This window comes from Cryptomeria japonica, chromosome 11, assembly GCF_030272615.1.
Source record: "Cryptomeria japonica chromosome 11, Sugi_1.0, whole genome shotgun sequence".
NCBI classification, from domain to species: domain Eukaryota; kingdom Viridiplantae; phylum Streptophyta; class Pinopsida; order Cupressales; family Cupressaceae; genus Cryptomeria; species Cryptomeria japonica.
The window spans coordinates 507637394-507698341 of NC_081415.1; the positions used below are offsets into that span (position 1 = coordinate 507637394).

The following is a 60948-nucleotide window of genomic DNA, read 5'->3' on the forward strand; positions in this document are numbered from 1 at the left end:
TGTAAATGTTGATTACAATGTTTCTCAAGATTTGTGGTTCCCACTACTCTATTTCTTATTGGTGTACAAATTCTTCTAGTATTTTTCTTATGTAAGTAACCATGGTTAACTTTAATAGTACTATTTTTACATGGTTTTCTTGTTGATCCATTTTTTTAACATGAGAACGGACAATATTTCTAACACTCAAAAAATATGTATAATCTTTCAGGGAAAACATGTTTATGCCCTATTTATAGGGTTTGGAGGTTTCCTTATCTCTTGTTGATTATCTAATTCAAGTCCATCTAGATTTTCTTATGTAAGGACCACCATAATTTCAAAATAACATAATTCATAAAATACAAATAATCAAGAATAAATCATTGCCGCATGTTTAAATATACAAGGTTAGAGACAAGAAATTACATTTCGACGTATAAAGTCAAATTTCATAAGATGACAACATGATAGACATAAGGAAACATATACCCTTTACAATAACCATAAGGCCAAATACAATAAATGCATAAGGACCAAATCGTGATGAACACCCTGACAGGAGCCTTCGAAATCTCTGTAGTGTCATAAAATTGCGACCCTAGAAATTTTCGACTGCATTAGGGTCCTCACGCATGCGAGATCGAATCCTCTAGCCTGATCGGGGACTGGAGATTGCTCAATCCTCATAATCTGCTCCTTCCTCGGCCTTCGCACCACCCCATCTACACTATGCCCTGCAGAAAGGGGTAGAACAGGGGCATGATGTCACTGTCCTCCTAGGACAGGGGTGTGGTGCCCCTGTCCCTGCCCTATTTTGGGGCAGGACCTTCCTAGAGCATGCATTGTGGGTTGTGTATTGGGCAGGAAACTCCCCTGATGTCAGCCTATGACGAAAATCAAATCCACTAACATGTATTTAAGAAGCATTCGTCCTCTCATTTGATAAGTTCAATAAGTTGGAGTTGGATGAGATTGGAGTTTGTCAAGTTGCATAAGCGATCAAGCATTCAATCATTCTTTTCCGGCATTGAGCATTCTCAAGTCTCCCTTCAAGGCTAGGTGTTGCATTCAAGTCAAGGATTCAACCATTGAAGAGGAGATTGATTCCAACATTCAATTCCACACAAGCATTTCTATCAACATTGCTATCACAACCTCCCTTGAGGTGATTTACAATTCAGTCTTTCATTTATAGCTACTTGCAAGTACTTTCTTTCATTACTTGGTTAATTCCAAAACTGGGGTTTGACCTAAAGGCAAACCCCCAATCTCAACCCACTTTCCTCTCTTTTATGTGTGTAGGTTGCAAGTGCGCGGCTGTACTTTGGTATTCGGACTCCATTTACGGAGGTGAAAAAACCTTTTCGTTTCGCGAATTTTTCGGAGGACCATGTACGTTCCCGCGACGGTCTAGGAAACTTTTCCTCAAATTCGCAGGGCGACTTTGTCTCAACATATTATTTCCAAATCCAAGTGCACAGCTTCATCCCATGTTCTGATCTTAAGTTATAATCAGTTCTTTGTCACTTTTGCACTACATAATTCAATCAATTCCTTTCTATTTCAAATAAGGAAGAAAGGATCAACTTATCATTCCCATTTCATTCAAAATTCAATCTTCATCTTTGAAGATTGAATCTAGTGAATTCTCCTCTCCTCTTCTGAATGTAACTGGACTATAAAAGACACTTTACTTTTATGCAAGAACCGCCTCAAAACATACCTATCTCTATGCTAACTGCCACTTTCTTTCTTAAATAAGTGTGAAAAGTGACGTTAATTAACATGCAGCAAACATTACATTTATTTAATTTTAATTTTAATTTATCCCTCTCTTGCGTGGACTCTTGCTTTACGTTTGATTCATGAGACTTGAGTTTGACTTGTTTCATGTAGTTTCTAAAATAACTTTTCTTAAGCTCTCCTTACATACAGTCCTGGAATTTGATGGTCACCCCTACCTGTCATATGAATTTTTTATGACGGTTTAGTCATTTCAATGCCTTTCATTTGACATGTTAAGAAAAATATTAACTGTCAAAAAATATAAAAGTAGAAGATTGAAGCCACACCAAAATGCAATGCAATCTTTCTTAGGAAGAAATGATATATATATTTTAAAATTATATATATTATGACAAGTTTCTATAACAATCTTATTAAATATATTTAAAAAATTAAATTGACTAAGTTTCTAAATTCATATATAGAAAAATAGAATATATTGTAAAAAATCATATTAAAATATTTTATCAATTATATTCTATCATATCATTTCAATTATGACAAGTTTCTAAATTCATATGAAAAAATAGAACTGTTCTAAAAAATCATATTAAAATATTATAAAATTAGAAACAACTACATCCTTCCATTTCAAAATATTCTAAATAAATTTGTATTTTTATAATAAACATTCTAAACTAATATATATCAATATTATAAATTATAATATTCTATGATATATATTGACTACTATGTTTTTTTACGGTTTATTTATAATTTGAAGTGTCATCTATACAGTTTTAGAAAAAAACAGCATGTCAATGCATACGTTCTACTAATTTTTTAAGCTGTCAAATACGATTCAAAAATGGAAAAACGACCATTTAACCTGTCAAATTCCACGCCTGCTTACATAGGTTTCTTATTTAAATTTCCTTTTTCTTATTAAAAAATACGATAGCTTTATTAATAAAGCTCCCCTTGTTTTTATATTAGTAAAACTAATAAACTTTATGTTAATTTTCTAAAATAGTCCTTTTAAGCTCACGTGTGCTTCTTCTAATGTGGACTTTCCTAATTTATTATTATTTTATTAGGCTTAGTTTCAAAAAAATAATTAAAAACTAAAAAGTCATGCATTTTTTTCTAATCTTTAAACATGAGCTTTTAAAAAGCATACAATAAATTATAATAATTTTCCTTTTATTTTTTTATATATATATTATCATTTTTTTATTTAATGAGTTGAGTTTACTTTATTTTAAAATATAATAGGTCAGATTAAGTTATTAATTAAAAATATATTTGTAAAAATTCAATTGATAAATTAATGCATGTTTTTAATAAAAATATTTACATATATTTTAAATAAAAATAATATAACTCAATTTGATCTTCCTAAAAAATATTTATTTATATTTTTGTTTGTATTTTTAACTGATAGATAAAATCAACTCTTCTCTTATTATAGTTTCATATTCTTGAAACACGTCTAATTTCAATTAAATTATAACATTTTTCTTTCTAAATAATTTGATAATAAAAAAATTAATCACAAAATTAGAATTAAGATAAAAGGAAATTAACAATGAAATCAAGTTTTGAAATCTTAATTCTCTAGAACTAGTGTTCCATGAGTCTCTCTAAGATAAATAGACCTTTAGATTTTAATATAAATTTTTACTTGAATCTTTAAAAAATATGTTTCTTTACAATGTGTCAGATACACCTCATGCTTGACCTTTGAAAGTTTGTGTTATATAACTTCAAAAGAAATAGAATTTACACGTGGTGAACTAAACAAAACATGCAAAATGTTTCTCCCATTACACTCCAATTTTTTATTTTTTTTTTTGTAGTTATTTTGTTGTTGGGCTTTGCCTATGGCTAAACATTAAATACTAAGGACATACCCTGAATTTTACGTTTCCAGGGTGCTTATTCAAAATACATTAGAGAGCCAATTTAGGCAAAGGTACCAGTAGTTGTTATAGCTAACTTCGAGCACCCACATATTATAAACAATACATCATTCAAAGTTTTTTCTGTGTTTGTCTCTGTATGCGACTTAACTACTTATAGATATTGTTTTGGCTTCTAGGTAGTAACAACACACACTAGGATCTACTATGCATGCAAGGTTCAAAATGTACACATTTCAAATTGTCACCCAATACCTACTTAAAGATGCCCCGATAACCATGCACTTAAAATTGCCAATACTTGTGGACAAATGGCCAATTGGCCAATTGTTGTCCAAAAAAACTAAAAAGTGAGCAGCTATTGGTAAATGTGAAATTTATTAATGAGCTTTTAGTTATCATTTTTCCGATTTCTTTAAAGTTAGTAACTGGAGGGTTGTGTACACAAGGAGTGCACAATTATTAGAACTATAATGACTACTGGTACTCTTTTCCTAGTCTAAATTATTGTGAACATGAAACATTTGTGGTGTGTGATCCAAAAATATTTTAGAATACAATGTGGACAATGCTTTGCTTAAGGGGCCAAGTACAACCCTACTTGCCCTCTATGGGTGAACCACCCTCTTTTATGTGCCAAACTACCCCCATTGGTGGTTTGTGGTGTGGATGTGGTTGAAAACGAGGATTTCTTCTAGTGTAGAGTTTTGATGTGCCAATTCTCCAATGTTTGGCCTTCTCTTCCTAACTAACACAACTGGGTTTAGGACTCTTGGATGCCTCTTGTGTCTAGTAAGATTAAGTCATTCCCCTGTGTTAAAGGTTTTTTATTGCTTTCTTTGGGTCTTCTAAGGATGTAAACTTGGTGTTGGGTCAACTATGGGCTTAGGGAGAGCACTTTCTTGCTCAAACCCTATGCAACCTCCTTTAACTCTCTTATTGAACCACTCAATGTGCATCTAGTGTGGGTTAGACTTCCAAATCTTCCCCTCCAATTTTGGGAGGATTCTTATTATGAGGTCATTGGCAACTATATTGTTCACTTTTTAAAGGTTGATGATTCCACTTTCTACATGGGGCACTCTATGTTTGCTCACATTTTGGTGGATATTGAGATCTCTAAGCCTCTTCATTGCGATGTGGTTTTGATGGTTGAGGATAGACCTTGGACTCAACCACTTGATAATAAGGGCCTCCCTTTTAGATGTCGTTGTTGTTTCGCAACTGATCACTTGGCTTCAGATTGCTCTTTCTTGCATTGCAAAGGCCTTGCTACTTAGTAGAAGTATGCTAAGATGATCACTTGACTATCTTGGATCCTAATTCTTCAATGGATGACTCCTCTCAGGATAATGTTGAGCAACTTGCTTCTAGTATGACTTTGTTGTGCTTTGAGGACCCTATTGGAAGTCCTCTTGCTCTGTGCTCACTACCTGTTTCATAGGTTGCTTCAATTTAGAGCCAAACTTCTCATGTGGATGATGGCTTACTTTCATCTTGTTATCCTTCTATTCCCCCTTCATGTGTTAATGGACCTCTCGTGGCAGTGTCTTATCTTGTTCCCCTTGTTGTAGGAACTTGAATGACAGTATTGATTGGATTGTTGTTTTAGGGGGAAAGGACGGGAACTTGAATGACATTATAGCAACTTGAATGACAGTATTGATTGGATTGTTGTTTTAGGGAAAAGGACGCTATTCTACCTCTTCCCATACTCATTTTCGAGTCATGAGTGATGAGTCAATTGTATGTTCTTTCCTTCTTTCCAGATCTATGCTCCGGTCAAGAGCATTTCTGGTCTTTGTTTGCTTTTCCCAGTCTAATTGTTGGTGAGACTCATTCCCCTCGCCTCTATGGCTGTTTTTGTAATGATTCTCAGCCCTTTTCCCGTGTTTTTCTAATCAAGACAATGCTTCCAACTACAAGTAGCGATCTATATATCACATTTGCGGAATGCTTATCCACAATGCATTAAAGAGCCAAGCTACTCTGACTTGTTGGAAATGTGAAACAACATCCGTGGTGTGTGATAAGAAACATTTATTATAGTACAACTTGAACACTGCTCCCATCCACTGGGGACGTCGTTTTTTAGGATGCAAGAAATGCCCTTTTGGGCAGGGTGGCTAAAGAATTATATTATACAATTGAAGCGAATTGTGTGGTTGTGAGGGCACTGACAAAATGACCGCACTTCGAACATTTACCGTTTGCCATGCATACGAAACTGGGCACATTCCACTAAATTTACAGTCACAAAACTACGTAAATATATGATCAGAAGAAAATTTGAATTATATTTTTTTTTAGTTTGTCTATACGTTAGTAATTTGCATTTTAAACGGTCTTCTCACCATTTTTAGGCCTAGCAAGGCATGCTCTTTCAAAATCTCATCTACAACCCTTGGAGACCTTTCCAACGAGTTAAACGGCTCGTAATTTCGAGTCCCGAGCAGAAAGTTATGCCTAGTTGAAGTTAGGATAAAATTTCATATAGTTTTTTTGAAAATTTCGTAGTTTTTAGATTTTATTATGTAATGAACAAATGTGATTGTTGGACTTCGATTCTCAAGAGGTTTTTGTGACCCTTGGAATCTCGTGAACTTCTATATGTTGGATTTTCGAATGGAATAGATTACTTTTTGGCTTGCTTCAATTCTATGTTTTCTAGTTCTTGTAAACAAAATTTACAATACCGCAGGTTCTCACTCGGGTATTGTCATCCGAATCCATAATTCGGATCAATATATGTTCAAAATTGTCAATCGATTTTGTGTGCTCTGTTAGTATTCCAAATCTAATCATATTCATTCTAGCAGTCTTTGTATTATTAATATACTAAGCGAGATCTTTCTATTACAGTAAAAACTTGAGTAGTACATTTGAATACGTATTTGGACCGTGTTGCAATCATGCTTCTATTTATTTTTTCTTGTTTAGTTATATTTAAGTGATTTGATTGTTGCAAGTAAATCCATTTTTATTTATTTGCATATTTATATGGTTTTCAAGTATTTTGTGCAGGGGATTTTCTGATAAGCCTAAATATAATGGTGCCAATCCACCTTTCATGAGCATCTTTAGTGTAACAACTGCCTCTAGTTGTTTTTTTTTTTTTTTTCTCTTTTTTACGAGTACCAATTTAATCGTCCAAGCTTCTTATTCTATCTTAGAAGTGTTGACTTCATAATTTCTTCAATCATCAGAGTGTGACAAATTTACACCACCACTTATGCTTGCACTTAAAGGTGGTAAGCTCTTGAGGTCAAGATCTCCATTAAACCTAGACCTAAGCCTCAAGGGTTCATTGTAGATGACCCTACCTACATATACCTTCGAGGGAAGTCAGAGGCTTCGTAGTTTTCCCTTGAAGTTGAGAGGGAGTTCATTCTCTCCTCTTGTATGAGATCTTTGATCTCTCTTTAAACCAAGACTATTTATTAAAATTTGCCCAACAATAATAAAAGCAATATCTAATTGTCTTCCAGTAGTGTACATACGTATACAATTACACAAGGGATCATATCTTTTCAAAATCCCCAATTCCATAGAGAGCGAATCGAGCACACTTCCCATAAACACATGATGACTATCTCGTGCATATCACACACACGATGACTAGCTCTAGCTTACATCACATATACACAGTGACTAGCTCTAGTATATGTCACATATTCATACGGACTAGCTTCAATATACACAACTCGTATATAGTGAATAGCTTCAATAGGCATCACATATATAGCGACTAGCATTTAGACAATGAGGGACTAGCATATCCATAATGGCTAACTACCGCTTGCCTTTAGCACATCCTAGATAAAAGGAACGTCGGTGCACTGCACACTACACCGTGGGACACATTCTTTTGCTTGGTCTTCTACACAAACAAGTGAGATTGGGATTCGATGTATCCCATACTACACCAAGTGCATGTCCTCATCCTAACAAAGTCAAGCATACCACTTCCACATAAATATATGTGCAAATTATACAAGGGTCATTCCAATATTACCTACTTATTCTTCATTAGAGATTCTCTTCCCTACAATCCATGAGACGACTAAGCAACAAGGACATCCATCGTCGACATGCAACAAGTCCCAAGGCCCACATGCTCCTAGCGGAATCTATCCAATACCCTAGATCAATGCAAGATATCCCCTGCTTGCATTGAATTAGCGGTATCCATTCGCTAAGTGGTACAACTAATAGTCTATTGGCATAATTCGCTCCTTGACTACTATCAATCTCGAGCGAATAAGATTATCTTATGTTGGTCATAGGATTTATCCTTCGGTGATCATCTCAGATAGAGAGGATTATTCTACATGTTAGAGGTATATAATCCTCTACCTATGCCCTCGTAGGCTCCTATCTGCATCCATCATCGTAAAAGTCAGTGCCTATACTTGGCTTAGCACTAAATTGCAAGAGAGGTTCCTAGTTCAGAACAAGTAGATCACAATGGACTAATCAAGGAGTATATACACAGTCTTATAGAACTAGAATCAAATTCCACTAGTGTCGAAGATCGCATCAATCAACATAAGATGGCCTCTACTCAATAGATAAACTAACTATAAGGTAGTCAACTCCATCACTCTAGTAAACTCGCTACTCAAACACATTATATATTAAATACCAATGAACGGGTTTTCATATTCCTTTCATAACCATCTAATGCCTACTTTGACCTCATTTAAAGCCTAGTAAAGAGAGAAGGCCTACCAACTAGGAACAACTCCATAACTTGGGAGTTATTCCCCCCTAGACCCTTCCCCTACAGACTTGAGGTCACAGGGGCATTCTTCACCCAAGGACTAACTACGTTCCCACTCCAAACGGATCAAAGTCACACACAATTCTCCTTAGGTCTCTCAAAGGACACCTACACACATTTCCCAAGGTTTCATCATACCAATTTTTAGGATAGGCTTACTCCTCAACACAAATTACCTTGGTTCCCACAACTCATAGGAAAGGAATTCCATTGGAAATAAATACAATATGTTCTAAATTAAGGTTCTCATATTCAAGGGTCAATAAAATCTTTACCCCAATACCTAAATACCATTCTAAAATTATATAGTATGTCTTATTATTGCATTAAGAAAGGAAGATAAAATGACCAATACGGTTATGTCTAATACTTTTCCAACTAGATTAGTTTATTAGTCACATATACTCCAATGTAGGAGTAATTTCCCACAACGAATACAATGTTATATTTATTAATATCATCACATCTGACAAACAATTTTTTATCAACTTATTTTGAGGCTTAATAATATAGAAGTTGATAAATAGATATATACATATAACCCAATTTATATTAATACCATATCATATCCAATCTTATCAAATAAAAGTAGACAACTACCTATTAGGATTCCATTTACTAATTCTCAACTATGATTGGTGTTTTAACAATATGCAAGGAAAGTCAAGCCTATTCCCAAGTTAAGAAAATCTATATGGATACAAGACAACCATTTTGTCTCATACATGAGCCAGAGATATGTACCTCAAGGTTTCCCAACCTTGACATATAATTACCCTTGAGAAACCAAAGGTGGTCTTAATGAATGAAGACCATGTAAATGAAATCATAAGAAAATATATGACTTACCATAATGAATTAGTCCAATGTCCTAGGATGAGCATTACTAGGATCAACATCTCCAAACTTCTTTAGATTCAATGGTCACAATTGTCAAACATCTTATAATTAACTAAGCATTGAATCATCAGGTAGTGTCCCTCCCTAACTCATCCTTTATGAGAGGATGTGATAAACACTTTTAGATTTGTGCATGTTTTGGTATCTCGTCTCATTCTTTATACTGATAGTCTCTTTGACAATAGTGGATTCATTATGATTTATGTGGATGAAGCTATATCCTAGATTATTATGATGATCAGACTTATGTGTAGAGATCTAGATGCACTCATTATCATGTATGGATTATATTGAGATATGATGGCATCTTATTAATGCTAACCCCACTTCATGATTGTAATGGATGAGATGATGCTTTGTTGATTGTGATTGTCTTACTACTATATTCGTGATAAAAACGATGTCATACCACTCATTACGAGCATAATATGACGTTGTGATTCTCTCTCACTTGCCTGATCATTTATGATATATATTATGGTATATGTTGTCTCATGGTTATTGGTGGTTCCAGGATATACAAGTACTAAACATCGACTCCACCTGGTCTCATAGATCTAAGCGTGTCTCTATCCCAATGGCAATTTGATTGTAGATGGCATGAGTTCCCTCTACACACTCTAGGCTTAAGTTGTCATCCTTGTCAGTTTAAGCGTCATGGCATGAGTTGTCATGTCGGTATTTAGTGATGTGATGTTTGACACTATGTTGGGTTGTCTCGTGGCATTGCGAGTATTTGATTATTTAACTAATAACTAATTGATTCGTATACTTTATTAGGCATTAAATAAATTAATGGATGGTATTAATATTTAATATTAATGTGTGATAAATATTATTGGGAGATCAATATTCATTAATGTTTATTTTATAGATTATTATTATTATTATTATTATTATTATTATTATTCGATAGTTTAATTGTTATTTAAATATTTATTATTTGAGTCTTCAGTTATTTATTTATTTATTGTTGGGTTATTTATCGTTTATCTAATTATTTATTTATTTATTTGCCTTCTTTTGTATTATTTATCTATTTATTTATTGGTTATTTGTTTGTTATTATTTTTGTACCAACCCCTTGTTATAATTGACCCTCTTGGGAGTAGTGATTGTGAGGATGTTATTATTTAATTGTTTGATTATTTATATTATTTGTGGCTTTATATTTAATTGGAGCAATTATTTATATTGCCTTTGAATTATTTTATTGGGCCTTAAATTATTATTTAATTGTTATTGGTTATTATATTATTACATTCTCTCAGTGTTACTATTTGAGTAATTAAATATTATAAATCTTACCAACCCTATATTCCTATTGGTTGAAATTTGGGGGTAAGTAAATAATATTATATTTTATATTATTTTTCTTGAGCTAACATATTCTATTGTTTTTGAATGAAATCTATTTATTTAGTTTTATGAGCATTTTGCAGGCTGGAAGTTTTCCTGCAACTTGAAAATTTGATTACTTGAATTTGGGCTTGGTTGAAGGTTGCTTGGATTTGGATTTGGCTCTTCTTCGAATTGGCTTTTCCATTACTTCTATTTTTCAGGTTGGTGCATTTTTTCACCTCTCTACAATTTGTTTCAAAAAAGATTGTTTTCTCCATGCATGAAGAAAGTTTGTCTATGGGGAGATTTTGGGGAACGACGGTAAATTATTATTTACAAAGTTATATTATAAAGTCTAGGGTTATATGCGTATATTTCTATGGGATTTATTTATTGGTTTTTGCCATGAACGGCTTCTAGAATTGCCTTCTATGTTTGTAGTGTGTATTCTTGTTCTCCTTGGTTGTGTAATGTTGAGGGCTACGCATTTGTGCTACAATGGCCTTGTTATGTAATACCATGCTACCCAAATTTGTGGGGAAACCTGCTATTGTCCTCTATAAATGGTTTATTGGGTTTTGTCGAGAGTGTCTCTCTGTGCTATTTGAATGATGATCTTTGTATTGGATTCATTGTGGATATTTTGATTAGTCCTTTGGCTTCTATTTGTTATTGCATACATTCTAGGGTAATATATGCCTAAGTAATTTTCTAGGCAAGTCGTAGATCTTCTTATTCCTTTTTTGAGTTTTGGGACTGTGTGTTAAATGTGTCATAGTATGTGTTATATGTGCCACTGTTATTGTTGAATGCGTCAGAAAAGATGTTAAATGCACCAGAACATGATCATATGTGCTATTCTGGGTTGTGAAGGCACTGGAAAATTTGTTGAAAGCACCACAGGACTTGTCAAATGCGACAATCTACCTTGTTTACAAATTTGTGGTTGTTTTATCTTTTTGAGTCGGATTTTTGGATTTTGTCTTTGTACCAAAGGCTTTTTATGATACTCATGTGGTTCTCAGATATGTGTATTGTTTATTTGCATATGTTTTAGCTCCATCAAGAAAAATTTGTGCCTTGTTGTTGAGGTTTATGTTGCATTTGCTCCAACAAGACAAGTGTTCCTTGCTATGGAGAGTATATGTTTTGGCTCCAACAAGAGGACCAGTGCCTCGTTGTAGAGGAGATTGTGATTTATTTGTACAAGAGGATTTTTGCCTTGCCTATATGTGTATTTGATAGTATGAGGCTCTTGATCTATATGTTTGGCTTTATGGTTGTTGTATATGTTTATGTTAATGTTATTGGTGAATTGTCTTGGTTGAGCCTCCTTGTTGTATATGTTTATGTTAATGTTATTGGTAAATTGTATTGGTTGAGCCTCCTTGTTGTATTGTTTGTGTTTCCCTAAGGTCTTGGAACATGGTTAGGGGGCGTGGGCTTTCATGTGATGATCAGGGTCATGAGAGATAAGTTGCTAAGAGGTTTCTAGTAAGGATGCTTGGAGTCTACACCACCAAGGCACATTGAAAGTTTTCCATGTTTAAATAAGTGATAACATTAATAACTAATTAGATGGGTTCGGTAATTAGGATTCATCTAAACAAGATAATAATGGTTGGATTTGAACCCCAAGACTTATTCATAGGGAGGATGTTTTAGGATAAGCTTGGGAAGGCCATTAACATGGCAAACCAAACTCCCTTGATCTCTCATAGGTTGAGACGGTTCCACATGTCTATCAAGGTTGATGTTCCCCTTCTTTGTGAGGATAGCATGCAACGACATGTCTATCGGGGTGTGGTTTTTTTTGCTCTTTGTGAGGATAACATGTGATGACACTCCACTCCTACATGTGTCCTTGGTCCTTGTTCCTTATGCCATGGTTGTTGATATGCCTCTGGGATTTTCTATGTTTTATGTTTAGCGTTGTGATGTAGTTGGCCTATTGGTTATGTGTTACTTCTTGGTTGTGGTTCTTGAGTTGTTGGGCTCTCTTTGGTTGTTAGGTGTCATCCTAGGTCTAGAGTGTGTGTGGGACCTTGTGTCATCTCCTAGCATGGGGGGTGATTCCTTTGGTTCCACATGGTCAAGTGGTTTGATGCCTTCTTCCATTGGGATGTTCTTCGTTGGTTGCTCTCGTGCTTGGATGCGGATTCTTATCTCTTCAACTTATGGATGGATACTTGTAGAAAATTGTCATTCATGATTCATATGGTATATGTATATATAGATATCATGAGATCTTTGTATTTATAGACTTAGAGCTATGCTCCTTGATGTAAATGGATATTGTACATGTAATGGTAGTTGATGTATTAGGGTATGGTTATGACTCTTGTAAGAAAACGTATTGATGTATCTTGGTGTGTCATGAATATTGATTTATAGATGGAAATAATATAATTGGATTTATTGAGGCAATCAGCATAGTATGTATGTCTATTGTGGTTAGAAATGGTTAGGAATGTAGTAGTGCAGTAATCTTTGTATCTTGGTTTGTCAATATCTATGCATTTAACAATTAAGGTTCACGGATGAATAATGATGTTATTGAATTGAAAATTATGCTTAGACTTGTGTGGAATCTTGAATTAAAATAAGGAACGTTGTATCTTAGATTTGATGCAGGGAAGTGTGGATAATCTTACTTTATGGAATTGGATTAGACATGTAGTAGATGGCATTAGAAATGACTCAAGTTGTTATGATAATGATGTGAGGTTGGGAATTAGGAACACTTGGATTGAAGCTTTAAAATGAACTTAATGGGATTTATTGTCCTTGGATTATTAATGACAGGAAACATGAAAGATGGATTAGTAGATGACCTTATGTATAAGCATGAAGGAGTAAATGATGGTTGTAATAGATTGCATTAGGATAAGGTAGTACTCGTGAGGTGGTTGTTAAGATGAAGTTATAAGTAATGGCGTTGAGATACCTTAGGGAAGATAAATGTTGAATGGTATTTATTTCCACTTGTGTTATGAGTTCTTATGATTATGCTTCTATGTTTATGTTCATGATGGATATGTGTATATTATGCAATTGGACGTTAGATGTATATGAGTATTTGGTTATATGAGATGTATTAGATGATGTTTAAAATAAATAAAAAATCTATATTAGCATGTTAGTTAGCTTTATTTCTCTAGGGTATTTTGGCAGGCATTACACATCACCCAACTTTAATAACACATCCTAGACAATGAACACTTACATGGAAAACTTGTCCAAATCAGATCTCTACACATAAATTAGGCATAACAACATAGTTAATATGGAATAAATCTAATTTAGTTATAGTACCCTTCCTTTACTTCACATGATAATTCTTATATCTATGTTCTTGTCTTTGACAGGTTGATAGACCTTTCAATCATATAAATCCTTTACCATGGTATCAACAAATTATCAAAGTATAAAGTTTTAGCATTAGAAATATGTTTAGTGAAGTGTGGTTATAGTGACCCTCCCAATATTTTATAACCAAGAGCCAAGGATCCTATTATTGTATCTTATGTTTAGTTCATACTAAAGGTTATATTTCACCTAAAGATTTCATCTAGAACTCTTTGCCATCATATTTCTCTTCAAATTCAAACATTATGTTATTCAAATTATTATCCCTTGATTATGGTAAGTTCTTATTTAATATTTTTTTCTCAAAATATCTTATAGGATCATCTCCATGACACCAAAGTTAGGTTGATTACTTAACAAGAATTCTCTTAGTTTCCACAACTATACATAATCGTTGGTCCATGACACTATACCATATAGTGAATACATAGACATGAAGTTTCCTTATTGCAGTCATAATTACCAGCTTCCAAAAGTTATATTATAATGCAAAGTCGTGTAAGGTTTTATTTGGCTAGCACACAAGAATAAACAATACCTCTTTGACATGATATTATATGATTGAGGTCCTTTACTACTCTAATTAAGCATGTCACTAATACATTGGAAGGTATCATTTACAAAATGGCATCCTTCCATCACAACCCATTCCCAAGGATGTATGATGAAGGCAAGGTCATCAAGTTTATATCAATGCTATGATCATGATTTGGTATACAATTTATAATTTCTACTTGATAGTTTATAAATATGCACAAGTCTGAAATCCAAAACTTGATTCACAGTTCTACAATGATGCATAATCACTTTATCACTTCTACAATTATACATTAGCAATAGGGAACCCAAAATAAACATGACCGATAACCTTGAATTACGATATTAGTGTGCTACATGTCTAACATTATAATCGTCTCTCCAATAGATCTTTAAATTGACATTGGCATACTAATGTTTAACTAATTTATGATGATTATGACCTTACTTAGGAACCATCCTAACTAATCTCTATTCATGATCTCAATAGAAGTATTACCGCTATTGTTCATATAATCAAGATCGATATTTACTAGCTTAATAATGTCATTCATAAATGATCATAAGCACATGTCTTTAATAAATTAATCACAATATAACATTAAACCGAAGGATAAATCTTTGACTCAACACCCATTGCATAGTTGACTATTTTGACAATGTATAAGTGAATTAACAACCCATTATTATTTCACATGGTAAATAACAATAGTGTGGCTTAGCAACAAACCTGGTGGCACCTAGCTCTCATTTGGACTCAGGCAGGGAGTATGCTAGCAGTTGTTGCAGAACTTGGCTTTTCACCTACTAATTGCATTTTCTTGAAAGTTTCGAAAGCCCTTAAAGAACTCCAAATTGTGTCTATCCTGCAAAAATTGCATTCTGCGAAACCCCATTTCTTTTAGGCATTTCAACAAACAGTTCACACACATTGCCTATGCTTCCACATTTTGTATGCATATCTGTTTAAGTAATTGCAACTAAAACATTTGACGAGTTCCTGTGAGATTTTGCCAAGATCAAGAGGCAATGGAAAGCACAAATAAGAGAGAACAAAATAGATGATAGGAATAAACTGTATTCTATCAAGATAAAAATACTAATCAATTAGATCATCAAGCGATACATACAATGAATATGAGTCTTCTTATATAGGCAAGGTTATATGGATATGTGAGCACACAAACATGACATGTGGCTCAATAAGAAACAAGGGTAGGTAGGAAATAGGTGTGGGTAGGTAGGAAAAACAATATAATATTCCACATGAGGTGGATCACCCATCGAAGGTGGAACTATCACTCCACAATAAGTGGATATGATAGAATAGTAAAAAGATCAACACCATAAAAGGTGGAAATTCTCCTACACACACTATCCCAATGTGGCACAAACACCCAAGTGTCTCATACCCAAACTACTATGAAATGCATTTCCTAAGTAAACTTAAGTAAGATGTAATAATATCCAAGATGAATAATTATTTACACCAACACCCTCCCTTAAGTGCAACTTAGGGGAATGCACTTAAGTCTACAATGCAACTAAGGTCCCGACTACTTGGCCATGTTAGGTACCCATGCACAAATGCAAATGCATGCAAACCAATGCAATGAAATCTCTCACAAAGTGGGGAAAGAGAGAAAAACCCAATGGAAAAAAACCCTCCCCCCAAAGAGAGATGAAAACTAGATACAAAGAACTCTCATAGAAGTATGTGAAGGACAAAACCCCATGTGAGGAAAAAGTACCCCCATATGAGAGAAGAAGAAGAAGAGAGACTAGGAAGCCCCCCCTCAATGTGGAATCTGCACCAATGATAGATGCTTGATGATGAATGAAGAAACTACTCCATGAACGTTGAACCACGTTCCTCCCCTTAGGAAGAAACAAAAGCAAAGGTGTATCCATGAAGTCTCCCCAAGCATGAAGGGAAGATGAAGCAAAAATACTCATGATAAAAGGAACCTTTGAAAACTGCTCAAATGTTTCCATGTCGATGTTAAAAGTTACCCCCTCCAAAGGTGGTAAACTACGTCACACTGTTGAAAAAGGCACTCCTAGATCTAGTGGAGAAGAATGTAGAACAATATCCAAAGACTCACATGTCTCCTCAAAAGATAAAGAGACCTCCTCCAAGTGTTGTACAAAAGTATCCACAATCAAGTCAACCTCTAAAGATTGATCATGTAGAGAATGCACAAAAGGGTCAGAGTGATCCCTCGCAACAATCAAAGAAGGATCATCTTCATCAAAGAGAAGATGAATGTCATCAATGGTGTCTCCCAAATCTGCAATGTAGGAGTCCACAAACAAACCTGCAATGTCTGTCAAGTAGGCATCACAATCAACTGAAGTTGGAAGACATGAAATATCCTGTTGCACTGAATCACAAGAAGGCAAAACTGTCACACTAGTTGCATCATCAGGTGCAATAGGTGGTGTGATATCAAGAGAAGGAGATGAAATGCAAGACTCAAGAACGGGATCACACGTGAGAATCTCCAAGTTCAAATATCCAAAGTTCTCCTCAAAATCTGAATCATCAACATAGGAAGAATCAACCTCATCAATATGACCAAAATGTGAAAAAGAGTACAACTGAGATGCACGATCAACCACCCCAGTCGCAATGATAGCTCCACTCTCCAAGTCTCTAATGATAACTGAATCGAGTGTGAACTCCACAGTTTTCCTAGTTGCCCCATGTGTGATTTGATAGATGGAAAGAAAATTGTTTGTCAAGTGGGGTACACACAACACATCATTGAAGGACCTATCCCCAATGGCAATAGATCATTTCCCAATCACATCCATGTATGTATGATTGCCCATCAAAATATGCGGCATGTGGCAAGGCTCAAATGTAGAAAACATAGACTGCGAAGATGTCATATGATGAGAAGCCCTTGAATCTAGAAGCCATCTCCCTGAATCAGGACTTGTAGTAGCTTGTCTCTTTCCTTTATCTATCCCAAAAGAGTGATCTTTTCCTTTATCCTTAGAAGAAGAAGCCGATGTAGACATTCTAGAAGGTAGGTTGATTCTATTCTTCTCAAGAAGATTCTTCAACTCATCAATATCCTTCTTATAACAATGATGTCCATCATGTCCTGACTTCTTGCAATATCCACAAAAAATATTGTCCTTATATGAATTCCTCTTAGGTGAGAATGGTGAATCACCTTGTTGTGGAGAGGAAGATTGTGTTCCATCTTCTTGTGGTTTTGACTTAAGTTGTTTTGTATTCTTGCATTTTCCTTGATTACTTTGATTCCCTTTGTTAGCCACCAAAGCTTGTGACTTTGAAGATTTGAGAATCCCCATCGTGGTCAACTTAGATTGCTCAAGTATCAACATCTTCGTGAATGAATCAAATGAGAGAGAAGTGTATGAGGAACCTTGAGTTAACCTATGGGTGTGAAAGCTAGATACAAAGGTTGCATACTCTGAAGGAAGCTTGTCCAACAAGTTATAAACCAATTGAGCATCATTTTTGTCAATTCCACAATCCTTGAGTTTTGCTCTTAGCTCAGTTGTTTTTGTGACATAATCTTGGATTGTATTAAAATCCTTGGGATCCAAAGTTGTGAGTTCACTATCAAGCTTGTAGCCCTTAATCTCATCAACTTGACCATACAATTTCTTAAAAATATCCCAAGCCTCTTTAATTGTTGTACACTTATCAACGTGAAAAATGAGGTCATCTGATACATATTTTCTATGAGTTCCAAGTGTCATAGCATTCTTGGTAAGACATTCAATTTGAGCATTAGAATCAGCCTTAGGATCAGGTGGTGTTGTAACAGTTTCATTTACATAATAAATGAGTTCTTTTTCCATTAGTTTACTACATGCCTTAATCTTCCATGATGCATAATTATGAGGAGTTAAAAGTGGAAATTTAGGAAAACCCATAACACCAAAATGAAAAAACACAAGATAGAGAGAGACACAATCACACAAGACACCCCCCCAAATACTCAATCAAGAAACTCCCCAAAATGGTGATTTTGGCACTTTATACTTAGAGTGTATACAATGGGCCACTTGAAAAACAAGGCAAAGTGGACTTCTGATTTAAATTTATAACTTCTCAAAATGAGATATAAGAGACTTCAACAAATACTGCTAGTGGTCTAAACTGAGATCCAAGCAAAATACAAGTACCAAATAGGCCAAAAAAATGACCAAATACTGAAAGTACAATTTCTACTCAAAATCACTGCAAACAAATGACAGATTATGAAAGTAAAAAAAAAATTATGCACTTTCAAAAAAAAAAGCACCTGAAAAGGAGGTCGTATGACCCCAAACGAAGCCTTCAAAGTTGTAAAAATTGGGATTTCCCGATTTCAAAAAAACCTGTATCCGAAAATCAGAAAAAAATTGTACCACTCTACAGATCGCGAAATTCTATCCCAAAACAAAAAAAATTGCTCGAAAAAAGGAGTCCAGATGAGTGAGATATCACTATTTGAAAATTGTATGCAAAATCATAATTTCTAGAATATTTCCACCGCAACTTCAAACTTTAAATGCCTCTAGATTTGGCCTCCGAAGTCCGATTTGGATGAAATAAAAGACAAAACTGGCTTTCTTGGATCTCTTCAATCAAATGGTAACCTCAGATTTGACCCATCAAGCTTCAATAATAACCTGCAATAGAAAGCTCAAAAATACACAACCCCAAATAGCATCAAATTTCTCTCAATTGACAAACCAATGACACTCTAATGGCTCTGATACCATCTGAGATTTTGTCAAGATCAAGAGGTAATGAAAAACACAAATAAGAGAAAACAAAATAGATGATAGGAATAAACTGTATTCTATCAAGATGAAAATACTGATCAACTGGATCATCAAGCGATACATACAATGAATATGAGTCTTCTTATATAGGCAAGGCTATATGGATATGTGAGCACACAAACATGACATGTGGCTCAATAAGAAACAAGGGTAGGTAAGAAATAGGTGTGAGTAGGTAGGAGAAACAATATAATATTCCACATGAGGTGGATCACCCACCGAAGGTGGAATTATCACTTCACAATAAGTGGATATGATAAAGTAGTAACAAGATCAACACCTTAAAAGGTGGAAATTCTCTTACGCACACTATCCCAATGTGGCACAAACACCCAAATGTCTCATACCCAAACTACTATGAAATGCATTTCCTAAGTAAACTTAAGTAAGGTGTAATAATATCCAAGATGAATAATTATTTACACCAACAGTTCCCTCTCTTCTCACATTTTCCTCCTTCCGTGTCTTCTAAATGCCTCTATTACCATCATTGCCTTTCATTTCTCCCTCACACCATTCTCCTATAATGCTTGCATTTTGAAAGGTTTTCTTCCTTTTAATAACCTCAGTCATAGACATCTTTGTTGCTTGCCTTCTCTTGCATTTTCTTCCCCCTACGCCTTTTCCCATCCTCTTGACTCTCTTTATAAGAGATTGTGCAGAGCTAGCTCCCATTCTAACGTAGACAAGGAGGGTGCTGACAATGGTTGTGGAAGATCGCTGCACCCTACTTATTGCATTTTTTTCTGAAAGTTTTTCTTTTAAAGCCTTTTTCCCCAAAATCCCTTTCTTAAATCCCCATAAGTTACCTTACATCATCTCTTTCACATGGAAATTGAATAGAATATGAGGGAGGGCGAGGGTGCCATAACATATTAATGGCACGATACATCCTCTGTCAGCTATGTCCATTCCTCATTAAATGCACTGCCTGCCATCCTCTTTTCATATCATGGCACCCATACCCATGCCATTAATCTCCAAGTCTACTGTTCTTTAGGCTTGAGTACGTGGGATGTGACATTTAGGTCCTATCTTTAGTACAAAATTGAGGTAAGGAATTAGGCATCAAAATAATCCTACTGGAAATAGCCATGAGTTACTTTTTTCAGGGTAGATGAGTTGGCTACTGAATAATCTAAGTTCTGGTGGTGGTACGATGGATTAGTTGGTTTCTCAGTTGATATTAATAATGTATAGGAAAACCCCAACAGAATACATTTAAGTAATAAAAGCATCCCAGTTTTTCAAAATGCTGCAGTAAGTCCATATAACTAGGTGTCGCCTACCCCAATGAATGAGGCCAATATAACTAGGTGTCGCCTACCCCAATGAATGAGGCCAGATGCAATTTTCAGGTGAATTGGAAGCAAGAGATACCCTAGCTCATGGCAACCAAATCAAATAATACACTGATAAAGGGTAATTTACCACCATATAAATAATTAAATAAGTCTGAGGAAAACCCCAACAAAGAAAAATTTATTGTCTAAATACACCTTTGCAATTTGTGCACCTAAATAATTCCAAAATTAAACAGGGAAATTCCCAACAAAACTAAGATGATTGTTGAATTGCTGTTTCAAACAGAAAAGGAAATTCAACCAAGAAATGAAACTTGATATGCTTATAAATTAAAGAAAAAACAGAAATTTCGCTACATATGATACGGATCTAAGTTCTGACATGCAAATGTCATCAGCATGCAATTGTGACAGCTTCAGATTCTCATAATTAAACATCCTGAATACTCGTGTTGCTCTCATATGTGGGTGTGATGCTTCCTTCCAGCATTCTTTTGATTCATCATATCTTTTCACTTTATAATGTCCTGGAAGATCAGCAATTTTTAATTTGAAATAATGTGGTTGTGACAGATTCAGATTCTAGAATATTCCTAATGAGCGGCATGAAGAAAATATGATCTGGAAGTGGTATGGTACATATGATTCATAAGTGATATGAATGTCTTCTTCCTGTACTATGTGAAGGTGACAAACAAAATTCATTGACTTCATGATGCATTACTTTCCTTTAACCATGATTCTGATACTTCTTGCCAGTATTTTTTGATAAATTCTATCCTCTCACTGTAAGTATCTTCTTCTGGATAATAAGCCATTGGATCTGTTAAAAGTGGCTGTGGCAGATTTAAAACACCCTCAAGAATGGCATGAAGACAATATGATGCATAAGTGACATGATAACCACCTTCCTGTACCACAAGAAGGCATCCACCACTAAACTGATCAGCTTGCTGACGCATTATTTGACCAATTCTTCTATAACCACTCATCGTCAAGCATTGCCTTCCGTTAGGATCAAACTGCAGGGATAGAAAAAATAATCAACTCTCAAACCAAAAAGTATGCAATACCCATGCAATTTAAGATTACAGTAAACAAAATAATAAATTTACTCTGCAGTGCATAGAGATCAGAACAATTGAGTAATATATCACCATCCACTGAAAATAGAAAATGATTTTCAGGATTAACATACACATGTAGTCTTCAGTATGCTTTTCTCATTTCTATACCTGCTGCAAGTTTCAAGAATAACATGCAAATGTTATCTTCTGCAAAGCCCAAGAACAAAGTCCACCTTGTTGTTAGAACACATGCATTAATTGGATTTTGCATCAATCTCTTTCAGTTTGTTAATTATTCTTCCAAGCGAAATTTTCCTTAATGCAACAATCCAGGGTTCCATAAGAATCCTTTCTTGTCCAAACCCTTTAGCTCTTTCTAGTTAGTTTGAAGACCTGAACAGAGGCTGCAATTTGATAGCATACTAGTTATTCCAAATATTTCTGACGGGCTACTACTTTTTCTTCACATTTCATTGTTTTCTGTTTCAGATACAGCTTGCAAATATTTTTCAATACAATGGTACCTGAAGCACAATGCTGCAAAGTAAGAGTCTACCAAATTATGAGGGCTCTCTACCCTGCACCAATTTTTAAGGGCTAAAGAAGATATATACCAGCCCCCAGCTATTTATTCCTGACATTGCAAATCACTTGATCTGCAATTCAGAAATTGAGAATTGTAGCTTGTGGTGCCTGAAAAACTAGATGTTTGATATTTCTTTGTTCCTCTTCATCTGAAGATGCCCCTCTAACACAGCACCCTCAAGACTATTTGTAATTTTTTCTCTTTGGGCCCAAATTGATTGGATAAAAAAAAATCTGATCAACTTTTCTTCCTACAAATGTTTCGGAAGATTTTTTTCTATATTATTGGTTCATTCTACAAATCTCCCAGATCCCGGTCTAGTTTATGACCCAGTCCATTGAAGATCTCGACAGGGCACTGCTTTGGGTCTTGGGTTCAACCAGGTATGCCCATGATGAACCTGGGGCCCAACAGCCGCATCTAGTGAACCAGCAGGAAACCTATGAACTTTTAAATTTTTTACCTTTTTTTGCTTTTTGATCTCATAGGTTGACCAGTCAACCTGAAAAGCTAACCATAACCCTTAAATTGGACCTAAAAACAACTTAAAACACAAGAGAAACACATTTACCTCATTTTGAAAACAAAACACACAAACCAAATACACTTGCTGAACTTTCATTTATGCTTGTCATTGCACATAAATAGCTGAAGCTTGACCATTTAAGGTTCCAATGAAGTAGAATTTGCTTTATATACTCTACCTGGTTCCTATTGGGAGAAACTACTCACTATCAAAATGAAAGACGAGATTATTGATATTTCTACACATCTACAAGAGCCCATTCATTGCCAAGGAGATTGTGGAGGAAAATTGGAGGATTTGAGGTATATTTTTTTGGTTTTTTCTCTTCATTTTTTTCTTTCTATAAACAAACTCTCTTGTTTTATATATTTTTTTCATTTGATTGGAATGTGTTGTTTTCCAAACTTGTTGCCATTGGGATTACAATGGCTGCTAGTTATAGCTTCATGGACCAATCCCACTTCAAAATAAACCGAAAATCACTCTTGTAAAAGTCATCATTTGGCAAATAAAGGATCTCAATCAAGGAAGCCCCCTCTTTCCCCATCTCTTAGTGTTCCTTTAGTTGTGGTAGAGAGCCAACAACTTTGTCCACACAAGAAGAGCCCACTACACATAAAAAATCAAAAGGGCTATTGGAAAAGACATTTCAAAATGGAATCCCAAGAGATTGTCAATCAACACAATGCAAGATGTGTTGATGCAAATGGTTTGTCTTTCAACATTGCTCAATCACCACATTAGCAAGAAATGATGAAAAAATTAATAAGTACCAAAAGGGTACAAGGGCCTACGTTTTGAAAAGGTGCACAACACCTTACTAGCAAAGGAGGTGAAATTTGTAGAAGATTCATTGCAGACCATTGTGGATTCATGGATCAAGATAGGGGTGTCCATTGTTTCTAATGGATGGAAGGATGTTAAAAATTGGCCATTGGTCAATGTGATTGAAATGTTCCCTAAAGGGGCAATTATTTAGAAGTCATGAATTGTGAGGGGTAGGTGAAGGATGCACAATTTATTGTTGACATGCTCATATGAACTATAAGAAATGAAATTGAAATAACATAAAATAAAGAACTTGAAACATAACAAATTAAATTTTTGTTTGCCAGTCTCATTGTAAACCTTAGATCGAGCTTGCTTTGTCAACTTGCTTGTTAGAAATGTGGATACAACTCAACAACATAACACTGTATTTGGTTGATAGTTGATTTTGACAAAGTTGATTTGCATAAAGACTGATTGTATGAAAATAAATTAAATAATGAAGGAATAAGGGTACTTATAAATTTATTGATGAAAAATCAAATGGATGGATGAAGATAAGATCAAAGACATAAATTAACTTGATTGACAGTGGAGTCAACTCAATTGAAATTAGAAATTTACCATTTCAAACTTGTGAGAGGATAATAATGAAATTTTTCATTTAATAAATAGATAAATGAAAGGATTAAGTTTCCATTTGAAGATGAAGTCAACTAGTGAGGGAAAAAAATTCTATTTCAAGGATGAAGTTAACTCGTGAGATGAAAAATGGAAATTTTGTTTATTTATTAAAAGTAGATAAGTAGCTCTCATAAATTAAATAATTAAATATTATTTAATTAATGGATAAATGGAAAATAGTAATTAATTAATAATGATAAATTAATGTCATAAATACCCGTTAATGGGTTTCAAAGGGTTAAACCTTATCAGCAGTTAGAGAGAGATAACAATTGGCGACCACCAAATGTGGGGTGGATCAAAAAAAATTTTGACGGTGTTGCTCGTGGCAATCCTGGACCATCAAGTGCGGGTTGCATTGCGAAGGATAGCAGGGGGATAGTGGTGCCCAAATGCAAGCAAAGGTTAGGTATGGGTTCTAATAACGAAGCCGAAGCTAAAGCTTTTGGCAGTCCAATTGGCAAATAGACTAGGTGTGGAGAATTTACACCTGGATGGTGACTCTCAGGCTATAATACACGCCATCATCAAAGGAGAAGCCTAGAGCTATAAAATTGACAAGGAGATAAAATGTATAAGAAGCCTTCTAGCATCTTTTAGAAATTTTGAAGTAACTCATGTACTGAGAGAAAGCAATTAGGATGTCGATTCTTGTGCCATCCAAGCTTTCGACTTACAAGTTGGCGATGTCAATGTTCAAATCTTCAACCCAACGGCATAAGGTTGGGCTGTTTGAAGTGAGTTTGGGAGTGAATAGTCATTAGTAAAGGTGGCATGTTATAAACTTGGGAGCCCTGAGGTGAGTTGGGGGTGAGTAGTCATTAGAAAAAAGGTGGCGTGGTACGGGAGATGTGGCAAGATCAACAAATTTGTATACACCTCCTAGTCTATTGCCTAAAGCAATCATTTATCATATTTCACATCATAAACAATGATATCTATTTCACCAAAAATGAATTAGAACATTAGGAACTCTTGTAATCAGGCTACAAGAAAATAATTTTTTGTTCAATCCAGGAACATACCTAGCATTTTCTACTAAAAGTTTGATGTCATTTTGAGTACAATTCTCACATCACCCATCCCTTCAACAATATGTGACTTGTCGGGGTTGACCCCGCAGTGTAACAGTAGTTGCAAGAGCAATGTTAACACTGCTTCCTTGGTTCGAATCCCTGGACCAATGCTTGGTGGAAGACAGTTGACAGTGGACAGAGGATGGAGGTTGGAGGTGGAGACAACATGATGAAGGATGCTGCATGCAATGGAGGAGATGGTTGGCATGGTAGGAGGCATGGACGAGCAAAAAGGTAGAGGATGAAGGCTAGAAGATGAAGATGGAAGGCAATAAATAGACGCCACGTAAAGGCACACAGAAGACAAACAAAATAATAGAGGTGTTAAGGCCTCAAAACTGAAGGAAAGACATGGCCAATGATCAGAGAGAGAGGATGATGCTTAGAGGGATGCTATACGAAGGAGGTGGAGAAGGTCAAACTGTGAAGGAGGAGGAGGAATCGGTGGTAGCAGAGGAGGAGGAGGAGAAGACGGATGTGAAAAGAGAAGAACAAGGAGGAAGGAGGAAATTATCGAGGATGAGGTCCCCTAGTTGTGGCCTCACCTGGAGCTAGCGCCAGGCTAAAAATCCTAGTACTTCACCAATAAAAAAAAAACAATGTGTGACTTGTTGTCATCAAGTGATACAAAATCTCTGTGAATATAATCAGCAATAAATCTGACATACCAATCCTTTCAAAACATGAAATGTCTAGAGTGCCTAAATCAAAAAACTAGCAACTACTTTTGTCATTGCTATAAGAGCTATCAATGCAAACTCCTCAACAATAGCCATCACATTAGCTTCATTCTATGGCTTGTGGGATAGATTATATTGTCTTTTCCTTCAATATTTTTTACAATAGAAGCATTGTACCTTTCTTCATCATTGTGAAGTGGAAGGAGAACCATAGTTTATACCTTAAACCTATGCAACAAGTGCACTATCTAAACTCCGCCCAAAAAAATTCACTCATTTGTTCTTATTAACATTCCTTCTACAAAAAATACGAATTGACCTTGACATTTTGCCAATAGTTTCAAAGACTCCACAAAAGTCTCAAATGAGGGCAACAAATTATTGATGGTCAGAGCAACCATATCTTCCTCATCCAATAGTTTGTTAACTATGAAAAGTTGATCCGCAAAATCTTTAAGTCTTCAAAGATGCTCCGACACAAACTTGTAAATGTTATTGCAATTTCCAATTTAATGAACAAGTTATATGTAAGATGGTGTATTTAAGATTTTGGTATTATGACTGTGACAATAATATTGTTGTCTTTCTTTTGCTGCAGGTATGGAGGATGAACATGTATCAATTTCAATGTCATCCCCTTTCTTTTGAATGATGCATATATAGTAAGGTAGTCACAATCAAGTGGCACCTTGATCGGACATGTCTTAGACATGTCCGACCAAGATGTCACTTGGTCGTGACTCTTACAAATGTCAACCGATCCACTCGGTGTCTATGATAACTAATCGATGCCATTGTAAATGATAACAGATCGATATAAACACACCCGATAATGAATCGGTATCAAAGCAAACAAGCCCAATAACTAATACCATTACATATACTATCGGGTTAATACCCCAATAGTATATTAATGCCGATTCATAAATGAATCGACATTAATATGCTATCGGGTTACTAGCCCGATAGCATTTAGATCGACGCTTAACTATGTTAAGCAAGTCGTCGATCTAATCCATCTTTATCCAATGTCAATATCATAATCATGATCAATGTTACAGTCTGATAAACATATTCAGTTCGGAAAGTATAAATCAGATAATCTAATAGCGTAGATGAGTAAACCAAAACAGAATAGAAAAGATTAACGGGTTAGGAAAGTCTTATCTTGCAGAAGATACTAATGCATTAACACTCCCTCTTAGATTTGGAACCTGCATCACATTTCTTTTCCATAATGTCAGTCTCCAAGAATATATATCATCTATACATATGATATGAAGTACCATCAAGACATAAGATACAAATATAAAACATCACTCTAAGTATGTGACATAGAGTATCACCTAACCATGTGATATAAAAGATTCATCATTTCATTATGACAAGATATCACCTGAACACGTGATATCAGTATTGCCTAAACACGCAATACTAAGGATAAACATATGAGGATGGTTAGATTCTCATCTTATCCAGGTTGTGATATGTGCACAAACATTTTATACAAATGTTTTATCACAACTCCATCATGGCATATCCATGACACACCAGAGATCCAACATGATAACTAGTTTAGAGAATCATAAGATCGTCACCTTATGATGTCTGCATACAAGTGTTCATAATCTGAGAGATCGTCACCTCTTAGATATGAACACAGGGGGTGAAACCCGGAATGTCTCAACATGACAAAAGAAGTTTACACATTAAACATCTTATTTACAAAGCAGATTACCTTTCTATCATACCTAAACCTTTTCTGAAGTGATCAACCTTCACTCTGAAAAGTGGTTTGGTTAGAATATCTGCAGTCTGATCTCCTGTACTAACATATTCCAATTTGATCACATTTTTGTCTACCATGTCTCGTACATAATGGTATGGAATCTCAATATGCTTAGATCTGTCATGAAATACTGGATTTATAGAAAGCTTTATGTAGCTCTGGTTGTCATAGTGGATGACAGTGGGTTTCATGGGTTCACCAAATAGTCCCACAAACAACTTCCTAAGCGATATTGCCTCTCGAGCAGCCATGGAAGCTGCAATGTACTCGGCCTCGATGGAACTCTGTGCTACAGAAGATTGTTTTCTGTTGATCCAAGAAATCATGGCTGATCCTAAACTGAAGCAACATCCTGAAGTGCTTTTCCTGTCAGTCACACTCCCAGCCCAATCTGAGTCTGTAAATCCGTGTAGGTCTAGATTGACTTTCTCATATTTGAGACCAAGGTTTAGAGTACCTTGTAAGTATCTCATAATGTGTTTCACTGCAATCAAGTGGATTTCCTTAGACTCACACATAAACTGACTTAAGGCATTGACCGCATAACAGATATCTGGCTACAGGTGCAAAGGTTTCTTCATAATCTATTCCTTCCCTTTGAGAGAACCCTCTAGCTACAAATCTGGCCTTGTGCTTTTCAATACTGCCATCTGCAGCATGTTTGAGTTTAAAAAGCCATTTAGATGAAACAACAGATTTCTTAGTAGGCCTAGGAACGATCTCCCAAACATCATTCTTCATAATGGACTGATACTCTTCAGACATGGCATCCTTCCATACTTAATTTAAGTCCATCTGATACATTGTTTGGTTCAGCTTTAGAGAGATCATTCATAAGAGCAACATAGCTAGTGAATTTATTAGGTCTTTTGCTTTCCCTGAAGGTTCCTGAAGGAGCAGCAAACTTCTGAGCTTCTACTACAGTCTTGGTGGCCCATAGAGGTCTTTTCTTGAGGTTTTCTCTAGGTAGGATTGGAGTTTCACCTATAGTTTCCTCAAGATTCTCCCTCTGAAGATCAGGAGTAGGATCTTCTTCTATGTTAGGAGTGGGGATATAGATTTCAAGCTCTATTGTACTTAGGGCTCTTTTGAAGGCTAAATCTTCTTCAAAGATGACATCCCTACTAAGTTCAATATTTCTCTGACCATGTATATATATTCTATAGGCCTTGGATGTTTCACTATATCCTACAAGTATTCCCCTTTTTCCAGAAGGTTCTAGTTTTAGTCTTTTCTCTTTAGGTACATGTATATAGACAGGACACCCAAATATCCTAAGGTGGTTGATATATGGTTTTAGTTTGGTAAATACTTCTTCAGGAGTTATCTTCAAGATGTGAGTGAGGACATCTGTTTTGTATATACACAGCAGTGTTAGTTGCTTCTGCCCAAAGATTGATATTTAGATTCTGATCAAGAATCATGGCTTTGGCAGCTTCTACAATTGTCCTATTTTTCCTCTCAGCTACCCCATTTTGTTGAGGATTATAAGGTATTGTTAGCTCCCTCTTAATCCCTGAGTTTTTACAAAAATCTTTAAATAATTCTGAAGTGTATTCCCCCCCATTATCAGTCCTTAGGATTTTAATTTTATTTCCTGAGTAGTTCTCCGTCAGTGATTTAAACTCTTTAAACCTACTAAGGATCTCTTATGATTCTTTACACTTCAGAAAGTAGATCCAAGTTTTCCTAGAGTAGTCATCAACAAATATTACATAATACAAACATCCTCCTAGAGAGGGAACAGACATTGGTCCACATACATCAGAATGAACTAACTCTAAAACTTTGCTTGTCTTCCTAGTACTATTATGGAAGGCACCCTTGATATTTTTACCTAGGGCACATCCCTTGCATGCCTCTGAATGATATTGCTGCAACTTAGGTAAACCTGTGACAAGGTTTCCCATAGATGATAAAGCTCTATGATTCAGGTGGCCTAGTCTTCTATGCCAAACCTCATTTGCATTTGTTGCTTCATGAATTAGGGCTAGGTTGGGCTCTGTGCACAGCTCATACAAATAGCCTTGTCTTTGACCAATGACTTTAGCTTTCTTGATGGAAGAATTTCTTGGCCAAGCCAACACCTTGTTCTCCATGAAGGTTACTCTGTATCCGTTATCTTCTAGGGCTGATATGGAGACTAGATTTCTCTTGATGCTGGGGACATATAGTACTCCTTCGAGTTGCAATGATATGCCTGTCTTCAATTTGATGGTGCAGGAACCAATTCCTCTAACTGGATGTGAGGAATCATCTCCGATGGTTACTTCCTCATCATTATCCTCTGTCATGGAGTTTAACACTTCTCTAAACCCTGTAATGTGTCTGGATGAGGCACTGTCGATCACCCAAGAGTTAGACTTATTTGATGCATGCCTTGTAAGTGTTGAGTAGAGGACATAGTTCTGGGATTCTTCTCTTTTAGATTTTCCTGCTCTGGCAAATGTGGCTTGTTTGGCTCTCTCTAGACATTTTGCAACAAAGTGCCCGAACTTATCGCACCTATAGCATTGAATATGTGATAGGTCTCTCTTTGAAGTGTTCTTGCCTTGATGACCCTTCCTCTTCCTAAATTGCTTCTTCTTGGTTGTCTTATTTGTGTTAGTATTTAGAACTTGAAGGTCTTCGTCTATGTTCTTTTGTTTTATTCCCATCTTATTCAATCTTGATTCTTCTTGGAGACAATCGTCCCTTAATCTTTCAAACTTAGGATACTTGGACCTTGCACTGATGCCTTGGACGAATGTACTCCATCCACTAGGCAACCCATCTAGAGCAATGAGTGTTAACTCTTTGCTTTGGATCTCGTAATCCAGAGTTGCTAGTTCATCTCTTAGAATTGATATCCGCATAAAGTAGGCGTTGATTATCTCCCCCTTGTTCATGGTGATATGATTTATTTCTCGTTTTAATGCCAGAGTTCGACTTGCATTTGATATCTCAAATGTGCTTTCGAGTTCTTTGAACATTTTATAGGCTGTCTGATGTTTTCTTATGATGGGCATTATGTTGCTTCTCACCCCATCAACTATTATTTTTATGGCCTTTTCATTTCTCTCAATCCATGTTGTTTTGTCAGGTTCATTTTCAGGTTGGCCATTTTTAGTTTGAACAAATAAATCCACTTTGTTCTCCTTTAAGATCATCTAGATTCTGAACTTCCAGGCTGAAAAATCATCGCCACCTCCGAGTCTGTCTTTGAATCTGATAGCGCTGGCCATTGGAGAAATGTGATGTAGTATATTGTTCTTAAATTATTCACAAAAATTGAATAGCCTCAAGTTCAATCAACTTGGCTCTGATACCGTGTAAATATTATTGCAATTTCCAATTTAATGAACAAGTTATATGCAAGATGGTGTATTTAAGATTTTGGTATTATGATTGTGACAATAATATTGTTATCTTTCTTTTGCTGCAGGTATGGAGGATGAACATGTATCGATTTCAATGTCATCCCCTTTCTTTTGAATGATGCATATATAGTAAGGTAGTCACAATCAAGTGGCACCTTGATCGGACATGTTCTTTAGACATGTCCAACCAAGATGTCACTTGGTCGTGACTCTTACAAATGTCAACCGATCCACTCGGTGTCTGATAACTAATCGGTGCCATTGTAAATGATAAGAGATCGATATAAACACACTCGATAATGAATCGGTATCAAAGCAAACAAGCCCGATAACTAATAGCATTACATATGCTATCGGGTTACTAGCCCGATAGCATTTAGATCGACGCTTAACTATGTTAAGCAAGTCGTCGATCTAATCCATCTTTATCCAATGTCAATATCATAATCATGATCAATGTTACAGTCTGATAAACATATTCAGTTCGGAAAGCATAAATCAGATAATCTAATAGCATAGATGAGTAAACCAAAACAGAATAGAGAAGATTAACGGGTTAGGAAAGTCTTATCTTGCAAAAGCTACTAATGTATTACCAAAACCCACCCTCATTCAATTTTGTTGGTGTAAATAATTATTCATCATGGATATTATTACACTTTACTTAAGTTTACTTAGGTACATGCATTTCATAGTAGTTTAGGTATGAGACACTTGGGTGTTTGTGCCACATTGGGATTGTGTGTGTAGGAGAATTTCCACCTTTTATGGTGTTGATCTTGTTGTTACACTCCACATTCAGTGGGTGATCCACCTCATGTGAACTATTATATTGTTTCTCCTACCTACCCACACCTATTTCCTACCTACCCTTGTTTCTTATTGAGCCACATGTCATGTTTGTGTGCTCACATATCCATATAGCCTTGCCTATATAAGGAGGCTCATATTCATTGTATGTAAGAAATGAATGTTTAATGATCCAGTTGATCATATTTTTCATCTTGATAGAATACAGTTTATTTCTATCATCTATTTTGTTCTCTCTTATTTGTGTTTTCCATTGCCTCTTGATCTTGGCAAAATCTCACATGGTATCAGAGTTGGTCCATGTCTCACATGTCTCACATGGTATCAGAGCCATTAGATTGTCATTGGTTTGCCAATTGAGAGAAATTTGATGCTATTTGGGGTTTGCATTTTGGATCTTTCTATTGCAGGTTTTTGTTGAAGCTTGATGGGTCAAATCTGAGGTTACCATTGGATTGAGGAGGTCCAAGAAAGTAAGAATCCCCTTTTTATTTCATCCAAATCCGACATACGAAGCCAAATCTAGAGCCATTTGAAGGTGGAGGGTGGTGACTTGTCCCGGCAGCGATCTGCAATTTTGGAGCAATTTTTGCCAAATCCGTCATCGCCATTGCGCTCAAAAGGCCCAAAAACCCCAAGATCGACTGTCAATTCGTCGAAATCCGCCTCCATCACCCCGAGTTGAAAAATCTCCCCTCTTAGCCCGCCGTACGGACTTGCAGGTACAGGTCTGAAAAAAAAAATTAATTTTTTCTGTTTTTTTTAATTTTCGAAAATTAAAAATCAAAAAAATTAAATATTTGGGGGGGGACGTTTTTTTCTTTGTTTTATTTTTAAATCGCAAAAAAAAAAAAAAAATTGCGGGGTGGGTTGCGTGCCGCAGGTTGTCTCCATGCCTTTTTTTTCATTTTGCTCTGATACCATGTGAGATTTTGCCAAGATCAAGAGGCAATGGAAAGCACAAATAAGAGAGACAAAATATATGATAGAAATAAATTGTATTCTATCAAGATGAAAATACTGATCAACTGAATCATCAATCGATACATACAATAAATATGAGCCTCCTTATATAGGCAAGGCTATATGGATATGCGAGCACACAAACATGACATGTGGCTCAATAAGAACTATGAAGTGATTGTAATTGTTGTCGAATTGACGACCCTCATTAGCAAGATTGAGGGCCTGAGGCAAGAATACCTAAGGCAAGTCAAGATTTGCCTTTTGACAAAATGGCAAGGTAAAGGGGTGAGTCAGAGGTGAGCCAATTAAGCCAAGAATGTCAAAGGGTTTCATAATTTAAATTTTCAAAATTCTCACAAAAAAGACTAATTTCGGCATAAGTTTGAAAAATCGGCTAAGTACCCCGAATTGCAAAAAGAGCATAAGTTTGAAAAATTGGCTAAAGAAGGCAAAAATGCTGAAATTCACAAATCATGCAAAAAGGCCTTTTAGGCCGAATTCGCGTGAATATTAAAAGAGAAGGCATTTTATTTTAAATTTGCAAAAAGGCCTTTTAGGCCAAAATCACGTGAGTATGAGAAGTAAAGGCATTTTAATATAAATTTGCAAAAAGGCCTTTTAGGCCGAAATCGTGAAAAGGTAAAAAGAGGAGTTATTAAATCGTGCAAAATGGCCTTTCTAACCGAAAAACTTGAAACTTGGGCATTTACCTAAATTCACAAAAGGGACATTTAAGCCGAACATCGTTATAAAATCGCACAAAATATCATTTCCGGTCGAAGAGTGAAAAGAGTAAGCTCGCAAAATGGTCACATGGCCCGAAAATGAAGCAAAAGGGGGGGCACTTGAAGGGAGAGGAGTCGAAAACCTAAACTCGGCATTTTTAATGTTTTTGTGAGAAGTGAAGCAGTTCGCGCAAGTCCTCCATAAAGCCCGAAATCCGTTCTTAAGAGGCAAGTAGAATGCCCGAGTTTTTGTGAGTTAGGCGTTCAAATTGTAGGAAGGAGGAAATCGAATTCGCAAACACCTCTTCCGGGCCAAATTTGGAAGAAAGGGACAATCTCACAGAAAGGTTATTCAGGCCGAAAACCATTTCAATCTCGCAAAACCTTCATTGTAGCCAAATTGGACGCGAAGTTTCAAATCGCAGGGGTTTCAGCTTGCAAGTTTGTCTTTAGCCGAAAGCTAGGGGTTTTCAAATTCGCGTGAGGGCCTCTATTTGAGTATAGGGTGGCACAACAATACGCAAATTGCCAGGTAAGTTTCTCCTTCCGATCATTGAATTTGTGCAAAGTGGCCATGTTTAAACCTAGGATCGAAAGGCAAAGAAAATTCAAAATTATTTTTGAAAACTTGACACCCTAGAAGTAATCATCATTTAATTGACCATTTAGCCAAAAGCTTAAAACTTAGGCAAAATTTAAGAATCCTGGTCCAAAATTGTGAAACACATAGCATCATCTTTCTGGTAATTTGCACGCAAAATCGTTTTAAACAATCAGCTTTCAATTATCAGAACATTCAAACGCTGAGTCGCAAGCCAGAACGTTCGTAACTTTCCGCCATTATCAATTAAGAGTAACATTTTGAAGCCCACTCCAAGAAGCAATAGTTAAACAAACCAACCTGACTTTCAGCGTCAAATTGCATTTAGTTTCCAGACGATCAAACTTTAATTGTTTAAATGTCATGTTTTAGCAATATGTTCAAATTCCGATTACCTCATTGATCGTCAATCTTAACGCTAACGCCATCTTCTGTTTTTGCTAACCCGTTTTTGTTGCTTTATCTCATCTCGTAATTTGTGTCCAGTTGCGCGGGATAGATGCCTAAATCGGTGGCTGAGTCCTCAAAGGCACCTAGCGCAACTGGAGCATCCTGGATTTCCAAAGCTGACATTCCCCGCAAGGTCGAAAAAATGAAGTACCAGTACCAAGGAGGAGTTAGGGAGTCGAAGGTCCAAAGTGTGTGGGAAAACATAGGAGACACGGACCTGGGCCATATTGATATCCGGGATTTCAGGAACGGAGTGTACTCTCCAAATGCCTATGGAAAGCCGAGGCGGATGATGGAGAGTGGTATTGCTCAGGCAGTTGGTTTCCCTCCGGTCGTGCAGAATTATGAATTAGTGGTTGAGGCTGCTAAACATTATCAGCCGCAAACCAGATTAGTGATGCTAAAGGGGATGGTACTAGCTGACTTCACGCCTAAAGCCCTTGGGGAAGCATTTGATATCCCATTTCCAGATGATCCCATTGCCACAACTATCAATGAGGCTCAGGTTGTCTATGACATGAATCTTGCTAAGTGCAAGACATTGATAAATGAAGAATGGTTCAAAGAGAGAAGACCCCCAAGCACTAGAATTGATAAAAAGACCCCCAGAAGCGATTTTCATAACGAGTATGGTCATATGGTTACCTTACTCAGCCAAGTCATGGGACTTCCTCAATCCAATCTCTTCGAGGAATGGATGTTCTACTTCACTGAGCAGATCTTCGCCAGGAAGTCTAAGTTCGACTGGGCTCAGATCATCAGCGACAATATCCATACACAGTTGGTTGAACTTGAAGAAAAAAAGTACTTTGTCATGACTTCCTACTTGGTCTACATGTTCGCCCGACACCAGCCGCTGACGGGGTTAATTAAGAAAGGTGAGATCGAGAATGGGCCGAATCAAGTGAAGGTATACGACTGCTACCCTCAGCTGCATTGCTATGACATTGCCCAAAGAGAAAAGAATAACATCGCATACGCAATTGGTCAGTATGAGTGTGTTAATGATGCCTTTACAATGCGCCTGGTTAGATTAATGCAAGGAGGATTGCATATAAGGCTCTCAGAGCAAGCTATCACTCTGATCCGGAAATACGGTGCATGGTTCATCCAATTCCCCAGGTTCACCTACATCAGAATAGCAAGCTTTGAGGGAACACCATTCCGGCTTCTATGCTATCCATCAGACAGAGTAGTCCTCATGGAGGTAGCAAGACAGGCACACCCAACAGGCAGCCTACTCAGAGATAAAAAGCAATCGGGGTTCACCTTCCCCATGATTTTGGGTACTCTTGATGCGCACTTCAAAAATTCAATGCACGCTGAGGAGTCATTTGTTGAATTGGCATCCTATTGCTTACAGGAACATTTCCCTAGGAAATACTTTGATCATGATAATTTGGCAAAAAGGGCCTACGACAAGCACTACAGGGCCAAGGCGTCGATGGAGGACTAGTGGAGCAACTGTTTTGATAACTTTTAAGTCTGTCTGTGTGAATATTCTAGGTTGAGTGTTCAACAAATGCGGCTTTATGAATACCGCCAGGTCCCAGATCAGGTGACAAACTATGGAAATTGCTTGCAAGTCCGAGAATTCGAAGCAGTCAAGGACCTCCCGCCAGCTATCGATTGGACTGAGGACCCAATCACAGATTTTGAGGCAGTTATGGAAGCTCCAAGAAGGTACACCGATAACTGGTTATCCCAACAAATTGAGAGACTGGCCCATGAAGGGACCCAATTCACATACAATCTAATGGGTAGTCTCGATTCCCAATCCTCAGAGGACAAAGGAACCTCAAGCATGCCAAAGGAAGAGGTTGAGAAACATGAAAAGAAGACAAAGAAAGCAAGGGCCAATAGAGGGACTCGAACATCAAAAAGAACAAGGAAAGAAAACAGGAGGCCAGAGGTTACTTCATCATCCAGGGACCCTAGTTCAGAGGATGATGTGGTTGAACTTGATTACATACCCACTCCACCTTCACAAAGTGATCCTGCTGCATTCGAGGCAAATAATCCTCAAACACAAAATGAGCAAGAAGCAGAGGTAAGGATCATTGGCTTGGATGAACCTAGAAATCAGGTTGAGGAGGGAGAGATTGCACCTAATCAAGGGACTGGTAAGCATGAGCTCACGCGGGAGAGCAAGCATGAGTTGCCACTGAATAGCAGCAACAAAGATGACACCACTGTTGAGGGAGAGCAGAAAGGGGATGAGACTCAAGAACCCAGCAGAATTGAAGAGCAGCCATTACAGGAGGATACCCAATAGTTGTTCAGCGAGGTAGGAGAGAACTCAGCCATGAGTAAGGGATTGGATACTGCACCCATTCCTCCTATGCCCGATCAATTACAAATAGGCAGTGAGTCAGCTGAAGCCTCCAAAGAACAGAGTGAGAATCTGGCAATTACATCTAGACAGACCATCCCTCGGGACTGGCTAATTGCTCGTGTGCAGCAGAAAACAGCTGTCAAGCCACCAATTAACCTGGAGGATATCTTCTCTCAAATAGGAGAAATAAAATCCAAAGGCAAGAAAAAGCCGAAGACTTACTCCAGGATCACTAAAGATGAGCAAAGGAACCGCACGATTCATATTGCCACCCCACCTGCAGACAAACCAACAGATCAGATTGCATTGGCTGATTACAATGTCACGGCCATCCCAATAGGGCGGGCCACCAAAGAGCAAGAGAGGGAAGAATTCAAAGATTTTGTGCAAAATATGCTCAGACAGCTCGACGAAATGACCGCTGAGAGAGATATGTACCGAGCTCGTGCTGAGCAAGTCGAGGGGTACATTGATCACTTGTTGAAACCGCTGCAGCATGCCTCTGAATCCCATTTTCCCCCATTGGCACTGGCACAAAAGACTACGACTGAATTTGAAGGAGTGCGTGACACTGCCAAGGCCATCAGGGAATGGGTCCAGAGCATTAAAAAGAAAGGAAAGAAGATTATTAATGATGTATTTGAAGTAACAATCGAAATACAAGTGGCACGAATCAAAATGTTGGAGGTGCAAAAGGAGTACGCCAAAATTCAGGAGGTGGTTGCCTTAGCTTAACCACTCATGAGGGCTCTTTTTTGGACTCACACTCAGATTCCGGCAATCCATTCTATCCTAGATCCCCATAATGTCAATACTTTGAAGGAATGGTACTGGATTGTTTGCATGAAGATGGACATGGCGGGCACTGTTAAGAAGATTCAGGAAGAATGTGAGATGGACCTATTCCATATTGAAAGTGGCGGTGAAAATATTCATAAGGCATTGGTCATTAGCTGGACGGATACCATGAAGGATGCTGACGTAGTGTCACGATGAAATGCCAGGTTGAGGCCCGATAAAATTGCATACTCTATGGAGGACATAGAGTGCATTAGCAAGCTGCATACAGACATATTGTGCTTCGAAGATCAGCAATTGGATTGGCGCGAGCGACTAGGGATAGTCGACTCTAATCTTGAAAGCATAAAGTTCAAAATGCGCAATCCTCCTTTTCCCCCTAATGAGGAATTGTTTCCCATTTGTATAAAATCCCAAGAGTAAGTTCATGGGGAACGTGCGGCACACCGGGACATTTGGGAAGGCTACCTGCATGAAGAGGACGAATTTGTGGAGAAAAAGTCCATCACGGGGAAGGAAAAAGTGCTTTCCTGAAAGTATATGTTTCTTTTAAATCTTAAGTGCACTTTTTCAAACATAAAGTTTCTTTCCCAACTGCCAAAGTTATTGTAAATTTCGAGCTCCATGCAAGTGCACTTTTTGGAGCAGCTTTATGTTTGGTAGTTGGTAGTTATTAGTTACTTTATAGTTGGTGTTGATATTCTACTTCCCATTTATGGGTATGGGCAGCCTTGTTTTAAGGGATAAATCTGGCCCTCTTGTTTAAGTTTAATCTTGGCCATTCATCCATTTTCAAAACTCTATATAAAGGAGTTAGTTTCTCCTTTATTTTAGGCAGAAAGTTAAAGATTGTTGCAAAACTCTGTCAAAATATATACAGATTTTAATGGATGTTAAAGCTGTGTCATTTTTACTGTGAGTGCATGGTCCTCTTCTCCACCTCTTTTTAAATTTATGCAAATGTATTTAATTTTCAGACAATTTGTTTATACATATATTTGATGGAAATCTTGTTTCATACCATTAGGAAATAATTGATTGTTATTCCCTCTGCATGGTTAGTCTAAGCCCAATTGCTAAGTTTGGTTGTTAAATTTGAATGAATGGGTGTAAAAGTCCAGCATTTGTATTCAGCAACTTGAAAATTTAAAGTTCCTAGATGATTGCACTGGTTTTTACCTAGTTGTGCTCGTTTGCTGGCAAAGTAATTTCTGGTTATTTTAAGATTTTCGTCTGTGTCTCAATATGCTGTCTTAGTTAAGTTAGCTAGCTGTTCTTATTACTCTCTATCCTTATCCCCTTTTCTCCTTTTTTTAAACCTGCAAGTCAAGCTAAAGTAGCATAAGGCAAATCAGATGAAATGAGACTGTAAGATTTTAAGGAACCTGTGTGAAACCAATTCCGTCCAACCGTAAGTCCCCTTTGTGTTTCCAGCAAAACACATCAACTGTTGAGCTATCTTGCAGTCAAGACCTGACAACCAAAACCTTGAGGTCATCCTCCATTGATCAATTTAAAACAGCATTAAAGATTTCCTTATCTCAAGAGAGGATAGGATACTTAGCATTCTATTCTGCGTTGGCCGCATGGAGTCATAGTTCCGCAACTTTAGACACGTCAACACATTCTACACATTCATTCACACAGCGATCTCCTTCAGCAGTGATCAACAAATATCATCTAAAGTCAGCGAATCATCTTCTAAGGACAGCGAACTACTTTCCAAGGACAGCGAACTTCATTCTAAGGACAGCAAACCTCATTCAAAGGGCAGCAAACTTCCTTGAGGCAGCAAATATCTTCTCTTGATCTGCAAATGGTGTCCTTGATCAGCATTCAAGTATATTGCAGATAAGTCCTTACATTGTTGTGCGTGCCCTAGCTTAGATACCTTATACTACTGCACATATCCTGCTGATCTGAGTGCTTCAAGTGTTGAAGCAAATTTGTAAAAGACTCATGCTGATTTGTTTAATAAAGATCTGAGATTAATTGTTGGGTTTTTCACCTCCAAAGGGAGGTTTTCCCAGGGTATTTTGGTGTTCTTTGTGTTCCTTGTTTTGATTTTCTGCTATTGCTATCTGTCTGATCTAAAATCAACACCTAGTACACCATGCTTCTAAGTGGCATCCCTTTTGCCACTTCAACTTTCACTTCCTAGTGCCATTACTGTCTTCACCTCTACAATCATTATTAGTTTATAAATACACATGCAGATTCTAATATATAAATAGAACAAAATTGGTGCCTTAATGGATGTTTATGAAAAAAACAATAGCTCCTACATTTAGTTCAATAAATAATAACAAGTTTCTAGAGCAATAATATGCTATAACAATTTTACATACAATTACAATATTAACCTATGTTACTAGTTCGCACCTAGCAAACCCCAAGTCCTAGTCCAGTCTGACCCGGGTTCAGGGTTCGGGTTCAATCCCCTATGGGTTCAAGCAAGGTCCCGCCCATAGCTTGTAGGTCCCTCTCGGACAAACCCAAGCGAACCCAAGTGAAATTTGTCACGTTTTTGCATGAAATTGGCAAATTTCTCCATTTTCCTTTTTTTAAACCTTTTTTTAACTCTAAAAAGTGTGTATTGACTTGGATGCTTTCACTGCCCACTTTGCTGCACTTGATGTTGACAATGGCTACGATCCAACTAGTGAACATGAAAGTGCTAGTGCTAGGGCTAGTGCCAATGCCAATGGCACTAGTTGTAATTCTTATAATTTTTACCACTACATACATCATCTAATATGGATGGTGATGATGATATTTTTGACAACCCATATGATATTGATCAATGATGGCTGATTGTTGACACTTCATTATTTTTTAACTTTCATATATATCATGACATTCGAGTTTGACTAATATTTGACTATTAATATGGTGTTGTATTTTAAACTTAATTACTGCTGCAAATATGTATATATTTCTGTATGGATAAACCCAAACAAACCCGAACCCAAATGTTTTTTGACCGAACCCACAAACCAAGCCATTGAACCTGAACCCAAACCGGTAAGTTAGATATTAATTATACAGCTTAATCAAATGAAATACATGTATAAGAAAAAATATTTTATACAATTTAAATGTGTAGCCATTCAGACCATAGATTTCTATACACTAAAAAATTTGAATGTGAATTAGTATTCAACAATTGTTTAATGAGCATGGACTAATATTGTAGTCAACTATTTACTACTTTTTCCATTAGCATTAGAAAATATTTAATCATATCATAAGCATTACAAATTTAGGAAATATTGGTCGTGACTTGCAAGTATATTCAAAGAAAGAAATTATTGACGAGAGACATTTAGATAATTCTTTCGACTCATCTCTAATATTTTAACTTTTAACAAAAAAAGACTGTGAAGAGATATGTGGATTCATATATACATTAAGAGAACTTGTCAAGCCCTTATTGCTGCAAAGATACGTGGATGTATGGATCTCATTTGTTTAAGCTATAGTCACTATGTGGGTGTCCTAATCTCATTTGTTTAAGCCCTAATGGCTGGACATATACCTGGATCTCATTTTTTCAGGCCCAAATCACTTGTAAGTTATGTGGATCGCATTAATTCAAGCGCTTATCATACTTGTCAAAGCCCTACAACTTGCACTCAATAAAACAATCATGCCTTCACACTTAAAAACTTTGCAACATGATGAAGATTAGTTGCAATTAAAATAAAAAAATCACACACGTTTTCTAGTGTTTACAGCATATTTTCATGCATACTAATGTCATTGTAGGGTTTTCAAACACATATGAGAGATCTTGAACACGCTTAAAACTTAAAAGTATCTGTCAGGTCAAATGCAGCTGCAACTCAAGTAAACTTGATGGGGAGCAGTCACTGATTTCCTGCAAATACTTGTAGTCAAACTTGGTGACTACTCCCCTCTGACTCAGTCCAAGTTGCAAGTGACTTTATCATTTTTGGTGTCAACTCACAAGTACTCTATGATTTTTCAAGCCACGAGTGAAAACCATACAAACTTATGGTCTAATTTAGTGATTTAATAATTTATTGTTTATTTTTTTTCTTTATTTTTTATTGTTTATTTTTTTATTTTAAAATTGGTTGATTTGACCCAATTCACCTCTAATACAACCGTCTTGAGACAACTTGTGAAAGTGCAAGAAGCACTTTCTAGCATGGTCATCAATGAATTTTAGTCCATATGGAAGCGATCCAATAGTGGAAGGATAATGAATGTTAAGTAGATGATCCAAATGACATTTGGTGAGATTGTGTGGAATATCCTTCTAGTTTTATTGAGACCATCTTGAGTACGATCCATTTTACTGACATAGATAAAACCATGTTTAGGGGAGGTATATGATGACATCAATTCAATGATTGAGAAAGAGCAGACCAATACAAATGAGAAAGAGTATGATTCTAAAGAAACTTTCTTCAACAAGGATAAACAATTCTTGTTGATTGGTGGCTAAGTCACCAGGTTCGAATTCGAATTCGAAGTTCGACAGCTTTGAAATTCGATGAAGTTCGATGCGGAAAAAATTCGAAATGTATAAAATTCGAATTAAATTCGCCATATGTAATTTTTAAATTTTTTTTTAATAAATATATGTAATATATCTATAAATTTGCGTAAATAGTTTAACATTGATAAATAGATTTGAAATCATTACAAAAAGATGACACATTTATAAAATATAAACCGTAGGAAACATATGCTTTCACTATCGCAAAGATGTTCTTTTGTCAAAAAGGTACAATAACAGTCAAAAACTTTAGAACTTTAAAATAACTCTAAGTCATCAAGAGCACTTGGCTGGGATGCCAAATCATCATCATCTGTATCACTACTCAGTTCATCATCTGCAAAGTCAGGCTCATCTGCATCTGGCATTGCCATGCCTTCAAGAGTTTGTTGTAAAGAAGTGTTCTTTGCTGATTTGTTCATCAGCAATTTCAAATTGCTGCAAACATAGACAAGATCTCCCAACTTTCCAGTCAGCAATTTGTTCCTCTTTTTGGAATGGATGTGGTCAAAGCAACTCCAGTTCCTCTCACAAGCTGATGAACTTGCTCCCTGACTCAAAATTCGAATAGCAAACTCTTGCAGTTCAGGAGCTGATGATCCATAAGAGATCCACCATCTATATCCAGACATACGTGGCGAGTCATATTTGGCTTCTGCCCCTCCAAACATCCCTTCTCCTCTCTTGTATTGCCAACTTTGATCTCTGATTAGTGCTGCAATTTCTGGATTTGGTACATACCTGCTAATGGCTTGGTAAAGCCCTGCCATGATTTCATTATCACCCCTTCTATCAATAGAAAACAACTTAGGCTCCAAAAAGCAAGCTGCTGCATGTAAAGGTGTGTGCATCATTTTCCATCTGCAATCAACTGCCTCCCATATCTGCATATATTCTGCTTCTTCATTGTTTAGTGCTTTTTGAATAGATTCCTTACACCGGTCCATGCTTTCATAAAGCATGCCAAGGCAAGGAGTGTCACCATCAACCATACGAAGCACGTCAACAATTGGTTCACATACAAGCAAGACTTTTGCTGCACTTTCCCAGAAATTGCTGTTTAGGATGATTTGCTCTATGTTCTTCCCCTTGGGGCCTTTAGAAAGCACTGAACTTTCCCACTGATTGGAACATATAATAGACCTCAAAGCTGCTTTTTCTTCAACCACTCTTTTCAAAGTGATATAATATGAAGCAAATCTTGTTTCACAAGGCCTCAACAATTCCTTTGATGCATGCTGCCTATAAATACTCAATGTGAGACGATGATTCCGTATGAAATTTGCAATTGCTCTCCCGCTATGAATAGCTTCATTTATCCATGGGAATTTAGCCAAGTCATGAAGCAACAAATCGAGACAATGCACTGCACATGGGCTCCAATATATCTGTGGGTACTTCTCTACAATCAGCCTCCCAGCTCCCACACAATTTGCTGCACTATCAGTTACCACTTGAACCACATTTTCCATCCCTACTTCAAGAATGGCTTCCTCTAATATTTGAAAAATATACTCTGAAGTTTTTTTGTGGTTCATGGTGTCAATGACTTTCAAAAACACAACACCTTCAGGACAAGACACCAAAACATTAATCAATGGCCTTTGACACATATCTGACCATCCATCACTCAATATAGTGCAACCTGTTTCCTTCCAAGTGGCTTTGACATCAGCTAATTTTTCAGTCACTCTATCTTTTGACCTCTGCAAAAGAGTTGTCCTGATAGCCTCTGAACCTGGGGGTGTGTACCCTTTGCCAAACTCTGCAATTTTCTGAACTGCATTGCGGAAATGAGGATTTCTCGCAACATTGAATGGAATAGCACTTGTGTAAAACAAATCAGCAACTGCATCATCCACCTGTTTCTCTACTGGTTTCCAAAAGTTGTTCAGTGTTCCACTCTGTTTTGGTACACTCGCCGCTTCGGATTGCACAGAAGAGGAAGACATGGCAAATGTGAATCTAGATATATCTCCTTCAATTCTCTGTTTCTTTTGTGCCTTCTTCATTTTGCCTATCGTTGAAGCAGCCAACTCTTTCTCTAGAATAGCTTTAAGTTCTGGAGTCGCACCTGTGCATGCTTGAACACCTCCACCTGGACCCCCTGTATTAGCAAGGAAGTGGTCCCTAAGCCTTGTTAAAGTTCCAATGATATTTGCCTGACATATGTTACATTTGATGTGAGTTCCATTTCGGGTCACATGCTTCCATGCCTCAGAAGTTGATTTGGGAGGAGCCATTAAATGAAAATCTGCATGTTTGGAAAGAAAAATTAAAAAACACACTATTTTTATTTCAACCTTTTAAAAATATATAATATTAAACAATATAATAAAAAACCATTAATATAAAATTATAAATTATATAATAATAATATTAAACAATATTATAAATTTATAAACATAAAAAAAATTGACACCATATTAATATCATATAAAAAAATGAAGCAGAGATATATAATAATAATATCATATTAATATCATATTGACACCATATTAAACAATATTATAAACATAAAAAAAATTGACACCATATTAATATTAAATTATTAATTATTAAACATAAAAAATATTAAACCTAAAAAAAATTAATAAAATATAAAAATATATAATATTATATTATAAAATATAAATATAAATCATAAAATATATAATATTATATAATATTACATTTTTAAACATTAACTATTTAACATTATAAACAAAAAAAAAAAAATTAAAAAAAATACCTGTGCAGGTCGCGGACGTGTTGAGGCTGGCCGGTGGCGTCGCGGAGTGCAGGCGGCGTCGCGGGGTGGTGGCATCGCAGACGGGTGGCGGCCGACTGGTGGCGGCCGAGCACTGGTGGTGGCGTCGCAGAGCGGGCAGTCGGGCAGAGCGGGCGGCGTTAGCAACTCGCGTGGGTGTGGTTGCAACGTCTGCGGCCGCCTATTTATAAAATCCGCAAAAAAAACCCTAAAACGCAAACCCGAAAAGTTAAAAAACACTTTAACAAACCCTGAATTTTTAATCGAATTTAATCGAATTTAATCGATTTTTTTAATGGTTTTTCAAGTTCGCCGAATTTCGAACTTCAAGGTTCAAATTCGGTCGAACCTGGTGACTTAGATTGGTGGAACAAAATGACCACACTACTACAGCTTTTTGTCTTTGCATTACTCCAAAATATTATAGCACCGAGATCTTTTCATTTTCAAGGAGGTTTGCACTATAGAGATGTGGAGATTAGGGAAGAGCATGAACTGAGCCTTTGGTAGACTCTTGCCTGATCTTGATGTGGAAGATGTAGTTATGAATGAGTTTGCTGATTTTATACACTCCACTGGTCAAGGTCACTCTGCTATTTGTAACAAATATAAAAAGGATGCTCACAATTGGTGGTACCTCCATGGCCAAACATTCTAACGCCTACAACTTCTTGCAATCAAATATTTATTGCATTTTTTTTTTTAATCTAAAACTCTCTAAATTTGACTTTCTTTTTATTTTTGAAATAGTTTTTTTCAAGTTTCATGTTTCATTTATAATTTTTCAACTCTTGACTGTATTGTAACTGCTTGGCATCAAAAAAAGAAAAAGAGTTAGTTTGCATGCATTCCAACTTGCATCTTCTTCAACGCAAATCAGATACCTGCAAGTAAGGTGCAACAAAGTTGTGGGATGTAAAGCCAAAGCAACCTGACTTAGATTCTACCAGTGCCAAGGATTCTTCTATCTGCCTACATCATCTAATGGCAATAGGGATGATGATCCTCTTTATGAATAGCAAAATGGCAATGATAGTTATTTTTAATATCAAACTACAAATATATATCATTACATTTGAATTTGGCTGTCATGTCCCCCCATTTATAGTAGAAATAATTACTATAACTTTTGCCATATAAAATAATGTTAAAATCATATTATATTACATTGATATTAAAATGATATTATATTATCAATTTACATTTTATGTTGAATGATGTTATTATGAAATATACATTATATTAGAAATGATGCATTAACAATATATAAATATTAACAATGTACATTATTAACAAATATCGAATGATGCTTAACTTTTACCCAAGGCCCGATAGCCCCTATTGAAACGGTGGCATTTTACATGAAGGGTTCGCTGAATAAGAAGGCAGCGACCCTTCAGGAAAAGGCGCTGCCAGCAGGGGGAAACATTGTGGCTTTCCACCACGATGGGGAGGGGTAGGATAAGTACCCTCCCCCGTACCAATATGAGGGAGAATGGTAACAACAGAAAATAAAAAAAAGAGATCATCAGGACTGCCAGCAGGGAAGGAGCGGAAAGTCGGAGTAAGCACAGGTACGTATATGAATGTCTTTCTGAATTAATATTAAACATAACAGCCAGTACTTTATATACATTAAAATCCTATATGTACATTTTTTATCATAAACCCTTGTGGATAATCTTAAATAAATTGATGACCATTAATATGATATAAAATTGAAAGGGCGAACAATATATAATTATTCAAACAGCATTGAAATAATTATACATAACAACACTGTTAGACATAATACATGTATACATATATCTGTTAATGAATCCAGAAGGAATAAGGTAATCAAAATCAGTTTGTATAAATTGTTATAATACTGTACAGTGCTAATAATATAAGAAGCAGCAATGACAAATAAGAATGATTCTGATACAAAGTAGTACTAACAGAAAGCATTGATGACACTCTAATATAAGACACTAAGGCAATATAATGTAATGGAAATATAATAACTATGTCAAGTATAATTGATTATCATAATGAGTTAAATTGAATAACAAATATAACTTCATTAGAATATCACGATTGGTTCATTGTATATGAGGGACTCTCTCTTAAGTATGCCACTCCATGATGGATGCCTAACACCTGCCATATGGAGCCAAGAGGGGTGAAGCATCTGCTCTTGGGCTTAAGAGAGAAGGTGGTTGTGATGAGGGGGAACGGCGTAGAACACCTCGCTGGGTACGCCACTCCATGATGGATGCCTAACACCTGCCACATGGAGCCAAGGGGGATACGGTATTCTGCCCTTGGGCCTAGGAGGGATGGTTTCTTGGACACCCTATCCAACTAATGGACTAAAGGAATTGATTACTAACTGACTTACAAACTGACTTTATTTATAATCTGGTCTCATCTAGGAAATATAATCTGATTATATCCAACAATTATAATTCTAACAGTCTTTAATATAGCAGATTTAATATCATTTAATATAATTCATATTTCAGTTTGAGTATTATTTCATGTATGTTCTCTAATTTTGTTGCAGGAAAACAGTATACAAAGGTACGCCTATAAAACCCAATTACCTATTTATAGATTTGGCCAAATTTAGGTTAAATTAAGGTTTAACTAAATAGGGGACATTACATTGGCAAATTGACATTGAAGTAGTAGTTTTATGGTTGTTTTGATTATTATATGCATGCTATGTGCTATTCTGAACTTAATTCCTTATTTTAGGCTAAAATGTGTCTATATTTATGATTTTTTTTGTATGGACAAACCCAAAATGTTCTTAACCACTGAAAAGTATTGTTATATCAGTGTTTCTGAACCCCCTTACCGGAACTTGAGCCTGAATCTGTAACATAGAGTTTTTGGAATGGACCTAGTAATCAGGTAGTAATTTGTAAAGTAGTATTGGCCAGTTGCATTTTCCGTTTTTACTGTTTGCATGACAGTCTCATTATGTTAAGAATTCTAACAGCCATGAAACAAACATATGCTGACACTAAAGATAAAAACAAAATAGAACTTACTGCACTGGAGTCTTGACCAATAACAAAGACTATCATTTCAGGCTTAAATTTGCTGATGGCTGGTACAACCAGTTCATGCATGGCATGCTCATAACCTCTATCTCCTGTTCCATTAGGCAAAGGTATGTTCAAATTGAAGCCTCTACCATTTCCCCGACCAATTTCATCATGCAAACCACTTTGAGGATGTGATGGCCCCCAAGAACCATGATTCATATGGAGAGAGATTGTGAGAACATCATCTCGCTCGTAGAACCCTTCTGCAGTTCCATTTCCATAATGCACATCAATGTCAACCACAGCAACCCGCTTGCAGCTAGACCGCAGGGCTAACTGAACTGCAAGACCAGCATTATTCAAAAAGCAGTATCCATCAGCTTGATTTGGTTGTGCATGGTGCCCTGGTGGCCTTACTAATGCATAGCATAACTTTCCATGTCCATCCAAAATATACTGCATAGCCTCAAGTGTTGTACCAGCAGCAAGAAGTGCAGCTTCCCAAGAACCAGGATTCAAACGTGTTCCACCACATAAGGTCTTTCCCCCAGCTGCATCAGCTTCAATGAGCATTTTTACATATTCTGCAATGCAAGAGAACCCAAAACTCACAAGATTTAAATATGATGAAAGATGAATTTCCTGTGAAGTACTAAATAGTGAAAAGTACAACTTGGTCTATATCAATGATGTCATGAAATGAGGAAAGATATTCCAGAAGGTTGCAGAGGCCTTGTGCATTAAGCAAAAAATATGCATTATGGCGTAGTTCTCTTGGGCTCAAGAATTAGTAAGAAAGGCATCTACCAAATGTAAAACTGCAATTTCCTTTTAATGCAACTCAGAGTATAATACACTGCCAAAGATAACATGAGTCGCACACTTAACAAATAATAATTCTCCACAACTGTAGAGGCATTGTTTTTGGCAAATATAATGAAATTTATATTACATGAACAAAACAATGTACATCAAGAAGAACGGGGCGCCATAGGACCACCTCTTTCTTCCCAACACAACGATGAAGCATATTTGAATGCACTCCAAAGTCCAAACTACTTCACATTTTATTTTCTAAAGAGCAAGAGGTCAGCCAGAACTGAGTACCTAGATCATCAATAAATATACAAAAATTCCACATTATACATAAATTTTTCTAAAGCCTTATTAAGTGCATCTTGCCTTACAACTTTGAAAAAGAGAAGGCCAAATTGAGATAACATTCTCAAAGACCCAACCACCAAAACGGGGGATGCCAAACAATACTGCCCTGAGCCCTCCAATGGCTAGGCCACTGAAAGATACCTAAGAGCCATTGCCTAACACCAACCCACGACCACCTAACAAACATACAATTTCAAAATTTATCCTTAAGTTTCTCCTTCAGCCACACTGACCATATTGTTCGTTTGACAGAACAGGTTGCTGGCGTAAGTTTGTCAGGAAGACCTTCAACCAGTATCTACCATCCAAGAACTCTCAAAAGCATATGGTATTAGATGTAGGGACTGAAGAACCTTTAGAAGAGGAAACTATCAGTCACTGAAAATCAATAGCTGAAACCTAGGAATCTGAACTGAATCGTATGGCATGATATCATGACTAAAAATTGAAATTGGAGCTGGATATATTCAACATATTCAACTAAGAGATCACAGCTTTACTTATGCCTCAAACTAATACGTATGCCACCCAAAATATAGATCCTGAATCTTGATCTGGTCACCCCACAACATATCTAACAGCCATAGATTTTCTCTAAGAAGCCAGTCCAGGTTTGGTACATAGACTCAGCAAAACAAATTGGGCTTTGGATTTGTTTTGGGTTTGTACGTACAAAAGATACACGAAAATCATAAATATATACATATTTGCAGCCTAAAGCAGGAATTTAGTTCATAATACCACATAATATTATATAATAAACAAAACCACCATAAAAATTAAAAATACTACTTCAAAGTCAACAAGTCAAACTCGAATACCTTGATAAATATTCGTTGTTCAGTATAAAATAATAATGTCAAATCCCTATGGGGTTTATTAAAGAACATTGCTGCTCTCTTTTAACCATGGTAGTGACTAAAGTTCATTTCAATTTATATTAAATAACTTAATGCTGTTCTATTTAACTTGGCACCAGATGGTTGTTGAATATGTATAGCTTCAGTCGGAATTCTCTGATCAAGCCTATACAATTCAAATGTCTAATTGGCCTATCGGCCTTAGACATTTGAATAACTGTTCTCATTATTAAGTTTAGACTTAGTCTTCAGATTATACATAACCATTATAACTGTTATCTACTTGTCATCAATTACAATCATTATCGGGCTACATATATTATCAATTTAATTGCTAATCGATTTCTTTTATTTATTAGTTGATTGTTAGTGACCGATGACGATAGGATAATATCAATTATAATTAACTGATGGTAATTGCTTTGATTAGTTACTATTCCGATTCATTAATGAATCGATACGGGTTTTACAAGCCACCATTTCGTGTTAAAGGGACAAGGCCCTTAAGGAAGTTTGTGGACATCATATTTAAGGATAATATGATTTCCTTAGAACAGTGAAGGAGATAAAATTGCAGATCGACATACTAACATCGGTGGAAAAGAAATACAGCCGTTGAAGTTACAAATAATCAGTGTGTGAATCTATATATATATACTGCAATCTGCATGAATCATCTGCCAGGTGTGATTGTGTGAGAATAGAAAAGTTTGATGCTGCACGTGCGATATCTGTAATAGATATAAACTGAGAGCAGTGCATATACAATAGCCTTGTGCGTAAACAAAGAGCAGTACGAATATCATACAGCGGTGGATATAACTTATAACAAAGCCTATACTATATGAGTAGTGAACATAAGGCTGTGCATACGATTGATCTCTGCAAATCAATCTACTGCGTAATTTGTGATATACAATTACAAGGAAGATAAAATCTACGATATATATACTGAGTGAAATATACGTATATACTGCAACATATATATACATTTATCTACTGTGAAAATATTACTGTGCTCATTTGCTTCATATATTACTGTGTATCTACAGTGTATCTGTGATAGGAGATATATATTCAGATATAATTTTGAATTAGAGCAGTAATATCAGAGATATAGCTCTATATTTCTAAACTTTCATTCTGATCTATAATTCAACAATGGCTATCTAACTAATATGTTACAAGCATGTCAAACTGCATCACCCTGTTTCTTACATGTGGTGCTTCCAACTGTAATTCCTCCATGTGCTAAGCTAATACTATCTGTTTAAACAAATACTGATCCTCCAATGTAGGTACATACAGAAAAGTTAGTCTTGAGGCTATTTTTCCTTCTATTTTCCAGTAGGCATTGTTATATACCCCATCAATAAAAAGTGGGATTGAACTCAAATTGAGATCCTCAAAATTGGAGTGGGCTCCTTGACTATTGAACACTACAATCTGAATTGCTGTAATTTGACAATTCTTTTAAGCAGCAACTTTGTACTTGCACGAGTATTGCCTCCGACCACCAACAAGCTGCATATTTGTAATTTTACCAACCGTAACCATTGCAACTTAGTGCTGTTCTATTTAACTTGGCACCAGAAGCACCTCCAACACGTGCTACATTTACATTTGCATTGTTGTACCTGTGAAAGGTTCTGAGTTGACAAGTAAACAGTTATACAATCCTGCTCACCAGGTATACATAAGGACCTTTGTGTTTCCAAATGAAAATGGTATTGATGACTTTTACTAACCTTGCCAACAATAAGTTCATCAGATCTGAATGAAGTATCTACATTTCCTCTCTGGAAGTTAAAAGCTCTGCTGTCAAATAATGGGTTAGCCTTTATAGAATCATCAATTGTGAGCAGCAACTTCATTACATCTGTCTAAATAACATGCACAATCTTTGCAGCTGCGTTTGCAATGGACTTTGTCTTTGCTACAACCAACCCCACAGCTTGGCCATGGTAATGAACCCATTTAGATGCAAAAACAAACTCATAATCACTAACAAGCTTACAATAGCAAACTGCAGCAATTGTATCATCAGAGAGAAAGTGACAACTCTATTCATGGAAAGAGCTTCCAACGGATCTATATCCTTGATAGTTCCATTTGATATTGTTGAAAGAACAAAAACTGCATGCAATCCATCTCCAAGTTTTAAATCATCAAAAGTACTCTACTTCCCCTGTGACCTGTGCTTTATCAATCAAAATTTTCAGGTCCTCTGATGTTCCTGATCTACTACTCACAGCTAACAAGTTTGTGACACAATATCCAAATGATCCATAGAATGAAGGTTCCATTACATCCATCGATTGAATTCTGTTATATTCGTTTGCTTTTATGCAAGGGAGTAGATTTCTGCAAATTCCAAATATGATGCTACACGTGGTTCTGGACCACTCTTTCCTGCATGAGTCTCATAAATACATGGAGCCTCAGGCCTTGGTGTTTGAGGATATTTGAAGTCCATACCAGCAAAAATCTTTGGGGAAAAAATCAGCAAACTAAAAGTATAAGATTTTTTTAAATAATCGGGAATTAAACGGGGAAAAATTGGATTTAAAAATAAATAAAAAATGTTGAAAAATAGACAAAAAATACTTGTTTTTTAAATTTAACGGCAATGCCATAGAATAAAGATATAGGGGAAAAGGCTCAATACATGTGCACCTAACTTCACGGTTCTCAAAATCTTATGTGGACATATCAAAATTTTCTTAATTTTATGCAGCAGCTTACTTGTCAAGTCCCCTACTTAAAATTTCGTTTCAAGTCCACATGGTCATACATGATGCCACATCAGCATGCATTTTTGTGAAGGTGTCCAAAATGGGCCCAAATGGTGATAAGACCAATAGGTGTGCACTAAGTCATGTTTCCTTGTGTGTTGATGTGCCATTGTATGATTGGTTATTTTTTGAATTTTAGAGGTACTTTTTTGGGGATAAGCATTGACATGACATTTTTAGGGCACCACTATTGGTCTCATTTTGTCCAAGTACCATAGCATGTATTGGTACCCACTCACCTATTGGTCCCTCTCCCCTAGAGAGCAAATAAAATAGGGCGTTTAGCCCATGAATTGTCCAAATGAAAAGTTTGTCTAAGCAGAATGCAATGTAGCATGTAAACTTTGCTATTAAATGATTATTTGTAAGTGAACTATTTGAAGTTGATAAGGTTATTGCTAAGTTAACAATAAAACGATTGAATGATACGTGAGTAGACCTCTAGTCTTGTTGTACGATGCCAGTGGATGGTAAAATGTTACTAACAACACTATATTCCAAATTATTATTAATATCAAAAGAATGTTTAATCATAGAGACTGCACTATCGTAACTAACTCTGGAAACTTTGAAAACTTAGTAAGACATCACAACAACTACAATAAACATGTTGCATTCCAGTAGGATAAAAGAAAAAAGAAAAAAACATTTTATCATTACAAAATTTTCACATAGGAAACTTCAAAGAATTTATCATCCAAATAAAAATCTAATCAATCGATAAAAGAGAAACCATTTCTCATAACTTGGTAAGAATATGTTCATGAATTATGCATTTTCAAATATTCAAGGTACAAAACCAAGTCACATTCACAAGATTTGCTATTAAACTAAACCTTCAAATTAAGTCAAAGTATGTAAGAACCCTGCTGGTTCTAAATCTTCTACTGATGCAAATGCTGTCTTGTTTTTGTATTTTTCAAAGGTTTTGAAGAATTTTAAGCAAGAAATAACATGTGAGTCAGGCAAGAAATGCACATAGAACTGAATTGACAAGAAGTATAGAGCAACTGCAACTATATTAAGTATCAGGTAACTACTACAATTGAAACTAATACATAAAACATACCGGAGGTCCTCAGATTATTTAAATAAGAAAATTCTGGAACTTGCCAGCCAAAATAGTGAAACTGACAAAACAAGGTGCACAAGTCCAGAATGCAATTTCTCCAAGCCAAAAAAGAGATGGAATGGCCTGAGAATGCTAGGCGATCAAGGTGAAGTAGTCTGAAGGCAAAAAGGATAGGCATTTCAGCCTTCCTAGTCAAACGCCCCTTTTCAAGACCACACATGCCAAGCTGAAAATGTACGGCCAGCCAAGGAGAATATACGGCCTGCCTCCCAGATGTCTGTAACTGCTAAATGAAGGCGTCTCACCCAAGTGTAACCCTCTTTAGTTGGAAATCTGCAAATAACTGAACTAAATAAGCTCTAATGAAGCACAAATGGACTCCAGAATGAAGCCCTCTCACAATGCAATGATTCAACTGATCTTCCATAGCCTCAAGATCACAAATCCATGAAGAATTATCGTTCTCCAATGGTGAAAACTCATTGTAACCCTTGTATCAGACAATTGCACGAAGAAGCCAAAAAGAAACAATGTCAAATAATCAATCATATGAGGTCGAATTGTCTTCTTTGCTTCTTATAACCCTCAAAAAGGCACAATTCCCCAAAAAGTACGATTTCCTTTTTGAAATGAGTTAAATACATTTAAATGTATTTAATATACTTTATGCATCATTTAAATAAATTCCCCTACTTGGGCGTACCTTTTTGATATTCACTTTATAATATTTAAGTGATTCACTTTTTAATAAAGTTAATAATATAACTTTATAATAACCCCCCTTTAGGATTAAATATAACCTAACCACTCAAATATTAATATCTCCCTCAATATTCAATCTTTTGATTAGAAGTTGGGGTCAACACTGTATAACCTCCATGTGTCCACATGCCTTGACTAAAAATAGCTTCACTGCCAAATTGATTTATTATAAATAGTAAGTTCCTCAACTAAGCTCAAGCATCGATATACAAAGGCATGGAACTGAACCTGAGACTGAACTGAAGACATGGAGTGACAACAATCTCCATTAACTGCCACTGAGACTCTCTATCCAAACATATTAGGCTACGAGAGTCCAAATAATAGGCTAATCCCTCGAACTCTGATGTTCACGAAAATGGGGACATTACAAAGTACTGACTCATATAAAGTAGAAGTAGAAGATAGACACAAAACACATTTTAGGATGGATATGCATAATATCAAAATAAGCATACAAAATCACAACTACTAAGATTTTGATGTCACAAAGATTGGACATCTTGGTGCAATACTAGGTTAAATATAAACATCAGGGTGGAGATTTTATGTAGGCAAGGGTTTTTGTACTACAACTCAAGAGAATGATAAAATGTTATGAAGACAAAAGATCATCTACACATAACATTACCTCTTCACTTCTAGTAATGAGATTATGTAAAAAAATGAAACTATAGCATTGTCATATTCATCAAGCAAAACAATGATATGATAGAGAACCTAAATTAGCATTAAATTCATGCCATTTAGCCAAGAATATGGATTATTTCTTTCCAAAGAACTAATTTACAAGGCTGTCACTGTAGAAAAAAAATAGAGCATCAACTGTTGTTTGGACCAAATAACCAACCAATCTTCACAGCAACAATTTAGTTGTGCAGAATATCGAGATAAGAAGTAGACACAAAATTAAACCATGATAAAGTAGACATATAATATGAAGTAGATACAATGAGCTAAAACATAACCTCAAAATATAGACCATTCACCTCTCATGATAGTAAAATACTCTCTTTGGATGGAAGCCTCACCAAAATAGAATAGATTTAACTTTTTTATATTGTTAATTTAAATTGAAAGATCCTTGTGATGTGCACATTGAAAATTTTATCTAATATTTGATGTAGATAAGAAGTAGACACAAAATTAAACCATGTGTGAAATCATATTGACGGTATTGACAAAAATCCTAGCATCTGAATATAGATAAAATTAAACCATGATAAAGTAGACACAAAATATGAAGTATGAACAGCGAGCAAAGATATAACCTCAAATGTAAACCATTGATTTGTCATTACATTAAAATACTATCTCTTTGGATGGAAATCCAACCAAAATACGATAGATTTAACGTTTTTTAATCTTGTTAATCTAAATTGAATGATCCTTGTTGAAACTTTTGTTTAACAATTTATTCATCTATTTGTATGCACTGGTTGAATTTTGTGTAAATACTATGTATATGGTGTGAAGTTATAGAATGTATTTGCAACAATGTTACGACAAAAAATTGCTTTCCTTTGACTCAAATGCACCACTTCTTGACTCCTTGCAATTTGCAACTAGTTGTGTTTTCTATGCATGTCCCGACGAGCTTCGGTTTGTAATTGTGCCCAAAAATATCACACAACTACGCTATTCATAAAACACCATTTCTCAAGTTGCGAGGTTTCACAAGTTGGCAAGAGATTGATCAAGGTTTAGATGCAATTTAAATGTGATTTTTATGTGATTTGAATGCAAAAAAAATGTCAAAAATTGCACTCAACATTTTTTTTAAAAGAGGGAATTTTTTGGAGGAAAAAATCATCTGCAAGAAAGATTAGCAAAAAATCGGATATAATCGGGGTTTTTTGGAGATTTTTGTTTCTCTATGATAAACAAGGTGGAAACTTATCACCCCACCTAAAGTGGAAAAGTGATAGTGTGATAACACCATTAAAGGTGGAAGATCCACTTAAGATGGATATGTGATAGCATGATAAAACCATTAAAGGTAGAGACACCACATAAAGTGGAATGTGATAACATGATAACACCACCTAAAGTGGGAATGTTCCTAAAAGCTCTTATGTGGTCCCTAAATAAGCTTAAGTAACGTGTAATTAGGACCTAAGTGAAAAATAACCAAGGTGCAACACCTTAATTATACAAACAAAGATATATGTAATTGGTAGTTTTTATTTAAATTAGTGGTGAAGAATAGTTACTTTTGTACAATCATTTGACTAAGGACATAAATTCTTGGATAGTTTTGTAATAAATAATTGTGTAGAGTGACATTCCTCGTGTCATGTTTAAGAAATTCTGAAGATGTAACAATTCTAAAAAGGCTCTAATCTTGTAAAACATCAAAGGATTTATTATTTTAGAATATTATATGGAAAAGATATAGAACAAATACAAATTGCTTTAGTTCCTATAATAATTGAGTTCCAAAATGCAAACAAGGGCACTCCAGTGTTTCTTTTCACACGAGTCCTCTAGAGTCTAGGTAATTCCGTGAGACCACTGCTCTACTTAATGCAGCAGATATCTAAACAGAAATTCACATCTATGTGAACAAATGAACAATACTAAGACAAGCCCAAGAAACACACAAACGCCTTAAGATGTGGACAGATACATTGACAAATACATCTCCATCTTAACTATACCTCATGGCTCTGATGCCTTCTGATATTCAATTGCCAGTGACACTGACATTGCTTATTGTCAATACTCTGAGAGAAAATGGTGTATAATTCAACACTACCGACAAAGGCAACCGACCACTCATGTTCAATGGTGTATAGTTCATAATTGCACAAAAACCATGAAGGAAAAAATAGCCAGAAAATGAAAAAAAACAGATAATTATTTCCAGGAGAGGAAATGCTCCTGTCTGTGATAAGCAAACTTGTCGTTGACTCAAGTTCCAATCAATCTTAAGATGTGGACAGATACATTGACAAATTGTAGGGTACTTCGACAATCATCAATCCTGCTGCTCAAATTTGGAGAATTAACAGAAGATGGGTTATGTTATTCTCATGAGCCCTGATGAATCATGACCACATAATGGCATAAAAGAACATCATGGTCACCATATATTAAGAGATCAATCAACCGGGAAAGGCAGTGCCTGTCAGGAAAGCCCTACTTAGGAAAGTGACGAAGACGTATTTAGCAAATAGTAATATATTCCAAAGGTGAATTTTCTGTTTGAATATCACTATCTGCTTGTTAATTGGCCTATGATCCACAGGTGAAATTCATTTGGTCTTTATATATTCCTCCAGGATTCGATTCCAGGTCCCTGAATAAGAAAAAGGGTTGACAAATAATGCAAACCGATTTCCTAGTATCTGTTGAACCTCATGCCATGGTCTGATGATAAGTTGGGACTGATTTTCCTGATGATGACCTGTGGTCATACCCTACGGGTTTGCTCTACCCTGCCTACAAATCTTGTTGATTAAATGAACATCATTGGAGAAGGCCGGATGCAAGTTATTTGTGAATGTTGATGGAAATGACACAACATATCTTTGTAGCATTTCCCTACTTACCAAACTAAAAAAAACTGTCATTCTAACTTATAAATTCTGAATTCTTCCATTTATGGTTATAAAGTGGTGATTTTCAGAACTGCCTCCAAAAATTAATTGCTGATTTAATTTTCTTGTGGGAATGCGTTAGAATTTTATTTAAACTTGATTGCTCGACCAAGTTCTCATATAATATTTTCATAAATGAGGGCTACAGTCAGGCCTTGCGATTGGCACATGAGCTGTACTAATGTAATTAGTAAGTTATAAACTCCATGGAAAACAGTTGTCCTCATTTTTTAGTAGCTTACTCTTTTAAAAACTGTTTTCCAATTACAAGAGAACAAACCACAAAGGAAGCAAATCAAAAGTGAATTTATTGATGGATATGGGTATTTTCAATATGAAAATTGCACCGTGTGCATCAAACTCAATCCAATGCTGCCACTGAGATGAACTAAATTAGTAAATCAATGGGCTTTCACAGCGAAGCCCCAGGTCTAAATCCGCAAAAGGCGTGTACAAAAGTAAAATTTGAGTAATATAACACATTCAATTTCGAGTGGTGTGTACTACTATACCACTTCCATTCTTGGGTGTCATGTACAAGTAACAATTTCCATTTCCATGTGCAGCATATTAATATGATGTCTTCATATATGGAAAACAATCCCGGGTGCCATGTAGTAATATAACACATCCAATTCTAGGGTGCGGTGTGTTGAGAAGAGGCCAGGCTGGAATCTAATACTTCAACAAAAGGTTTAATGATCTCTAAGTGAGTTTGACCTAACATATATACCTTCGTAGTGGGTAATGACATCTAAATGAAAGGTTCCCTCGTAAACAGTATATTTAGCGATGGAGGACAAAAAATGACTTCAATTCGGAAGGTTATAATTATAGAAAATGAAGGCAATGATCATACCAGGAGTATGGAAGGAATGCAATTCATGAAGGATCGCTGGTCTGCCAGAGTGCCACTGAATGTGGGGACCAATGGGTCCTTTTTTGAGGATTGAAATCATATTCTTCACTCTATTTGCATTCTCGGGATGATTTTCCAGCACCTCCAAAAATCCAGGATCGTGCAGTGTATCAAATACGCCCTGGCCAAGATTGTGTTTGAGCATTCCTTCATGCCAAAATACATGTAGATTGTCCATGGTTTGAGTTCAGTGAGCTAATGTGCAGACTGCAATATGAAGAATGCAGTCGCTGCATCGATACGTGTAGGAATCTAATTTTAGATTTCACAGTAATTTTTGTGGGTTTGATACTATATTATTTTTTACTAAATGTCCGAGGTCTCTAAAAGTTTCTAGCAGTATAGTTCAATAAAATTATCTTTAAAATATATCTATATAAAATATGTCGTTCACAATTTTTTTTATTTTGTTTGGTAATACCTCAAAAAATAAGAAGATATATCTAGAAGTATTTTATATAGATTATTTTTAAAAGTATATATGTATTTGAAGATATAACATGTAATAGTTAAATAAAATAAATTTTTCAATACTAGTATAAAATATTTAATAACAATGTCATATAATTTATCTGTTAATGGGCCTAAAAGGGCTTATCTTTTGAAAGAATAAATCAAAAATTTATAATGCAAATAGGTAGATGGCGCAAACTGTCGAGGATTTGAATCTGCATCAAATTTAGAAGGGGTCGAAGGACATTTGCAGCATGGAGCATGGCAGCGGGCATGGAGCGAAATTACCATGGAGACCATTTGAGATTTGGCGGCGAAAGAAAAATGGAAGACCTCGAACTCGGAAAGACCTCAATTTTCATTATCATCTCATGAGGGAAACCAAGCAAATTTGCAATTGCATCAACCTCAATGGGTTTTTGAAGGGGGTAGATGGATTGACAAATGCCATCCTTACTATCAAAATTTGCACCACGCGGATCCTCCTCTAGGAAGAGGTTAGAATCTTATTCACAAGCAGCAGTTTAATAAATCTGGGCCTCCATGGACCAAACAAAGGTCGAGCTCTCAACATAATCCATGGAATAAGGATCCCCTCCCCATAACAAGTGTAGCAGAGCATCTTCAAAGACATGGCTTCAAGAAAGGCAGGAGTGGGTGGTTCAGGCAAACAAATATTCCTAAAGCGGATCAGGTCGACAATTGGAGATCCAGGAATCCAGGACCCGCTCCCCGAACTAGTGAAGTATGGAGAAGGAATGGAGATCTCAAAGAAATCGGTGAGTGTTCCCGAAAACCTATTGAACCACAAGATCAAGTAAGTGACACTTCCATTGCTACAATCCATTTGGAAGATAGTAGAATCAAAGAGATTAGGGATGATCTCCATAGTAAAGGGCTATTTGTTAAATGGAGTGGGGGTCATTGGGGCAAAGGCAAATTTGCGAACTAGTGTAGAGATCAATGGGGAAATGGTAAGGATTAATTCTCTCCCTAATGATTACTTCATGGTTGAATTTTTGGATGAAAATGAAAAATGGAAAATCCTAAACAGTGGCCTTACATGTTAGATGGTATTGGAGTTCATTTGATAGACTGGCAACCAAAT

At 36.1% G+C, this 60948-nt stretch overlaps 1 protein-coding gene across 1 annotated transcript; it reads right to left on the minus strand.

The window, feature by feature from the left end:
• Positions 1-20973: 20973 nt before the first annotated feature.
• LOC131068366 (histone deacetylase 8) lies at positions 20974-59709 on the minus strand. Its single transcript, XM_058003552.2, has 3 exons — positions 59328-59709; positions 48217-48797; positions 20974-21700 (listed from the first exon to the last, which is right to left on the minus strand). Exons 1-3 carry the CDS (start codon positions 59563-59565, stop codon positions 21389-21391), a joined length of 1131 nt encoding a protein of 376 aa, XP_057859535.1. The 5' UTR covers positions 59566-59709; the 3' UTR covers positions 20974-21388.
• Between the last annotated feature and the right edge of the window lie 1239 nt (positions 59710-60948).

Excerpts from the sequence above, each read along its gene's own strand:
- LOC131068366 (XM_058003552.2), bottom strand. The coding sequence starts at position 59,565 with ATGGACAATCTACATGTATTTTGGCATGAAGGAATGCTCAAACACAAT. Across the intron at positions 48,798-59,327 it reads GCATTCCTTCCATACTCCTG|AATATGTAAAAATGCTCATT; the intron begins GTATGATCATTG and ends CTTGCATTGCAG. Across the intron at positions 21,701-48,216 it reads TTGGTCAAGACTCCAGTGCA|TTTGATCCTAACGGAAGGCA; the intron begins GTAAGTTCTATT and ends CTATCCCTGCAG.